Source organism: Dipodomys merriami, unplaced genomic scaffold (assembly GCF_024711535.1).
Source record: "Dipodomys merriami isolate MVZ:Mamm:240054 unplaced genomic scaffold, mDipMer1.0.p SCAF_1088, whole genome shotgun sequence".
Taxonomy (NCBI): domain Eukaryota; kingdom Metazoa; phylum Chordata; class Mammalia; order Rodentia; family Heteromyidae; genus Dipodomys; species Dipodomys merriami.
This window is the reverse complement of record NW_027202369.1, coordinates 126,124-198,212: the sequence shown is the minus strand read 5'-3', so window position 1 is coordinate 198,212 and position 72,089 is coordinate 126,124. Positions and strand designations below refer to the sequence as shown.

General features: G+C 40.5%; 3 pseudogenes; 1 reads left to right on the top strand and 2 right to left on the bottom strand.

Annotated features, from left to right (window-relative positions):
• Positions 1 to 38,526: 38,526 nt before the first annotated feature.
• On the top strand, positions 38,527 to 39,036 carry LOC138815335 (ankyrin repeat domain-containing protein 49 pseudogene; annotated as a pseudogene).
• A 2,108-nt stretch (positions 39,037 to 41,144) lies between these two features.
• Positions 41,145 to 41,244, bottom strand: LOC138815345 (U6 spliceosomal RNA; annotated as a pseudogene).
• A 23,294-nt stretch (positions 41,245 to 64,538) lies between these two features.
• On the bottom strand, positions 64,539 to 64,941 carry LOC138815326 (histone H2A.Z pseudogene; annotated as a pseudogene).
• Positions 64,942 to 72,089: the final 7,148 nt, after the last annotated feature.

The window sequence follows — 72,089 nt, the reverse complement described above, 5'->3', positions numbered from 1 at the left end:
GGCATCACCACTCAGGGTGAGCAAAAATCAGCTTGGCCCTGGTCACTTCCCCCAATTGAACTCTAGAGGATGATGGCAAGGCCCCACACATTCCGCATCTGGCCACCAGGGAGCAGGAGTCTCCCACCATAGGGATTGTACCTGCGAGTTGTATTTATTCTTGCTTCCCTAGAGTCCCATCATGCTTCAAAGCAACCCTGGGCAGAAAAGTCTTCGAGACTCTTACCTACAATTAACCATTGAAAAGCAAGAGCACTGTGGCTCAAGTGGCAGAGCACTAGGCTCGAGCAAGAAAACAGGGATAGAGCCTAAGCTCTCAGTTCACACAAACACACACACACACACACACACACACACACACACACACACACACACACACACACCACATGCATGCGTGACTTCATTACTACCTTGATATCACAAACCTATTGCATCATCACATTGCCATTGTGACATCACAATCACATTGTGACATTTTAATCGGTTATGACCTCTTAGCAACTTTGAAAAAGCATATGGCCTTTGTGACAAAAAATTCAGTTGGTTAGCCATATAATCACTGTGGTCAGTGATTGAGATCAGTTATACCATTGCAATACTACAAACCCTTGGAGGCAGGATCACCAGTGTGACATCATTAACCAGTCCTCCCCTCATAACTTTGACATGATGCCCTTGTGATACATAGGAACATTGTGATCTCATAATCTGTTTTTGACTTCATATTTCAGGAATGACAAGTGATATTAGAAATCTACTCTGATATCATGAACATTATGTCATCACTCTGTCAGATTTCATGAACATTGTGTCACATTGTGACATCACATACCTGTTGGGAGTTCATAACATTTGGGCTAATGTATTACTTTGTAGATCTCACAATCCCATTCTGAATTTATATTCTCATTTGGAGTTATGTACAAGTCATTATGTCGGAAACAAATTTTACAACTTTGGTGGGGGGGAGGGGGAATTGGGGAGGATTGGGTGGGAGGGCAGGGGGAGGATGGAAGGATGGGAAGGGGAAATAAAGGAGGAGGCTATAATGCTTGATAACAAATGTACTCATCATCTTGCCCATGTAATTGTAACCCCTCTGTACAGTATTTTCACAATGAAAAAAGAAAAAATTGAAGTCCAGCCTGCCATTGTGACATCATCAATCCATTGTGACATCATTTACCTATTGTGACCTCATCATCATTATGGCATCACCAACTAATTATAGCATATAAATATTATTATTATGACTTGATATTGTGACATCATATTGCCATTGTGATACCACTGTCCCATTGGGTTTTGCAAACCTATTATGACCTCATAACATTTTACAAAATTCATAGACTTTGACACTATTAAGTTGTGAACTCATATACTTATGATGCATAAAACAAGACAATCCAGGGCTGGGAAGATGGCTCAGTGGTAGAGTGAGTGCCTTGCATGCCTGAGGCCCTGGGTTCGATTCCTCAGCACCACATAAGCAAAAAGAAAAAAGCCGGAAGTGGCGCTGTGGCTCAAGTGGTAGAGCGCTAGCCTTGAGCTGAAGAGCTGAGGAACAGCGCCCATGCCCAGAGTTCAGGCCCCACAACCGGACCCCCCCCAAAAAAAAGACAATCCAATGAGGCATATTGACGATAATTTTATTTACACTAGAAATGGGCCTGTATTTACCTTGTCCTGGGCTGTACACTCAGTGACAAGCCAGGCCCAACCACCAAATCGCAGACCTCCAATGGGCAGCCCTGCACATAGTTAATTAGTGTGCAAACCACCAACCCCCCAAATTATCATCTCCAAAGCTCCAAACTTCAATAGGTAAGGCTTTTTCCTATACTCTTACTCCCTCCTTCTTTATAGACCTTTCCTTCATTTCCCTTTTTCCCTTCCATCACTTCCTTCTTCTCTTTAGGCCTCTCCACTCTCCACAGGCCTACACTTCTCTGGCTTGGTGGCCAATTGACATCCTTCCACTCCTGCTCTCCCTCAAATTCCTCTTCTCCCAGGTCTTTCCCCTCCTGCTGTCTCACCACTTCCTTCCTTCCAGGTCTTCCCTTGATTTCCTCCAATTCCTTTGCTGTGACCAGGCAGCCTATATATAGCGTGAACCCCTCCATCACTCCAATTGATCTCCTGCTTAACACTTTTCAACCATCACTTCACAAACTACACATTCCTCAATCACTTCTTCAAAGCTCATGTGAGGATGACATCCTACTCCCTCCAGCAGCATGCCCTGCCCCCTTTGGTGGCATGACCCATGCACTCCAGTGGGCCAGGACATGGGGCCACATTGATTAGTGGGTCGTGCTGATTATTAGGGCTCTGCTGCTTTATACATCCCCCACTGGTTTTCATGTCCAATCAAATCCTTGATTCCTTCTTACCAAATCCTAAAAATTTCATTCTCTCCACACAATGAACAGGCTTTAAACGTAAATTTAATCAAAAACAAGTAAATCATAGAAACACACTAGTTATTATTAATTAACACTAAGTCTTATCCTTAAGCGATCCTCTGAGTGTCTATGAACAGTCCATCTTGTAGCATTCTCTGTATATTGGTCCAATGCCTATTTCACTTGAAACTGATGGAGCCAATGCTGTTTTCATGCTAATTTAATAGGCAACAGTGAAGTTTGCACCACCCAGTAAGGTCCTTGCCACTAAAGTTCCAATTCAGGACCATGAGGCATTTTTACCCACACCAGCTGTCCAGGGAAGAAAGAGTGGGTGGAGTTTCTTTTTTTTCTTTTTTCAACTCCATTTCTTAGTTTATTTCACTTACTTGAGGTCTAGCTTTTGAATTTATTGCTGAAGTGAGACTTGCTACAGAATAAACTACTCTCTCCAAACAAATTTTCCTTCTAACTGGATTTAATTTCTTTTTTTGGCACTTTATTAAAAATTTATTTTACAATCTAACCATTTAAAACATTTTTATATCAACAAATACAGAATCAGACTATGGAGGCATAATATATACCCAAGAATTGGTACAAATGTGGACTATATAACTGAATAATGGATAGACATCTCTGGCAGAATATAAAGATATATATTTACTAGCATACCGCCATCTGAGTGTCAATCTGTTCTTCTTTTGTCAACCCCTGGAGCTCGATCTCAGGTCCTGAGAACTTCTTGTCAGCTCAATGTGCCCCAAGATGGTATGCTGACACTCATTCATGAATTTGGCCCTGTAGGCTGTGAGTTCAGATGCCAGCACTCCCAATAATGAATCATAGAGAAAGAAGGTGATGGTGACATGTTTTCCTTTTCTGTGAAAATCCTGGATGTCAGGTATGAAGTGGAATACATATGCAGACCTAGATCCTATGTAATCAATGTAATAAATCTTCTATATGCAATAATAGTCAGTAAAATAAACAGTCAATACATGAATAACACAAAAAATAAAATGAATAACTATGCTGAATACAATATGGAGTCAACATATGTATGTAAATATAAATCATATATCTAATATGTACATGAATAGGATGTGTTCTAGTGCTGAGGATCCATATCAGGCCTAAGGAACAGACTTGAATTTCTTGACTTCAAGAAGGCGACCTTCCCCTTCCCACACAGTGTAACAGAGTTACCCAAACCATGAGTTCCAATCCCAGTCCTGGCAGATAAAATGGCATCTCTATACTATTCTTAATTATTGCATTCTGCCTCCATTTAATGAATGTGAATGTTTAAACGCTTCATAAAGTATTGATTAAAATTGATCAGTATCCTATAATATAATTGTGTATAATTTTATCCTAGAATCATTCAAGAACTGCCCATTCAATCATGACATACATCACTGACAGAGGAGGATTGAGGGGCGAGGCAAGTTCTGCACCTAGAGAATGAGCTGGGGGAACTGAGAAGGAAGCTCGCAGAATCATGCCCCCCCCACAGGACCATCTCAAGCCATGCAGCAGCTTCAGGGCCAGGCCTACTGAATGCAGATGGAGTTGAAAAACCTTGAGGAACAAATTCACAACAGGTCCAGGAAAAGCAGAGGATCCATCTCCAGAACGCGGAGCAGCGGGAGCAACTGTAGAGATTGGAGAAGAAAGTTGAGGATTGGTAGGAGATCCCTGAGACCCCAGATGCCCATGTGTGTGTGACCCACAACCGGAAGAACAGCTGGCCCTGCTGTGGGATGCTCTCCTCAGGGTGAGCAGTGAGAAGGAGGAGCTCACCAGCATCCTGGACTCAGAGAAGCAGATGAAGAAACATCTGTGGGAAGAGCTGGACTATTCAGAGGAGAAGATAGAGGAATGGAAACAGGTGGCTTAGAGAGAGAAAGCCAAATGTTGCTGGAGCTGCAGGAGCAGCAGGAGCAGTCTCTGGCCCAGCTGTAGGTGCTCAGAGCCACCTGTGAGCAGCACATTGCCTCCAATGTGTGCCTGATCTCTGAGAAGTAGGCCCTGCAGCAACACCTGCAGAGGCAGACCCAGCTGCTGGAGCAGCTGAAGCAAGTGCAGGGCCCAACCAACTGGGGGGACCAGGCCCCCAAAGTGGCAGGACAACCTCAAGTGCCTGGAAGTGACCAGACCACAGGAGGAGCACATACAGGCCTAGCTTAGTTTGCTGGCTTTCCCTGGAGAAGGGGAAGGTATGAGCCCTGGAGAAGCAAAGGTTGAGGAAGCGACTCTCCCTGATGTGTCCATTGCAGAGGATGGAGACATCCCCCAAACTGAGATGGACATGGCTCTGCAAGCACTCTTGGAGGCTGAGATCCACAGGGGGAAATTCCTACAACAGGAACATCAGGCCTGCTGCAGACACTTGCCCCCCCCAGCACCTCTGTGCCAGAAAGAGCTGGAGCCATAGGTCCCCTGCCCATGAGCTGCCTGCCACCAAAGTGTGTGTGAGGATGGGAAGTGGGACACAAGAAGAAAATCTGCTTCATCCACGACCTGTCTGATGAGGTGGACTTCCAGAGTCCAGCAGATGAGCTCCACCATTGATACAACCAGCTGTCAGCACATATCCGCACCATCCAGGAGTCTCCCCTGGTGTGTAAAGGACAAATGTTCATCCTGGATCAGCTGTGTTGGGAGAAAGCTGAGTTCATGTTCTGGCTGTCCCAAGAGATAATGGAGAAGAGGAGAGAGCTGCAGGAGCTGCTGCCGCTCCTCGCAGGGGGCTCCAGGTGCTGATACAGGGTGAGCCCCCCACTACTGCTGCTGCTTCAGAGGCCTCAGGCTCCTGGGTGGGAACAATGAGGGAGGAGCAGAAAGGTTTGGGAAAATTGCAACTTCAAGATCGTTTGGAAACTGCAAGAAGAGAGGTCAGGGTTCCATATCCCATAGAAGACACCCCCTCAAAGCATGTCCTGCCACAGATGCCCCACATCCAGAGCTGCCCACTGCTGGCATGCAGGGGTCACCATAACTAGGTGGACAGATGGCCTTCTCTAGACCTCCATCTGCCTGGTGAGGGAAGGGTAGAGCAGAGGCTACTGGAAGGAGGCCCAAATTCAAGGGATATCTAATGGCACATTGGTGGCCAGGGAAGAGTCCCATATTATGCTCATCACAAGGAATAAATTGTGATCAAAGGGGGAAAAAAGCCTCCACAAAGATTTGTTCTTCCAGTCATAGGGCTTAAACTCAGAGTCTGGCCACTGTTCCTGAGCTCTTTTTGATCAAGGGTGGTGCTCTAACAGTTGAGCCCCACCTCCCCTTCCAGATTTTTCTGTGTGGAATCAAACCCAGGGATTCAGGCATGCTAGGCGACCACTCTATCACTGAGCTACATTCTCAGCTAGGATAATCCCCTGCCCCAAAACCCATATAGCCATTCTTCAGATAAATATGAAGTAGGGGCTAGGATGAATATGAAGCACAGGTCTGGTTCACATAGAAATACTTCCCTGCCCCCTCTTTGACACCCTTATTTAAAGTTTCTCTTTTACCATTGAGGGATGAGAGAGGGAGAAGGGAGTCCCGAGAGTGGAGTACCAAGAACAATAGCTTCCTGAGCCCCACAGCCTCCCCCACACATGTGATCCTCCAGATTCTGATCTTACCTGACTCATTGTGGAGTCTACATTGTCTCCCCACACCTGCAAGGCTCAGGATGAAATAAATGTCAGCCCTGGCTTCAGCCCACACCCAGGGTGGAAGCTCCTAGTCCCAGACCAACTTCCACTTCTGACTGCCCAGAGTTAGGCTGGACCCATCACTCATCAGGTGATGACCTCACAGATGGATTCCAGGAAGAAGGTCTATTGCAAAGAGCAGAAGCAGCAGGATGAGCAGGGTGGAAGGATGTGGGGTGATTGCTCTGGGATCTTCCTCCTTAGAGGCCTCCTGTCCAGCCAGAGAAATCCTGACCCAAAGCATGGCCAAGGCCACGGTGTGTGACAAGATGGAGGAGCATGGGACTAAAGGAGGTACTGCTTTATCTTGGTGCACTTGAAAATTCAAATTATATTTGGCCCATGCCAATCCCAAAGACAACATGTAATGCCTCTCCTTGTTGTTGTTGGCCAGGGGTGCTGTCCCTGAGCTCTTTTTCAGGGCCACTTCTTGTTTTCTGATGGTTCATTGAGGATAAGAGTCTCATACACTTTCCAGCCCAGGCTGGCTTGGAAGCCAAATCTCAGCTTCCTGAGTATCTAGGATGACAGGTGTGAGCCACAATTGCCCAGCATGTGATGCCTTTTAAAATCATCTTGGTGAGTCTGTAAAAGGATCCCCAAAGGGCCTGGATAGACCATGACCCAATCAAGGAGCTGGGATGAGGGAAGGCTGACGTTCTAGCCATTCTGTGCCCCAAAATTATAGATGTCAGATGGTGTTGGATGCATCGAACTCCTAGGTCAACAGCCACCAGGCTTAGTGGGGAAAAGGTAAAGAATAACCAAAGATTGCAGTGTAGAAATCTCTGATTTTGCATGCTTATGGGTTGTGTGTGTGTGTGTATGTGTGTGTGTTTACCAGGGTTTGAACTCAGAGCCTAGGGGGTAACCTTTAGCTTGTTTTCAAAAGGTTGGTACTCTACCACTTGAACTATAGTAGCTGTGCTTCCCAGCTTTTTGCTGATTTATTGGAGATAAGAGTCTGCCCAGGCTAGCTTTGATCTTGATTGATCCTCTGGTGTCAGCCTTGAGTAGCTAGGATTATAGACATGAGCCACTGGCATCCAGCTGCATGATGTCTTTTCATACTTTCTTTTTTTATTTTTTTATTGTGAAAATACTGTACAGAGGGGTTACAATAACATGGGCAAGATAATGAATATATTTCTTACCAAGCATTGTAGCCTCCTCCTTTGTTTCTCATTCCCATCCCTTCCCATCTTTCCTTGCCCCCCGACCCAATGCTCTGCATCCCCCCAAAGTTGTAAAGTTCGTTTTCGACATAATACTTGTACATCTCATTGTTCCAATGGGTCCATATGTATACCTATTTAATTACACTTTCTTTTTTAACAGCTGCTACTTGCCCTGGCCTAGAACTCTGACCTCTAAATCAGCTCCCAGCATCCCCTGACTATGTGGAGAACATAAAGCTCAAACCTGTCAATGCATATCATTTCTTTGTCCTCAGGGTAGGGAATGACTCCTCTGAAGCCTAGAGTGGTAGAGGTAGGGTTAGGAGGGATAGCTGTAGATGGGTGCTTGACTAGGAGAGAGGTTTTCTGTTTTATCCAAGAAGGAAAGTGTGGCCAGATGCTAATGGGTGATGCTCTCATATTCCCAGTTCCCTTGGGTGGCTGAGATCTGAAGATTGACATTCAGAGGCAGCCCAGCAAGAAATGTCTGTGAAACCCTCCTCTCCCAAGAACCACCCAAAAGCTGGAAGAAAAGCTGTGGCTTAAGTGGTAAAGTGTTATCTTTGAATGAAAAAACTGAGGGACAGAGCCCTGGCCCTGACTTCAAGCCCTACTACCAAGAGACATGCACACACACACACACACACACACACACACACACACACACACACACACACACACACACACACAGAGGAAGGTGATAATGATAAGCTGAGCTAAAACTGGGGGCAGTCCTGAGGCATAATCATAGTAAACTCTCAAGCCATATCAGTTGTTTCTCCCTAAGTCCTTCATGGGATGAGGGGTCTGGGCCATGGCAGTAAGTTCCATGGAACCTGCGCCTCCATCTGTGCACAGGGCCAGAGGACCAAGGGAAGGACACTAGGGATGCTCCTTAGTAGTCGGCCCATGATTGCAGACTTTCATCTGCCCCTGAGCACTGGTGAGGAAAGCAAGGCTCTGAGCCCCGGGACTCCTGGGATATAGCGATTGCTACAAGCAGCAGCCAGCCGACTTTGGATTCCTGAGCCTTCAAGTCTTTCATGAGCCCAAATCAACACCTCCCAAAGTGTGCCTGAGAAATTTGCATTCTTGTGATTCCCTTGTGAGCGGGCGTTAACTGGTCTACCCCTCCTGGCCCAGAACCATGGTCTGAGATGTCGATTTACTACTCAGATCCACACTGCACTCAGGACAGAGGCCATTCTCATGACCCGGCTGATGACCTCCGTGCCACAAGGCTCGATCCTTCTCTGGTACTGTGGCCAGCTCTGTAGGCAAAGGCCTCCAAGGAGGCTGCTCTCAAGACTTGTAGGACACCTAGATATTGGGAGACCCTCAGAAGCCCACTGCAAAGAACTCTGACTAGAGCCCGAGCATGAAGTCAAAGCAGGCCAGGTATTAGTCATGGGGCTTGAACTCTGGGCCTGGGTGGTATCTCTCAGCTCTTTAGCTTACCTCTTCAGCCACACTGCCACTTCCAGTTTTTCTGGTGGTTCCTTGGAAATGAGAGTCTCCCAGATTCTCCTGCCCAGGCTGGCTTTGAATGGCAATCCTCAGATCTCAGCCTCCTGAGGAGCTAGGAAGGCCGGTATGAGCCACCCATGCCTGGCTGATCTGGCCTTTCACCACAGTGGACTAGGAGCTCTTGAAAGCTTTTCTTTATTTTTTCTGTGCCAGTACTGGGGCTTGAACTCAGAGTCAGGCCTGTGGTCACTTAACTATTCCCTCAATATTGGCAAACTGCCACTTGAGCCACAGCTCCATTTCTGGCTTTTGGTAGTTCATCATCAAGAAGAGTCTCACTAACTTTCCTCCCCTGAGCTGGATTTCACCCTTGATCTCTGATCTCAGTCTCCTGAGTAGCTAGGATTTACAGGTGTTGAGCCACTGGTGGCACTGGGCTAGAAGCTTTTCTTAAGCAAGCGATCTTCCCTGAATTTGCCCTGACTCCTCCATGCAAAGGAGGTCTGAGGGTCAGGAGCTGTGAACAATAGGCTCCCCGTTACAGGAAATGGCTGGAGTCCTTGGTGAAAAGACAAGCTAATTTTCCCCTGTGCCCCATTCTGGGACCCCACCCTCTGCCCTACCTGTGACTCAAGTGCAAACCTTGTCCCAGCCTTGAGTGTTATGCCAAACTTGTCTGAAGCCACAGAACCTTCATTCCACCCAAACCACTTGCTCTAAACCATACCTCAGGGCCTTTGCCCATGCTGTACCTTCTGCCTGAGGCTCTCTGTCCTGTTCCACATCTTAAACTACTGTGGAATTTTGGTACTGGTTATATCACCTCCTGGAGCACGTTTTTCCTTCCCTTCTTACTCTTTTTTTTTTTTAATATTGAGTGTCTAGAGATGGAACTTGTGCAGGCTGACTGGAAAATGCTTTATCTCGGTGTGTGTGTGTGTGTTTGTGTGTGTGTGTGTGTGTGTGTGTGTGTGTGTGTGTGTGTGTGTGTGTGTGCATGTGTGCGTGTGCCAGTCATTAGGTTTGAATTCATGGCCTGGATGCTATCCCTGAGGTTTTGTGCTCAAGACTATCACTCCATTACTTGAACCACAGCTCTACTTCTGGCTTTTTGGGTGTTTAATCGGAGAAAAGAATCTCATATAGACTTTCCTGCTTGCAATTAGGATCATCAGATCTCAGCCTTCTGAGTAGCTAAGATTACAGGGGTGAGCCATCAGCACCTGCCCTCTACCTCTTACCCATTACCTCGGCCCTCCTGAGTCCCAGAAGACTATGTCTCACCATGCTCATTTTTTTGCCAGTCTTGGGGCTAGAACTCAAGATCTGGGCATGTATCTGAGCTTCTTTTGCTCAAGGCTAGCAATTTTATCACTTAAGCCACAGTGGCACATTTGGCTTTTCTTTTTCTGTGGTATTGACGAATCGAACCTAGGGCTTTGTGCTTGCTAATTAAGCACTCTACCAGTAAAGCCACATTCACAGCCCAAAGATCACTTCTAACAGAAGCAATAAGGGTGGAATTTATTGGATTACCATTTTTGGCACAGAAATCGCTGGCTATTTCCTATCTTTTCCAGGATTTGGTACCAGTCTGAGACTCAGCAATGAGGAATGATGAATGAGTGATGGCCACCAGGTCCCAGAGGTCTAGGCTCACATCCTACAGAGATATAGAGGATATGGAGCCACAAACTTTGACAATTCCTACAGCCTAGGAACTGTGGTTTCCCTGAAGAAGTACCTGGCTGCTAAGTGTCCTGATGGGACACCTGAGCCAGAACATAATACACCTGTTGTACACACCAGTTGCACACACCAGACCAGGCAAAGCCATCGTGGCTTCAGTTCTTAAATGGCAGGGAAGGATGCTTTGTTCAATCTGCTTGTTCAGACTTAGTATTCTCTGAGGGCTTGTTCCAGCTTGCACAGGTTGGGGGATTGGGCATGGGCAACCTGCTGAATGCCCATCATCAAGCCCTGTCCCAGAGCTCCTTTTGTTCCAAGGTAGTGCTTGGCCACTCAGGGTTTTTTGTGGTTGTTGTTGTTTTGTATTGTTTTCCTGTGATCTCTTAAGAAATACAAGTGTCGTGGACTTTCCTACACAGGCTGAATTCAAATTGGCGTCTCAGCCTCCTGAGGAGCTAGGATTAGAGGCAGGAGCCACTGATAACCTGACTTTCTTTTCTTCTTTTTGTTCTTTTTTTCTTGACAATCTGAATCTTCACAATGTCATTCCGATGGTTTACATCGAAGTAAACTTCCCAGGCTTGGAATTCGAATGCTAGAACTGCCACCCACAAATGGAGGGAGATCCCGACAAACTCATTCCTATTCATGTGAATGCTAATGGAATGTTATAAAAGTAATAATTAAATTTGCAATTAATTCATGATTCTATTTTAGAATGCCACACAAAAATTATTGAATTTATATTTTCCATTCTAGTATCATATCTAGTATGATTACGGATATTGATTGTTTTTTATTAATGCTTTTATAAGTATTTAATGATGATACTTCATTAAATGGAAGCATAACTTAATAACCAATAATTGGTAATAATATATATGATATAATAATATCCTCATATTCCCTCTGTCTGCATATATATGTGTGTATATACACACACACACACACACACACACACACACACACACACACACACACACACACACATATATATGGCACTACTGTGGCTTGATCACAGGTCCTCAGAACTTCCTGGTAGCTCAGTTTGCCGGAAGCTGATGTGCTAAGACTCTGAACCTATTTATGGATTGGGCATTGTAGGCCGTGAGTTGAAATCCCAGCATGGCCAAAAATTTATTCGTGGAGTAAGAAGCCAGTTTTGACAGCTTTATTTCCCTTCTCTGTGAAAGTCCTGGGTCTCAGTATATGTGATATAATGTAATAAAATAAATGTTATATGTGTAATAATACTAAATAACTAAGGGTAATAAATGTCATATGGAGTAAACCCATGTATGTAAATACATCTCATATATGAGTATTATTTTTTCCAGTGCTGGGGCTTCAATTCAGGCCCTGAGAAATTGTCTGAATTTCTTGTCTTCAAGGACGGTGACCTTCCCCTTCACCCATAGTGCCACAGAGTTACCCAGACTCTGAGTTCAAATCCCTGACCTGCCAGAAAATGGTGAAAATTCCAAGCCAGATCATTATTATTATTATTTTGTTTTGTGCTATGCACCATGCTTGAACTCAGGTCTTGGAGTCTCTTTCAGCCGAACCTGGGATCCTAGGACCTGAGAACAAATCTCGGGGCTGGCAAAAAAAATAGAAAAGAGAAGGATAAAACTAAGAAGTTCAAGCAGGTGGTTTTACTTTACTTTTTTTTCCTTTGTATTGTGACCATACTGGGTCTAAATGACAATGCCCAGAAAGTGTACATGACCTTACATTGCTGATGTTTGGTGGGCTATTAGGGAAGCCAAGCCAAAACCCGCAACTTAGGCCTGGAGGTCGAATCTCACGACTGCCACAAATGAATGGTGGGAGATTCTAAGAAATGCTTTCCAATATACATCTGTACAAATGGAATGTTGTAAAAGTAACAATTAAATTAGTAGTTAGTGTAGGATTATATTATAAAATTATACACAACAATTATACTACACTGACAAATTCTCAATTAATACTTCATTATGTATTCAATCATGATAAAAAAGGAAAGAATAATTTAATTGCCAATAATTGGTAGTAGTATCGTGTATGCAATTTCGTAATATACAGACATCTCTCGTTATATTCATCTACATCTCTCTCGGTCTCTATCTATCTATCTATCTATCTATCTATCTATCTATCTATCTATCTATCTATCTATCTATCTATCTATCTATCTATCTACCTACCTACCTACCTACCAATCTACACATTTATCTGTTTATACACTTGTCACTACTGGGGCTCAGTGGTAGAGTGCTTGCCTAGTACATACAAAGTCCTGGGTTCAATTCTTCACTACCATGTGCATAGAAAAATCCAGAAGTCCTGCTGTCACTCAAGAAGCCGATCACTAGCTTTGAGCATAAAAGCTTAGGGACTGTGTCTACACCCTTACTCAAGTCCCAGGACTGGCACCAAAAACAGAAAAGATAGAATGTTCTGACTGCAACAATATAATGATAGCACTGCAAATACGTCATCACAGATCAAGCTGGGAGTCTAGTGCTGATAGCTGCCATCTAACATGACTTAGCCAGAGGTAAACCGCTGCAACCCAATTCCACGCAACCAGATGCTGCTGGCTCACTCACCCATGTCATCCAAGATACTCTGGGGCTGAGATCTGGCACTGGTGGGTTTAAAACCCAGCCCTGGCAGAAAGTGTGAAACTCTGAGCTGTGGCTCAAAGTGGTAGAGTTCTAGCCTTGAGCAAATGATCATAGGACAGTACCCCCAATCTTTCACTGCAATCCCCGTGGCTGACTCCCCCCCTAAAAAAATCTCACCCCTCTAAAATCTAAATTTGGACTGTTTGTGATGTGTTTCTGAAAGAATGGTGATGCTGATGAAAGCACCCTACTTCTAATGACAGTGTGTGAGATACAGCCATGTGCAGAGTACTTCATGAGTTGTTGTGTGCTGATTATTTAACGCGTTGCATTTTTTCATCTGGTTCTTGTAAGAGCTCCACAAGTAAGATGGTTGTGCAGATGAGAAACTTGTGGCTCAGATATGTCCCCATGTCAGGACCAAAATTTTGTATGTACTGAAATCCAGTGAGTTGTCTCCTGCAGATAATTGTTTTGTTTTATGTTTCTCGGTCATAAACCTTGAACTCAGGGCCTAGCCACTGACATTTACCCGTTGGGATCATGGATATCACCCTCCCACATGGATCCAAGGACCCCCTTGAAACACAGTTTTATTGTCTAGGCATGAAGTAGCTGAGGTCTCTCAACGTGCCTACTCAGAAAGCTGAGATCTGACAATCTGGGTTCAAAACTATCTCAGACCCAAAAGGTCCTGTGAGACTTTTATCTCCTATTCACCACGTAGAAATTTGAAGTGGAAGATTGGCATTGCTGACTCGCGCCTGACATCCTAGGTACTCAGGAGGCTGAGAGCTGAGGATCACGGTCCAAAGCCAGCCTTGGCAGGAAATTCCTTGAGACACTTCTCTCCAGTGACCCACCAAAAACCTCAAGGGGTGCTGTAGCTCAAGTGGTAGAGCAATTGGCCTTAGCTGAAGGGCTCAAGGACAGCACCCAGGCTTAGACTTCAATTCCTCCAACTAACAAGAACAGAAAGAAAGAACCATTAATTGGAGTGCTGGGAATGTGTCTTAAGAGCAGAGTACTTTACATGTCTGAATCCCTGGGTTTGATTACTTAGTATCACATCACTAGAAAAAAACCTGAAGAGGCTGTGTGGCTAAAGTGGTAGAGTGCTATCCTTGTATAGGAGAAACTCAGGTACAGTGCTCAGGTCCTGAGTTCAAGCTCCAGGACAAGTTTATGAACACACATACATGTGTGTGCACATGTGCGTGCATGCATACACTGACACAGACACAGACACAGACACACAGACACACAGACACACACACAAACACACACACACACACACACACACACACACACACACACACACACACACACACACACACACACACACACACACAGATACCAGAAGTGAAACTGTGACATCAAATGGTAAAGCCCTGAGCTTCTGCTCTGAGTTCATGGTCAGCACCCAAGTCCTGTGTTCAACTCTGAAACCTAGACACCCAGGGCTCAACTTGGATTGGTCAAATGTTTCAAAACCTGATGAGCTTCACCAGCCCTAGATGACAGGAAGCCTTGTGATATTATCCATGTGCTTAGATTTAGCAAGCTTCCAGAAACCTAGGGAGGCGCCATTGCCAATAATGAATCATTTTATTAGGTTCAGCTCCCTAGTTTTCTGCCAGAAGGACCCTTGAATTAATTGTAGCAGGTTATTTCAACACTGGAACATAGTCTAACAAAGAAAGGATAAGTGCAGGGAACTTGGTCGGCCACAGGAGGTGGCACAAATGAAGGCTTCCTGTCAAAACAGAGCACTGGGGAGAGAGATAGCTTGAGGTACAAAGAGACCTTTTTCTCCTGGCCTTCAGAGCTCACCCACACTTCTCCTCACTAATTGGCCTAGAATGAGTTTTTTGTTACACAGCTGTACAGGAGTGAGGCCTTTTGTCTGCCTGTTCCAACAATGAGGCAGACTTCCTCCAGCAGTCCCGGGTGCGGAGAAAACCTCAGGCTACAATGGGAACAGTGAGGGGAGCCCCGGAACATGCACTATCTTGAAGCACTGTCTGTGCTATGAAATCATTCTATTCAAAGCAAATTTCCTAGCTGGATGCCTTTCATCATATGGACTCTGGACATACACCCATAGAAATACATGCATACATACATGGGGAGACATGTTGTTACTGGCTTTGGGGGGGCAGGTCCAGGGGTTGCATAATGAGCCTAAGCACTGTCCGTGAGTTCTGTTGCTGAAGGGTAGCGGTCTGCCCTTGAGCCATAGCCCCATTCATGGTGATTTTTTATTCCTGTGATCCCTCAGAAATAAGAGTGCTGTGGACATTCCTCTCCTGGCTGAATTCAAACTGCCATTCTCTACTTCTTAGCCTCCTGAAGAGCTAGGATTTCAGGCAGGATCCACTGACACCTGGGCTTTTTTCTTCTCATTCTTTTCTTTCATCGTGACAATATGTCATTCTAATGGTTTGTATTTCGAAGTAAACTACCCGGAACTGGAGTTCAAATACCAGGACTGCCACCTACAAATTGTGGGAGATCTTGAGAAAATCATTCCTATCCATGGGAATGCTTAATGGAATGTTATAAAAGTAACAATTAAATTTGCAGTTATTTCATGATTCTCTTATAGAATGCCACACAAAAATATTGAATAATGTCTTCCATTCTAGCACCATGGTATGATTCTCCCAATTAAGAAATACTCACTACTTTTACATTAATGCTTTAATAAGTATTCAACCATGATAATTCATTAAATGGGGCATTATTTAATAACCAATAATTCATAATATATATAAATTAATATCCTCACATTGTCTCATATATATAGCAAACTACACATCCATCCATCTATCTATTGATAAATCGATCTATTTATCCGCCATTACAATTGCTTGATCACAGGTCCTCAGAACTGGCTGACAGTTCAGTTTGCCAAAGGCTTTTGTTCTACACCTGATCCATTCATGAATTGGGTATTGTGGGCTGTGAGTTCAAATCCCAGCATGCCCCAAATTTTATTTCTAGAGTCAGAAACCAATTTTGACCCATTTTTTCTTCTCTGTGAAAGTCGGTATCTCATTATGATGTATAATCCATATGCAAATAAATCCATGTGATAAGATGTAATAAATGAAATAAATGTTATATATTTATTAATACTAAATAAAATAAATAAAAAATAAATAAGGGTAATAAATGTCATATGGAGTAAACCCATGTGTGTAAACAGATCTAATGTATGAATATTATTTTTTCCAGTGCTGGGGTTTGAATTCAGGTCCTGGAAACTGGTCTGAAATTCTTGTCTTCAAAGATGGTGAGCTTTCCCTCCCCCACAGTGCCACAGAGTTACCCAGTCCCTGAGTTCAAATCCCAGGCCTGCCAGAAAAATGATGCAAATTCCAATCCAGGGTCTTAATTTATTTTTACTAGGAACATGCACTGTCTTGAAAGCACTCTCTATGCTATGGCATCATCCTATTCAAAGCAAATTTCTTGGCTGGGTGCCTTTCTTCATACCGACCTGAATGTTCAATGATAGAAATATATGCATACAAACACAAATGGAGTTAATGGCTCTTTTTTTTTTTGGTGCAGGTCCTGAGGCTTCAACTATGAGCTTAGACATTGTCCCTGAGCTCCTTTTACACAAGGAAGCAATTTATTGTACCTTGATTTATGATACATCCATAAATGGAGGCTTAATTTAATAGCTAATAATTATTACTAATATATTACATGTAATTTAATTATATAAAGACATCTCACATTCTATAAGTATATTTATATATTTAAATATACATATACATCTCTCTCTATATATATATATGTATATATATGTATATATATACATAGATACATATATATATATATATGTATTTGCAGCAATTTATATATCTATTTACATATTGGCCACTACTGGGGCTAGAACTCAGGTCCTGAGAACTTCCTGGCAGTGAATGTGTTTGAGGCTGCTGTGCTTACATTGACTCCTTGATTAATTGGGCATTCCAGGCCCTGAGTTCAAATCCCAGCCGTGCTGAAGGCAATAGGTGGAGTATGAAGCCAATGTTGACCTGTTTTCCTTTCTGTGGAAATATTATGTCCTAGGTAAAATATGTAATATCTATGCAAATACATATATATGATATATACTATACATGTATATAAATATTATTTTTGCCAGTTCTGGGGATGGAATTCACAACCTGGGAAATGCTCCTGATTTTTTTTCTTCCAGGAGGTTAGCTTCCACTTCATCCAGAGCACAATAGAGTTACCCAGTTCCTGAGTTCAAATCCCAGGTATGGCAGATAAAATGGTGCAAATTCCTAGACAGGAACTTAACTTTTGTGAGGGGAAGGCATGGGACTTAACACAGGTCGTCACAACTCTGCCTCAGCCTTGATTACCCTAGGCTGGGGTGCAGCTTTTATACCCACAGATGATTCAGGGATCCTAGGACCCGAGTTCAACTCCCAGCTCTGGCAAAAAAACAAACAAACAAACAAAAAAACCAAGATGGGGAGGAAAAACCAGGAAGTTTTACACAACAGTTTTACCTTTGTTTCCTTTGCACTGTAACCATCCTGAGTCTCAATGACTCGGCTTGAAAATTGTACATGACCTTGCATGGCTGAAGGCTGGTGGGCTGTCAGTGAAGCCTGAGCTCAACCCAGACACCTAGGCCCTGAGTTGATCCTAGGACTGCCACCTAAATACGGCTGAAGATTCTAGAGAAATTGTTCCTCTCTATAGGAACAATAATAGAATGTGTGGCATGTACTAATTAAATTATTATTTAGCTGGTCATTCTAGTATAAGCTTGCGTGCAATAAATATAGGTCATTGATTAATTTAATTTGTACTTTATTAAGTCTCCTTCTGTGATTAATTAATAAAGACATAATTTTAGACCAAATAAATGGTAGTAATATAATATATAAAAATAAGGTATGTACATCACTCTTTATATAGTGTTATACACTAGAATCTACATAAATGTCTATCTGTATTTCTCTATAAATTTATTTATAGATGCATATAAATATGTAAATACACACATACACTGTAAGCTACACATCTAACTGTTTACACATTGACCACTCCTAGGGCTTGACCTCAGGTCCTCAAATTTGCTCAACAACTTCACTTGTCTTCTAACATTGATCCATTCATGAAGTGAGCCTTCTAGGCCCAGAGTTCCAATCACAGAACTATCAAAAACTTAATTCTGGTGGAAAAAGCCCATTGTCCCACTTATTTTTCTTATCAGAGAAAGTCCTGGGTCTCAGGAATAATGTATAATACATAGGCATACCTATGTAATAGGATGTAAAAAATATTTTACATGTAATCATACTCTCTAAAATACATAAGAAAGAAATAAAACACAAAATGAATAATTACACTAACTGCAAAATATGCAGTAAACATGTGTATGTAAATATAAATAATGTATTTAAAATGTGTACAAATATTATTTTTTTTCAAGTTCTGGGCCTTGAATTCAGCCCCTGGGAACAGGCCTGAATTTCTTGTCTTCTAGCATCATGAGCATTCCCTTCCCCAACAGTGCTGCAGATTTACCCAGCCCTGAGTTCAAACCCCAGGCCCCTCAGAAAAAATGATGTGAATTCCAAGCCAAGGCGCCTCATAATTTTTAAGTATTTTTAATGTATGTACATATGTATGCATGTATACATACATGCATATATGTATGTGTGTATATATGTATATATTTTTATTTTGTCAAGCACAGGGCTTGAACTTAAGGTGTGGCAATTCTCCCTCAGCTTTTATCACTCTAGGCTCGGTTGAAGCCATTGGAACCGTAGCCAAATCTGGGTTTCTGGGCGTCAAATGCTGACAGGAAAAAATAAATAAATAAAACGACACAGCAAAAACCCCAGCAACTTGAAGATGGCTGCAAGTTTTACATTTGTTTTCTTTTCAAGGTGACCATACTGGGTCTGAATAACATGGCTGAAAAGTGTTTGTAATTTGGCATTGCTGAAGGCTGGAGGGCAACCAGGGAAGCCATAGGCCAACACAGCAACATAAGCCCTGTGTTTGAAGCTCAGTCCTGACCCCTACCAATGGAGGGAAATCCTAAGAGTCTCGTTCCTATTCATAAGAATACCGATGGAAGGTTATGGATATCAAGGTTGAATTGGTTGTTCCTGAATGACACTACTATAAAATTAAACAGAGTGATTTTAGGAGGCCGTTGGATTTTAATGAATAGTTTTTGACACATTAAAAGAATACTATTAATTACATGGTCACAATAGTTTCAGGAGTGTAGTTGATTTAATTAATATTTTATTAAAGATGAAAACAATACTATTAATTACATGGAGGCATAATAAATACCCAACAATTGGTAGGAATGTACTTTATATAAATGAAGAATGTATAGAAATCTCTGGCACTCTTTAAAGATCTATATTTTTTGTGTACTACCATCTGCATTTCAATCTGTTCTTGTTTTGTCAACCCCTGGGGCTCAATCTCAGGTGCTGGGATCTGTTTGTCAGCTCCATATGCCCCAGGCTCGCGTTCTGACACTGACCCATTCATGATTTGGGCCTTGTAGGCTGTGAGTTCATATGCTAGCACTCACAAAAATTGAATCATGGAGTAAGAAGCCGATGGTGACACATGCTTTCTTTCTCTGAGAATGTCCTGGGTGTCAGGTGTGAAGTTTCATACATAGGCAAATCTATATGCTATGTAATAAATGTAATAAATATTCTATTTGTAATAATGGTCAATAAAATAAATGGTTAATAAATGAATGAAACAAAAAATAAAATGAATAACTATTCTAAGCGCAATATGGGGTCAACATACAGGACTCGATCTCAGGGTCTGGCAACTGCCTGGCAGCTGAATTGGCTAGAGGCTGCTGTGCTGGCAGTCACCCATTCAAGAATTGAGCGTTCTTGGCCCTGAGTTTAGATCCCAGAACTGCCAAAAATGTAATTGTGGAGTGAGAAGCCGAGTGTGACACATGTTTTCTTTTCTTTGAAAATAATCGGTGATAGGTAGGATGTATAATTCGTATGTGAATCTATATGGTATGTAATAGGATGTCATAAAGGTAATAAATGTCATATGTGGAATAATTGTCACAAAAATTAATGATAAACAGATTGAATTAGGTAATCATTCTAGGATAAAATTAGATGCAATAATTATAGGATGAGGATTAAGTTTAATATTTTACTAAGCAATAACAGAATAAAAATTGCATGGAGACATAATAAAATACCTAATAATTGGTAGTAACACATGATGTATATATAATTTAATTATATACAAACATCTGTCTCATTCTATAAAATATGTAATAATATGTATGTATGTATATATATGATAAACAACAACAGGATATTGAGTAATTATTCATTAATGCTTTATTAATTGTTCAACTGGGACACATCATTAAATGGAGACATAATTGAATACCTAATAATTGCTTGTAATATCATCTATAATTTGATAATATACAGACATCTCTCTTTTGGTGTATATAATATTTATATACAGACATCTCTATTTATTTATACCTCATTCACTCCTGGTGCTCAGTGGTTGAGTGCTCGCCTAGTAAGCACGAAGCCCTGGGTTGAATTACTCCGTGCCACATAAACATAAAATCCAGAAGGTCTGCTAGCTTTCAATCAATTGAGTGCTAGCCTGGAGCACAAACGCTTAGGGACAGTGTCTAAGCCCTTACTCAAGCCCCAGGACTGCTGCCAAAAAAGATAGAATGTTTTAACTGCAATGATCGAAGGACAGGACTTCAAATACCTCATAACAGAGCAAATTAGGAGTCTAGTGCTAACAGCTGCCACCTAACCTGACTTAACCAGATGTAAACTGCAACAACCCGGCTGCACGGAACCAGATGCTGCTGGCTTACCCCCCATCAACCTAGCTGCTGGGGCTTTAAAACCAAGTCCTGGCAGGAAGTCTGTGATACTCTTCGAAATATGGCTCCAAGTGGTAGAACTCTAGCCTTGAGCAAATGTTAATAGAACAGTATCCCCATGCTTTCAGTTCAAGCGCCATGGGTAAGCCCCCCAAATAAAAACACCCCACTAAACCATAGATGTGAATTTGTGTGGTTTGTGAAATGTTCCTCAAAGAATGGTAATACTGATGAAGGCAATCTAATTATAATGACAGCATGTGGAATAGAGCTATGTGCTGAGTCCTTCATAGGGTGCTCTCTGCTGAGTCTTGCACAAGGAGCTATATGCTGAGTCTTTCACAGGATGCTGTGTGCTGAGTCATGCGAAGAGTGCGATGTGCTGTGTCCTTCTCACAATGTATTCTTTCATTGGGTCCTTGTAAGAGCTACACACTGAGATGATTATACAGACAAGAACTTTGAGGCTCAGATATGTCTCCATGGCAGGGACAAAATTATGTATTTCTGAAGACCAATGAGTTGTCTCCTGCAGACAATTGTTTTGTTCTGCTTTGTGTCAGTCAGGGCCTAGTCACTCACTCTTACTTCTTGGGCACATGGATAGCATTCCACCACGTGGAGCCACGGACCCACTTGCAGAAGAGTGCCATGACCTAGGGGTCTATAGCTGACATCTGTCATCCTGCCTTCTCAGGAAGCTGAGATCTGAGGACCTAGGTTTCAAACTATCCCAAACACAAAAGCTCCCATTAAACTATTATCTCCAATTGACCACTAGGAAACCTGAAGTGGAACCTTGGTATTTTTGGCTCATGTCTGTCATCCTAGGTACTCAGGAGGATGAGATCTGAGGAGCATGGTTCAAAGCTAGCCTGAGTAGGAAAGCCTTGAGACACTTAACTCCAATCGATCACCAGAAAACTTAAAGTGGCTCTGAGGCTCAAGTGTTAGAGCACCAGACTTGAGCTGAAGAGCTCAGGGAAAACACCAAGGCCCAGATTTCAACTCCTACAACCAACAACAACAACAAAAAGACAGATACAAATTAACAAACCTGAAGTAGAGGGCTGGGAATGTGCCTTATGGATAGAGCGCTTTGCATATATGAAACCCCAGGATTGATTTCTCAGGACCACCTCGCTAGAAAATAGCCTGAAGTGGCTCTGTGGGTCAAGTTGGAGAGGGCTATACTTGTACAAGAAAAACTAGGTAAAATTCTGAGTTCAATCTCCTGGACTGGTGTATGCACTCACACGCAGGGACACACACACACACAGACACACACACAGGGACACACACAGGGACACACACACACACACACACACACACACACACACACACACACACACACACACACACACACACACACACACACCAGAAGTGAAGCTGTGACACAGAATGGTAAAGCACTGGGCTTCTGCACTGAGCACATTTAAGCCCCCAGGCCCTGTGTTCAACCCCAAAACCTAGCCACCTAGGGCCCAACTAGGAGAGGTCAAAGGTTTCAAACCCTGATGAGCTTCACCAGCCCTAGATGACAGGAAGCTTTGTGATATCAGACATGTGCTTGGATTTCCCAAGCTTCCGTAAACCTAGGAGAGGCATCACAGGCCCATCATCACCAGCAATGAAACATTTCATTAGGTTCAATGCCCTAGTTTTCTGCCAGAAGGACGCCTGAATTATATTGAATACTGTATCTGAACACCGGAATATAGTCGCACAAAAACAGGATAAGTGCAGGGAACTTGGCCTGCCAAGGGAGGTAGCACAAATGATGGCATCCTCTCAAAACAGAGAACTGGGGAGAGAGATAGCTTGGAGTACAAAGAGACCTTTTTCTCCTGGCCTTCAGAGCCCACACACACTCTTCCTCAGTAATTGGCCCGGATGGAGTTGTTTGCTACAGAGCTGTACAGGAGTGAGGCCTTTTTTGCCTGTTCAGACAATGGGTGAGACTTCTTCCTGCAGCACGGGGTGGGGAGAAACCCTCAGGCTACACTGGGAACAGTGAGGGGAGCCCCTGAACATGCACTGTTTTGAAAGCACTCTCTATGCTATGAAATCATTGTATTAAAAAAATTTCCTAGTTTGGTGCAATTCATCATAACTACTCTGGACCTTCACCTAAAGGAAAACATCCATACATAAACAAAGATATGGAGGTACAGGTCCTTTTAGTGGGGCAGGTCCTGGGGTTGGATTATGAGCCTAGGTATTGTCCCAGAGCTGCTTTTGCTCAACGGTATTGCATTAAACTTCAGTCACAGCCCCAGATCTGGGCTTTTCTGCGATCTTTTAGAAATAACAGTGTCATGGACTTTCCAATGCTGGCTGGATTAAAACTAAGGTTCTCTACATCTCAGCCTCCTCAGGAGCTGGGATTACAGTCAGCAGGCACTGGCACCTCCCTTTCTTTCCTTCTTCATTTTTCACTCTGGACAATCTGACTTCTTAACTGGTTCACTCCAATGCTTTGAATTTATAAGTTAACTACCCAATGTTCTTTATAGCTGCTTTCTCTGAGAACGATTTTCTCTCCTCATCTTCTCCACTGGTAACAGGTTTGCAGCAAAAAGTGAGAAATGAGTGTCCCAGGATTTGGGAGCAAATGTCCACAGGACATGCCTGTACTGTCACTTAACATTGAGCTGCAGTGAATTTACTGTCTCAGGATGAGTGAATCGAAAGCTGGAGCAATCCTCATACAGTCTGCATAGCTACTTTTGCCTACAAAATGACCTAATAATTATGAGTGTTTTGTGTACAACCTTAAGTTCTAGAACTCACTAGAAGCATCTTCCTGTTTCTGTATTTCTCTAGTACCTCTCAAGATTTAGACCAAATGTTTGTGTGGAGTGATTCCTAGGCGAATGCCTGAGGAAAGCCTCTTGAATCCTCGTCAGGTGGTTGCTGCCCAAAGCCAGCCTGAACAGGAAGTCTGTGAGCCTCTTTTCGCCAATAAACCACCAGAATACCAATAGTGGAGCAGTGGCCCAGATGGTAGAACTCCAGCTTTGAGAGAGAAAGCCGAGCAGGAAATACATGCCAAGCGGGAAAGCCTGGGAGTCACTTATGTCCAATTATCCACCAGATTGCTGGAAGTGGAGCTATGGCAGTGGTAGAGCCTCAGCCTTGAGTAAAACAACAAAGGAAGACAAAGGGCCCAGAGTTTAGGCTCTGGGATGACCACAAAAAAAGTTCAAAGAGAGAAGGCCAAGTGTTGCATCAGTGCCTTACCTACAATCACAAATCAGGCAGGTGAAGAGGAGATCAAGATTCGTAGTTATAACAGGTATTCAGAAAAATTAACTTGGGGACTTAAAATGGAATTATACTTATGTGAAAACTACCATTAAAAAAAAGATGAGGGGGCTGGGAATATGGATTAGTGAGAGAGTGTTTGCCTAGCATGCAAGAAGCCCTAGGTTTGATTCCTCAGTAGTATGCTATGCTATGTCTCAAGTGTTAGAGTGCTAGAAACAGTACCCAGGCCTTGAGTTCAACCAAAGAACTGGCAAAGAGATAGGTAGGTAGGCAGGTAGGTAGGTAGGTAGGTAGGTAGGTAGGTAGATAGATAGATAGATAGATAGATAGATAGATAGATAGATAGATAGATAGATAGATAGATAGATAGATAGATAGATAGATAGATAGATAGATAGATAGATAGATAGATAGATAGATAGATAGATAGATAGATAGATAGATAGACAGATAGACAGACAGACAGACAGACAGACAGACAGACAGACAGACAGACAGACAGACAGACAGACAGACAGACAGATAGATAGACAGATAGATAGATAGATAGATAGATAGATAGATAGATAGATAGATAGATAGATAGATAGATAGATAGATAGATAGGCAGACAGATACAGAGATGATAGATGAAACTGGTCTTGGATGTCAGGAGGGAACAAGGGAACAATTAGCAGTCATCAGGCCTTCTGCAGTGTGCCAGGATACGAGCATTGCCTTCACAAAAACACAGAGCACTAAGACTGTCTATGTCCCACTTCTCAGGCAGCTGAGGGCCCCAGAGCCAAGAGGGCAGAGCCATGTTCTAACTAAGGTGCTTGGAGGCAGAAGAGAAACAGCCCTGCCTCTCATTGGACCGGGGATTGGCATTAATGATGTGCAGAATGAAGGGAGGAGAATGGACTCACCGAGGTAGAAGAAAGGCCTTCAAATCTGACAGATGGAGAGTGAGTGAAAAACCCACTCCTTAAGACCAGAGATCAGGGTTTTCAACTCTGTTCCTCCCCCACACATACACACACTAAACTGGCTCTCTATTGGTAACCTAAAGATAGCTTGAGGCTCCCTTCACCTGAGGTAGGAAGGTTAATTTGTCATTATTTGAAGAGGCTGAGAAAAGCCTGACCCTGGTGTAACTCTAACAAATGTTTCAAGTTTCAATTTTCCCCTCTCCTCAGCCCCCCCTCCCCCACCATTGCTGGCTGTGCCTGGAATTAATGAAGTGGTTTTGCAGTTTATTTCCCTGATGAGTGTGTACATTCTGCCTCCTAATCCTGCAGGTCTGGGTCTCTTCAAATAGCCTGGTTTTTACAATTGTTTTCTGTCCTTTAAATACAGTACTAACAGGGCTAGGGCTTGGATCCTTAGAACTGCGTTTGAACCCAGGATGGGTCAATATTGTTCCTTTCCTGCTTCTATAGCTCAAGAACTCTAAGAATATTTAGAGTGCAAGTAACTTCTCATCACCAAGGAAAGCCCAGGAATATCTTGAACATCTAACCTTTCAGAAGTGGAAGTCAGAGTGTCAGAATTTCCTACTCCAGATGGCTTCACGCTGTAATCCTGAGACCGCAGACTCCTAAGCTAGGTTGATGGGTGTGAGCTACTGGTGCTCTGCTAGGTTCAGAACTGTAATGACACTGTCAATACTAGTCAACTACTTATCACAAAGGGCTTGGGGAGCATATTAACCCTTTCAACATTGGACCTTTCAGAACCTTGTTGCACACAAGGTTTAAATGCTAGAGTCTGAGAGGCTGGGCATATAGATCTGCTAAACTTGAACCTTGAGCTCTGACCACAATTCTGGTGTACATCAGCATTCATTTTCCAGAGAATATTCTCATAATTAGCAAATAGGAAAATTATTTTGATTAACCCTCAATTTTTTCCAGGTGTATGTCTCAAACTGAAGCCTGGCACTGTCCCTGAGCCCTTCAGCTCAAGGCAAATAGTACTACTTGAGCCACAGTGCCACGTGGGGTCTTTTGGTGGTTCATTGGAGAAAAGAGTCTAACAGGCTTTCCTTGATAAGCCTGTCTTTGAACTGTGGTCTTCAGCTCTCACTCTCCTGAGAAGCTAGGTTTCAAGGTGTGAGCCATCACCATCTAGCCTATTGTTTTTGAAAGAAAGTCCTGGGGCTTGATCTTAGGGCCTGGGTACTGTCTCTGAGCTTCTTTTTCTCAAGACTAGAGCTCTACCACTCGAGCCACTCCACAGCTTCTGGGTTTTTCTGAGTTTTTGGCACTGAGGATTCAAACCATGGCATTCATGCATGCTGAGAGAGCTCCTTACCACTAAGTCACATTTCTAGCCCCACACTTACAATTTTATCCCTCAACTTGCCTAACCTCAAGAAAAGGCCTCTGATTAAAAATCATCTAAAGAAATCCCCATAGGAAGGTGTCCAAAGATAAAGAAGAAAAAGCTCATCTGTGGGAGAAACTCTAAACATGTGAAGACTGTGATATGTATATCACAGTATCATGTTTCAACAGTTAATTAAGTATTAATGAAAATGAGACAATGTCCTAAATTATTGTGAATAATTTTATAATAGATGTAAAACATGCACTAAATATTATGTGTATAATAATACTAAATATAATAAATGAATCAAATAAAAAAGAAAATACAAAATCAATAATAAAAACAATATGTAATAAACATACATATGTAAGTATATATAATCTATTACACATGTATAGAATTGTTTTTTCCATTGTAGGGGCTTCATTTGGGCCCTGGGAACACTAGCCTGAATTTCTTTTCCTCAAGGAGAGTGAGCTTCGACTTCACCCATGGTGCAAATGAGTTACTTGGACGATGAAATCAAATCACCGCAATGGCAGAAATACTAGCCCCATATCCAAGAGAGTGCCTTAATTTTTTTTAATGAATGCAGTTATGTTCATTCAGTTCCATACAGAACATTAAGAAAAGGCAGTGTAGAATTTTGTACAGCTATACAGACTTCCTTCCCTTACCTCAAAGTTCTTCTCTGAGCACTACATTGTTTCTTTTTGTGCGTTTTTAATTGTAAAAATGTTGTTCAGAGGGATCACAGTTAGATGAGCAAGGTAATGAGTACATTTCCTATTGAGTATTGTTGCCTCCTCCTTTGTTTTCCCACTATCATCCCTTCACTCCCATCTCCACAACTACTCCCCCTGCCAAACTCAGTGACTTTTTTTTTTTATTTTGGGCTTGGCACGGGGTTTGAACTCAAGTAGTGGCAACTCTGCACCTTCCCTCACATGGCTACAAATATACCAAGACCCTTCCCAAGCTAGTGAAGAAAACTGGCAGAAATTCCAAACCAGAGAGTTTTATTTCTTTTTAAATTAGTTAAATAATTAGTTAATTTTTTATTTATTCTTTATTTTTCCAACCACGGGGCTTGAATTCAGGTCGTGGCAAATCTGATTCAGCTTCCATCACCCTAGGCTGGGTGCAGCCTCAGGACACATAGCCGATCCTGCAATCCTAGGCCCTGAGGGCTTGCAGGAAGAAAAAAAAAGTAGGATACCACAAAAAGTGGCGAGCTTCAGAGGGCTGGGGGTTTTACGTTTTTTTCTTTGCACCGTGGGTCTGAATGACAAGGCGCAAAATGGACATGACTTGCCATTGCTGAAGGTTGGTGGGCTATCAGGGAACCATTAGCCAACCTGTCAACATAAGCCCGGGTTTCAAATCCCGGTCCTGACACCTACCATTGGCAGCAGATCACTCATCCCTATGCATATGAATACCAATTGAAAGAGCAGTTTGTGCATTGATCTAGTCTGAAATTGGATGCAATAAATCTAGGGTGCTGATTGATTATAATGAATAGTATATGCATGAAAAGAATAATATTCCTTCAATGGCGGTATAATAAATGCCTAAGAGTTGATAGGAATGTAGTAGGTGTCATTCAATTATAGATAGATGGCTCTAGCACTCTTTACCAATATATATTTATTTGTATACCACCATCTGCCTATCCATGTATCACTATTTTGGCCAAACCTGGGACTGGATCTCAGCACCTGGGAACCTCCTGACAGCTTCATTGGCTAGAGGCTGCTGTGCTCAGACTTATCCATGCATGAATTGTTCCTGCTAGGCCCTGAGTTCAGATCCCAGCACTGCCAAAAATTTAATCTTGGTGTAAGAAACCAAGTGTGACACATGTATTCCTTTTCTGGGAAATTCCTGGGTGTCAGGCATGATGGAGAGAGAACATATCTACAAATCTGGATGCTGTGTGATATGATGTAAACAATGTAATAAATGGTAGACGTGTCAACAGAGTCAATAAAGTAAATGGTAAATAAATGAATAAAACAAGAAATAAAATGAATAACCTCACCAAACACGATATGGACTGAATATCTGTATGGAAGTATAAATCCTATCTTTAAAATATATATAAGGAGTATGTTTCCAGGACTGAGGCTTGAATTCAGACCTAGGGAACAGGCCTGAGTTTCTTGTCTTCAAGCATGGTCAGAGTCCCCTTCCCCACAATGCTGCATAATTACTCAGACTTTGAGTTCAAATCCCAGGTCTGGCAGAAAAAAATCGCATGAATGGCAAACTAGGGAGCTAAATATTTTTTTTAATTGCGGGCTATTGGGGAAGCCATAGCCCTACATGGCAACAGAGGCCTAGATTTCGAATCTCAGACATTCCACTTCTAGAAGGAGAGAGATCCAAAGAGACTAGTTCCCATCCATAGGAATAATGATGGAATGTTAATGTCAGAGTTCAATGAGTTACTCATGAATGATACTTTTATAAAATTAGGCATCATGATTTCAGTAGGCTGATTGGTTTTATTTAATATCTTATGAGACATTAAAAGAATACTATATCTTACAGGGACACAATAATTTCAGGACACTGATTTAATTAAAGATTTATTAAGGATGAAAATGATAACATTAATGACATGGAGGCATAATAAATACCCCAGAATTTGTAGGAATATAGTCTATAAAACTAAATAATGGATAGACATCTCTGGCACTCTATAAATATATATACATATATTAGCGTGCTACCATCTGCGTTTCAATCTCTTCTTGTTTTGTCAACCCTTGGGGCTCTATCTCAGGTCCTGAGAACTGCCCCAGGATGGCATGCTGATACTCACCCATTCATGAATTTGTCTCTGCAGGCCATGAGTTCAGATGCCAGCACTCCCAAACAATGAATCATGGAGTAAGAAGCTGACACATTTTTTTCCTTTTCTGTGAAAGTCCTGGGTGTCAGGTATAAAATGGAACACACATGCAGACCTATATCTTATGTAATCAATGTTCTATGTGCCATAAAATAAACGGTCAATACATGGATAAAACAAAAATAAAATGAATAACTTCACTGAATGTGATATGGAGTCAACCTATGGATGTAAATATAAATCATATATTTAAAATGTACATGAATAGGATGTTTTCTAGTGCTGAGGATCGATATCAAGCCTAAAGAAAAGACTTGAATTTCTTGATTTCAAGGGGGTGAGCTTCCCACACAATGCAACAGAGTTACCCAGATCATGAGATCTAATCCCAGTCCTGGCAGAAAAAAAATGGCATCTCTATACTATGTGACGCCAATTTTAGGTATTTCATTATGCCTCCATTTAATGAATGTGATTATTTAAATGCTTCAAAAAGTATTGAATAAAATCATTGTGTCCTATAATAAAATTGTGTATAATTTTATCCTAGAATCATTCAAGAACTTCCACTTCAATCACGACATACATCACATTCCATTGGTATTCATATGGATAAGATTTCATATGGATAGGAAGGAGTTTCTTAGGATCTCCTGCCATTTGGAGGTGGCAGGCCAAGAATTCGAACTGCAGGCTACAGCTCCCACCACTTCAACCTGAGGATAGAGAACTCACGGGTCTGTGCCAGAATATCAGCAAGATCAATGATTAGGCAGGCACCAGTGGTTCTCAGCAGTCTTCCATGATACTTCCAAGGCTGTGAAAGAGGATCATGATCAAAGACACTCTAGGCATGAAAGTATTAAGACCCCTGTCCAACTTCAGTGCCAACAAAGTCAGAAGTAGAGCAGTGTGGCTCCAGTGGTAGAGGGCTAGCCTTAAGCTAGCCAGATCCTGAGTTTAAGGTCCGGGACTGACAACAAACAGAAATACACAACAATCTGTGCAGCCATCTGGCTAAAGCAGGTCACCCTCTTGTCCCCAACTGAATTGGACAGAATTACCTGGGAAAGCGGCTGGGGGAGCTGCTGTCATTTGCCTGCACCCATGCTGCCTGCATCACAGTATTCTGGCCACACCTCCATTCTTTCTGGTTCTTTCTGACCAATGGGATACAAGAATGTTGGACACACCCACATTCTATGCTGCCTGGTAGCACCGGGATTTGCTCTGTTGGTTTACACCACTACCAGCAGTTGAGGAAGTTAGAGGTGGATGAGTGGTGAGCAAGAGTCTGAGGAGACTTTGCAGTAGAATAGGGGAATTGATGTCCTAGTCAGTGAGGGGGAGAACAGAGGATTTCCCAGAGCTTGGGAACATGGCCAGCCCATCTTTCCCATCCCAGTGCTCAGATGACTGAAACAGCATGACTCCTTGAGAGAGCTGCAGGCAAGAATCTACTGCCAGAAAACCATCAGAAGAATCCTCCCAAAAGACCTGCGACATTTAAGAAAACAAAGAACATGAAAAAGGGAGGGATCTCTAAGACAAACACCACTGGGGAGCGTGATTCAACGGAGGGTCTGGCCAAATGTGATGCTGACCACGGGCCTCCCCTGCCTTTGGACACAGTCATAGCCACCAGGGTACAGAGTGTCAAGGGTCCCCATACCACCAAGGATCTGCAGAGGTGCTAGTGACACGTGGTACCCACCCCGGACTACAGTAAAAAACAATCCAGATGCTCTGTGCCAAGATCCAACCACTGAAGCAGGAAAAGACAGACTTGCAGGATCCATTGGAGAAAGACAGGGAGAAGATAGCCCAGGTGCATGAAGCACCAAAAACAGAGCTAGAGATCCACAAGCCACCCATACAGTGGTCGGCTTTGGCAGAAAGTGACATACAGTCTGCACCAGCCTTCGTGCGACAGGAGGCCAATGACAGAGAAATGGAGCATGAACCTCTCAGCAGCTGCCTACAGGCCACAGGCACGTGTCAGAGCTGGAGATGGTGGCTTCTGCGGTCACTGCTGCGCAGAAAGAGACTGAAATGTTCTGTGAACAGCTGTATGATGTTACCCTTCAGCTCAAAGAAAAGACCAGAAGTTTCGAGGACCTGGAGGAAGTGAACACAGACTTGCAGGAGAAGCTGGAAGCGCTCTGGACAAAGAGGAGCAACATGAAGAAGAGAATCTGTAAGTTCTAATAAGTGCTGGTGGGGCGTGAGGTACTGAAGAGACGACTGGACAACCTGTTTTGTCAGGTGACCACAGCGAATCTGGAAAGAGACACCTACACAGAGGATTTGAGCATTGAGTGTGGAAGGATGAGTCCCGGTGGCTGACTGAGCAGGTGAACCAACGAACAGAGGAGAAGGAATGAGGGGCAAGGCAGGTTCTGGACCTAGAGAATGAGCTAGAGGAACTGAGAAGGAAGGTTGCAGAGCCACGGTCCCCCGTGGGACCATCACAGACGGAGCTGCAGAAGCAGACCCAGTCCTACCAGACACAAATGGAGTTGAAAAACCTGGAGGAACAACTTCACATCCAGATCCAGGAAAACCAGAAGCTCCATTTCCAGAATGCGGAGCAGCAGGAGCAATTGCCGAGACTGGAGGAGAAGGCCAAGCATTGGCAGGAGATGACCAAGACCCAGCATCCTGGTCTCAAAGCAGCAGGTGAAGAGACATCTGTGGGAACAGCTGGACTGCTCAGAGGAGAAGATAAAGGAATGGAAAGAGGTAGCTGAGAGAGAGAGAGAGAGCTAAGTGTCTTGGGAGCCGCTGGAGCAGCAGAAGCAGTCCCTGGCCCAGCTGCAGGAGCTCAGAGCCACCTGTGAGCAGCACATAGTCTCCAATAAGTGGCTGAGCTCTGAGAAGGAGGCCCTGCAGCAGCACCTGCAGAGGCAGACCCAGCTTCTGGAGCAACTGAAGCAAGTGCAGGGCCCGACCAACTGGGGGGACCAGGTGGTGCCTCAAAGTGGCAGGAAGCAAAACAATCCCTGGCACCTGGTGTTTTTCAAGTAAGCCAGTTCCTTGTACATGCCTTCAAGCAACCACAGAGGTCAAGATGACTTTTTGAGCTTTAATGTCAGCTCCCAAATATGTGGTACTCCAGACATAACAGAGTTAACTTGCAAATGAGTATGGATGTGCATTTGGGTGATGGAAATATTCTACTTACACATGTGTAAATTAGATTTTTGGGGGTAGATTGTAGTTCTTGAATAAGAGTCTGGGTGATGTCCCTGAGCATTTTCTCTCAAGGCTACCACTCTACTACTTTGAGTCACAGTTCCAATTCTGATTTCCTGTTGGTTGTTTGGAGATAAAAAGCTCATTGGCTTTCTTGTCCAAGATGGCTTCAACCCATGGTCATCAGATCTAAGCCTACCAAGTAACCAGGATTATAGGCATAAGCTGTTGATGTTTTTTAATAATTTAGTAAATTTTACAGTTACAGAAGTTATAAATTATCATTATAACCTGTGTAATATATGTGTGTATGTATATATCAATGCATACACATAGAAATATTTTAACATATTTTTGAATCTACAGTAGATATATGAAAAATGATTCTTCATTGTAAAATAAAATGGAAATCAAAGTTATTAAGGAACAAAACAAAGGAATTGTCACATGTTTCTTTTTGAATGTAATATGAATTGAGATAATCAGTTTGGGAAAACCATCTTTACTTTAAAAATATAGATGATGGCTATTAATTCCAATCCATCTATTTGCCCATATTGTGCATCCTCACATATGAGTTTCAAAATTAAACCACACTTTTTGCTTTTGTATTTAACTCACCTGTAATAATTTAGGATAGATGAAGTAATCCAATAAAGATTAAAATAATAGTAAGTGAGGCTATGAGTTAGAGCTGAAAATGATTTTAAATATGATAATAGCTAATTAAATTGCATTTTTCTTACTTTTACTCTATTGTCATATCCCTCCTTCTCACATTAAGAAAGTACATAGAAGGTTCTCAATAACTTATATGTAGAATCATGAAAAAATATATTGAAAGAATGAGGGCACGGTGTGAGTTTAGCTTATTGAGACCTGTAGCGGGTAATGTGTTTTTGAGGACTTGAAAAATGTTGTGATGGAGATGAAGGAAGGCATGTGCTTATTCTGAAAAATTGACCAGAAGATTGCTCCCAGAAAGATAGTCATGAATTCTTCCAAAAGGTTACAGTAAAATCACTTTCACAACCATGTTCACTGCAGCATTATTCACCCTAGCCAAGTTATGAAAACAGTCCAGATGCCCATTGGAGAAGGGATGGTTGGAGAAAGTGTGGCATATATACACAATTGGATTGCCCTCATCCCTTATGAAGATCGTTACATTATTTGCAAAGAAATGGATAGATCTAATAATATGTTAAGTAAAGGAAGTCAGAGCAAGACACACAAAGGACCCATGGTCTGTTGCATATTTGGAAGTTAGAACTTTATACAAGTTTACACAACAGTATTAACCAAAACATGATATTTGCAGAGGAGTATTTAAAGGTGTAATTTCTTATAAAATTGAACTTTTAATCCAACAAAATGAACAACAAGAAACTATCACTTGGAATATGTGAGGGGAAGTCAAAGGGAAGGAATAAAGAGAGTTATGGAGGAAGAGAGTGAAGGCATAATGTACAATGCAGACAGTAGGAAACTAGAAAAAATTAAAGTGGGATGAGGTTTGGAAGGGTCTGGGAAAGTTAAGTAAAGATCCACTGTACTTATAAACTAATCTGTTGAATGGAAATTCCTTTGTGCAACTATTTAAGTTAATAAAAATATAATTAAAAACAAAAGAGACATCTGATCTTAAACTGCATTCTCTCAAACCATGAGTCAATATAACAGTTTCCTTCTCAGAAACTTTCTTTGCAGGTCTTCTCCTTATAATGATAGGAAACTGACCAACACAATATCAATACACCAAACTGCACATCATAATGGTACAAAATATAAAAATCACAATAATGTTAGAATTCATCACATGATAAAATAACAGGTAGAATGTATCAAATGCTGATTGATTGTTTTTCCAAGTACTTTACCTATGGTATCTAATTTAATCCTCACAATAATCCCATAAAGTGGAACTACTTCCATTTTTAATTATCAGATGATATTGAAGTTTTCAGAGTTGGAATTACTAGTACAACATTGCACACATGGTAAGTGTTAGCCTGATGCCCATCTCCCACTATATCAAATTACCTCATTCTCTTTTATGACTAAAACACCAGCACTTACTCTACTAATTCTAGGAAAATTTCCCAGAATTATTGTGTACACTCTAATAATATCTCGCTTTATCTTTGTTAGAAAATAGATAACTGTAACATGAAAATTCCAAGTTCATAATCAATTTATACCTCCCTGGTGAAAGGAACTGCTAAATTATAACATTCTTGATTTCTAGCTCAAAATAGTAGAAACCATATTCTATCCCATGGCTCAACATGTACTGCCTGGGAACCCTATCTCTGTTTAACACAGTCTTACTGAAAAAATGACCTGCCCAATTCCTGATGGAAACAGATTGAAGGTCTTATGGACAAGTGATTTCCACATTGTAGCTCACCTACGTTGTTTACCATTAAAAGTATTTTGATTGCTTTTTATACCAACATTTTGAGAGAAATGTACTACTTTAAAATGCTATTAAAGCAAGACTGATAAAAATCATCTTTGACCCCAGATAAATATTTTACCTTTCATATACCCAAAAATGCAATCTGATCTATCATTGTTAGGAACAAGAGGTTAAAAATCACAGACACCAAGACCTAATCATAAATTAAAGAATCTCCAACTTGTGAATATAAATAGTTTAAAAAGACATAAATACTACTGCGTTTAAAAAAATTCTTATGATACTGAAGTTTCAATTATAAACTATTAACACTTGAAAATAAGTCATTTTTTGGTATTAGGACACAAAACACAAGATTAATCCTAATCTTATTAAAAGACTTTTATTTATACTAAAAATCCAATCTTATAACTACGAAGATTCTAAAAACAACTGAAGTACAGAGACACAAAGGAAAAATTTAACTGCATCATCTACATTCAAAGGACTGTGTTAATACAAAATAGTTATGTAAATAATTAGCTTACCCAATTCACTTACATTCTTTTATTCTATTTCATTTAGTTTCATAAAAACTGGCTTTTCATAAAATGATGTTTAAAAGCCTATATGTCCACTTACGTTTTCATATCTTAACAATATTTATTTCAGAAATGTCTTTAGCTCTATAGTTAATGAAGTGAAATAATAATAAACTATCCAAAGTCTTTTCAGAAATTGCAAGACTCATTCTGGGATGTTATTTATATTGGAAAAGATATTCGAAAAGCCTTATTTGTTAAAGTTGCCACAGTTACTCCCACAAAAGAGCCATTAGTGAAGATTCTTTTGCATGTACAAAACAAATTCAAATACATCCACAATCTGGAGATGACACATGTTTTTTTGTTTGTTTGTTTTTGAAAGGAATATCTAATAAGCATATCCACAATACTGATTTTCAGTCAATATGATGGGATATTCAAATGTAATAAATATGGAGTTATCTCTTAGTGAGAATAGATATGATCTTACAAAGAAAGATTTTTTTTCAACAGAAATCTGGAAAGAGTTTATCCACCTTATGTTTCACAGGAATAACCAAAGAGTAATACCTGTATGTTTGTTGTTCAAACTCACTCCAATTTTATATCTTAAAAGTATAACCAATTTAAGAGGTCAAATACATATTTTGTACTGACAGTCATCTTACAGCAATAACTTACTACCTAATTATGTCTTTATCTTCTTACCTAACATATAATAAGAGCTGAAAGCAGTCTCTTTCATCTAACTTAATGCTGTAAATGCTTTGGTTATGAAGATGTTATTTGGCAAATAAAATGTACAAAAGGATGGTTCCACTGAAATGACATGACAGAACATTGATAAATAAAAATCATTGCAACACAGTTAACTCTGAAAACTCACCCTGTCCACATTGGTAAGCAACATTGCAACAGCACATGCAAACCTATACACATACACACATGTGCACACATATACACACATGTACATGCATGCTAAATTCAGGGTTTATTATACAAAAAAGTTCAAATAAAATATTAGTGATTAGTACAAATGATAATTTGCCTTATTACAGAATGATATACAATCCAGTCACCACAGGTGTTACATTTTACCTGCCTCTCCACATGTGACCACTTAATTTATTTTAATTAATTAATTAATTTGTTTGTTTGGTAGTAATAATAGGGCTTGACCTCAGGGCCTGGCTCTGTCTCAGAATTTAGTTTTTCTTTAGTTTTCTCAAGGCTAGCATTTTACTGCTTGTACCACAGCTCCATTTCTAGCTTTGGCTGGTTACTTTCAAAACAGAATCTAATGGAATTTTTTTTACTTGGTCTGGTTTCAAATCACAATCCTCAGATTTCATCTTTCTAATAAGCTAGGGTTAATAATATGAGCCACCAATGTGGCCTCTACTTTTGCCTCTATATTTATCTAATGCACATACTTACATAGTAATTTTAAACTGAGTATAGAACCAAGATGTACAGTGATGATATTGTCCTATCAGAAATTCAAGTTAGTAATTTAAATTTCTTCTTGAGTCCATACAAAAATGACATGATATAGTATAAGAGAACTCACGATTGAACATATGAGCTTTAAGAGATTTCTAATAGATCCATTATTTATTGTCACCCAACATTACAAATAATGTATAATGCAGTAGTAAAATAGAAGTCCTTTGCATGACTACTTAAATTCCTTGTTTTTTTAAAGACACTTTGTTTTCATCTAAAAAAGCAGACCTGTCTATCGTCTTCAAGTGATTTTGATGACTGAAGGTGCTTAATGAGAAGTCAATATGTATTAGTAGTGCTTTGCTATCAATTAAATCTTACTTTTTCTTCTTGGAGAATATAATGATCAAAGCAATAGTTGAGAATCAGCAAGCAATAGTTCAGAATCATGCTTCCAGTGCAAGGGGATCACCAGTAAGTAATCCTTGACACCATTTTCCACAAAGCTTTGTCAGAGATATAAGCGGCCTGCCTTCTCTAGCTGCTTTCCTTGCTCGGACCTATTCTTTCATTGTACAGGAAAAGTGTGATTCAATTGATTTCACTCAGATCTGTTATTAGAATTATCAAGGATTTAGATTCTTGTCTGTAATTTGGTCAAAGCTATGTCTCTTTATGTAGGCTACTAAAAATGTATTTACTAATTTCAAGTAAATACATAAATTCTATTTCCATCTTTTTTAAAAAATAAAATTCTGTTTGCTCTATAAATTGATCAGAGGCATGGATTTTGTGGCTAGCTAGAGCATTGCACATCTCTCTGTCTCTCATTTCACCTCTCATGGTTCTCATAGATAATATGACTGCTCCACAATTATCCTAATTTATTTTGCTTTTATATTTTTGGTTGAATCATTTCACTTTCTGCTCTGCCATTTCCCAAATTATTTATATAGAAAGCATTATTTCTTTTTTCTTTTTTTTTGTCAGTCGTGGGGCCTGAACTATGGGCCTGGGCACTGTCCCTCAGCTCTTCAGCTGAAGGCTAGCACTCTACCACTTAAGTGTCAGCCGCACTTCTGTATTTTTATGCTTATGTGGGCTGAGGAATCGAACCCAGGGCCTTATACGTGCAAGGCAAGCACTCTACCACTGAGCCACCTTCTGTTTTCTCATTCCTAGAAAAAGCTGCACAAGAAGACAACACTGATTCTCATTTTCAGTCTGTACATTTGCATATGGAGGAACGTCTTTCCTCTGTTCTCCATCAATTCCCTACTTTCCAGTTAGAATGATTTAGAATAATAAAAATGAAAAAAGATTAAATAAATAATGAAAAAAAACATGCAGAAAATTCACTGTGTTTTTCTCACCAGTTCAACCAATGTAAACTATTGGGGAAATACATAGACACCTTATTCCCACTGGCACTGAAAGTCTCTAGTTAAGCAATTCTGATGAAGATGAGGAACAAAATGAAAAAGTGATGAATGGTATCAATTGCAAGAAAAAAAATGGAGTCGGATCCAAGCAAATTTCTTCTTTGGGCTGCTGAAAATAATCGGCTTAGTAGAGTGTGGAGACTACTTTCCATAAAGGCCACTCATGTGAATACTAGAGATGACGATGAATATACCCCTCTTCATCTAGAAGCCTACAGTGGACAGTTAGATATTGTTCGTGAGTTGTTGCCTCAAGCAGCAGATATTCATGCAATAAATGTGAATGGTTGGAAACCCCTGCACAGTGCTTATTCTTGGAATAATACCAGAGTGGCTTCTTTCTTACTTCATCATTATGCAGATAGCAATGCCCAAACTAAAGGCCTCTTAACTCCCTTGCGTTGTGCTGCTGGGTATAGAGATAGCGAAGGTACGCTGGACCTCCTTCTGTTCAACCGTTATATCAAACCAGGACTGAAGAACAAGTTTGAAGAAACTGCCTTTGATATTACCAAAAGGATAAGTATGTATCACTACCTCTTTGAAGTTGTGGAAGGCTGTCGAAAGAAATTGTTCTCTTAAGTCATAATGGTTCAGTTAAGTATCTTTTTTTTTCCTTTTTTTTCTTTTTTTTTTTTTTTTTGGTTGAGTTTTTTTTTTTTTATTGTGAAAATACCATACAGAGGAGTTACAATTACATAGGTAAGGGAATGAGTACATTTCTTGTCAAACATGTTGCCTCCTCCTTTATTTCCCCTTCCCATCCCTTCCCATCTCCTCCCCTCTCTACCCCTCCCCCCACCAAAGTTGTAAAGTTCGTTTTTCGACATGTCTTGTACATCTCATTGTTGCAATGGGTCAATCTGTGTCCCTATTTAAACAATTTGTTTTTCCCCTTCCCTTTCACAAATCATACCAACATCAAATACAATGAAAGCAGGGATTATACCATGGGAGAGGGACATAAAAAGCAACAAAGAAATCATCTTATAAATATGTTAGAAACAATCGCAAGAAAGAAGAAAAACATTTGAATCCTTATCTTAGGGTTCATTTCGCCAAACATCAACTTATCTGATCATTTTGACTTGTCTCAGACATGTACTAGTTATTGCAAATAAGGGAAACCATGGGACCAATGTTTTTTTGGGCCTGGCTTACTTCACTTAATATTTTTTTTCCAAGTCTTTCCATTTCCTAACAAATGGGACAATGTCATTCTTTCTCATGGAAGTATAGAATTCCATTCCATAGAATTCTATTTTCTCAATCCATTCATCTACTGATGGGCATCAAACAAGACCATACTAAAGCTACCAGAACAAATATGTTTATTGCAGCATTATTTAGCATAGCTATTAGTTAAGTTCCTTAAACTTCAAAATGCCAATCCATTCTTTGTGTCCATACAAAATACTTTCACAACCCAAATAACAGCAATATCTTACTGTAAAAATTCTGTGGAATTTTTCCAAATGAATTGCCTGACTTTGATGTAAAAATGTATTTTAGTTGTTTGTATACATCTATAATTATTTCTGCAGATTTTGTGATTTTTTAATCAGAAATAATTTGAACTCATCTGTTGAAAGGAGTAGTACAGAAACTAAAGATATTTGTTTATTGTCTGAAAAAATATTTTTTAAAATATTCTATATTCTGTGTTTGAATAATATCCATAATCTATTTCACTCTCTCCTGGATATACTTTGAATTGAACATTGTTTTATAATATATAAATATATATATATATATATATCCATTAATAAATAGTCCTTTCAAATTACATTCCATATAGAAAATTTAAGATTCCTTTTTTTCTAGGTCCTTATGAAAGACCCCAGACTCCTAGGAGACTTTCGTCAACGGGAGGGCGCCCCAGAAACTCAGACTCCAGGCTGGGAGATGCAATAAGCAAGAGGAATTTATTTGACGTTTGCGCAAACGGACTCTCTGCCCCGGTCAGTCAGAGAGCCCCGAGCAGCGGTTACAAGCCTTTTTAAAGGCAAAAATCACAAGATTAACGCATAACACAAAGCATCCCATGATTGGTCCATTTAAAGATCATCATATATGCCAACAATCACTTTGCCACGCGGGAAATTTTGTAACACTCTTTGTAAAACAATTGGCTCATGGTTGGTTTAATGGAGGGTTTACATGGTTACAGGCCTATGATTGGTTGACATTTGGCCCAGTTTATGGTCTGGCCAGGTGGTCGTTGTCAAGATCCGTCCCAGGGATTGCTGAACTAAACTGGAACTGAAAAACATGTACTATCTATAACCGCTGTCCTTGTTCTGGGGTGGGCTGATATCCGGACATCTGGGCCGGCCAATATCCCGGAGTCACTGCCCAGTTTTATCTGCCAGGGAAGGGGGTCTGAATACAAGCATATTTACAGAAGCAAAATCAGCAGTTAGCAAGTTAGTAATGGCAATTTTAAAGTGATGTTTTTAATTTTTAACCCTTCACTTATACTAGTATATTTCTTAAGGATAAAATGACCATGTTAACTAATTTCAAAAGTTTTGTAAAGGTTATTGTATATAAAGGCCTTTCTAAGGTGAATGTTTAATCCACTGATATCAAACTCACATTTAATTCTAACACTTGCATGTATTGTCACACGTGTAATTTTGTAATCAACTTTTTAATAACTGTTTTTCATTTCTTGCATCTGAAGAATGAAAACTATGGAATACTTCACAAATTTTCATATTATCCTTGTGCAAGCACCATGTTAATCTCTGTATTGTTGTAATTTGGGTATATGGGCTGCTGAATCATGTAGTATCTTCTAAATTTAAGTAGTTAATGATGCAATCTTTTTACAGGCTTATATCCTTGGGTGCCTTTTTGTAACAAGGAAGCCTTATTGTCCCTAACAATAATATTGATCTTATTTCCCTAAAATAATATGTATAGTGAAAAAAATTTATATTGTTCGGTCGATTGCTCACATTTGTATTTTTTGTGAATGACAATTTTAATTCTTTTTCATTTTAGATTTGATCATACTTTGAAGCACTTATAGCTAGATCCTAAGGTAATGGCTTTTTCCAGTACTTATTTATGCAACTGAGTTAGCTTTGTGGAGCTAATAGATTCAAAGTAAGCCTTGCTTAAGAGCTACTTCTAAACTTCTGCAGCTGACATTTTCCCAAATGAGGTCTTACCGGCACAAATGTCTACCTGACCCTTTATCCTTCTTCCATGTAGGAACAGACCAACAGAATATCCTATCTTTACAGCATAGTTTGTCTTACTGGAACCAAACTAATCTTAGTTACAAGTGATCATAGAGAGATGAACAGTTAAGACAGAACTGTTCGGACTAGAAGGAATTTTATCAAAATTTAATTGTTTATTATACTTAACATTCCAAAAGTAGCAAAAGCCAAGAAGCTGAAAAAATTGTTCATATGCATGATTACCTAATGTCTGGCCTGTCTACCTTCCAACCAGGCAGAAACTTACACTACTGACTTTCTATCACCAAATATTTTCATAGTTGCAGGAGAAGTCCATATGTTTCCCCACTTTATTAGGCCTTACATTGGTAATGTTTTAATCACAGTGTTTCCTCTTGCCTCCAGGCTGTAAATCTACAAATGGTAAACTTTAGGTCTATCTCTACCAAACACTGAGGTAGAGATAATGCAATAATACTTTAAGAGTTGTCTTTGATACCCTAACTGCAACAGAACAATGCAAAACATGTGCCCTTTTGTATTATATATAGTTATATAACTTATATTTATATGTGGCGATTTTATATTTCACACAGTGAAACTTATTAGAATTAGTTGATAATATGACAAATACATTGATACTTATATATTCCAATAAATAGAATTGGAATATAAATAATTAGGTTTATAATACATACTAGAATATAAAAAGTATCAATGTAATGTCTTCAGTATAATCTTGTGTTACCTTTTAAGTGTTCTTGTTCTTCTGAATTCACATGGTAAAAAAAAATGTTTTCCTCTAATTTATATGGGATTTTTCTCTGTTGCTCTGTTTGGTTTTAAACTCACGTGTTCCAAACTGTTTTTCTCCACATTTCTGAAGCATTCCTATTGGTTATACCCAAATTTTGTTGATATGATGTCTAAAAGATATTATTCTTTTGCAAGACACATGGGTCTTTGGATCCCAGGTCCCAGTTACCCACATCATCAGATAACAGGGTCAAGACTTCTTACCTAGACCCATGCAACATTCCAACAGAAAGTAATTGAAGAGCCATGCCAATTTCTCATTTCCTATAATATTTCAGGCCCCAATTCCTTGAGAAGCAGGAATTAGCAGTAAACAATAGTGAAATGCAAGGCAACATAAAATGAAGGATGAGATCACAAAATCTGAGAGAAAGAACTGTAATTCCAACTTTCAATTTACAGATGACCAGCCCATATCTGTGAACAAGATCACAAAGTGTCAAAAGATTATTGTTAATATCCCTCCCCTAGTGATTAATGAAAGATTCCAGTCCAGCATAAGTAGGATAGAAAAATAGCTCCTGGAAAGATACAATTGGTCTACCAAAGCCAGGAAAACTTGACTTAGAGGTCAAATGTACTTCAGAAAATATCATTAATTGAGAAGATCCTTAGTGCTTCAAAACAATGGTATGTCAGTAGAACTTGGTTCTGTGGTATAAAAATGTTGTCATTCTCATAACATTTAATCTCCTGCAAGTGTATTCTTTTCAAATAATCTTTGAAAAATCACATTCACAAGCCAGGCGCTAGTGGCTGATGCATGTAATCCTAGATACTCAGGAGGCTGAAATCTAGGATCAAGGTTCAAAACCAGCCCAGGCAAGAAAGTCTGTGAGACTCTTATCTCGAATATCGGAAGTGGTGTGTGGCTCAAGCGGTAGAGTGCTCGCCATGAGCTGAAGAGCACAGGGACAGTGCCCAAGCCCAGAGTTCAAGCCCCATGACCTACCAAAAAAAATCATATTCGCGAAAATACCATTTGACAAATAGATGATACTTAGTCACAATAGAGTTACAGTAAAGTTGATTTATTTACACTGCACTAATGCCAATCAGGTACAACCATTTATTAAAGTGTAGAAATAGTACCACCTACCATTTGTGTTGTTCATTTGGTGCTTTCCAAAATTTGTTAAATATATCATCCTCTCATATTTCAAACCCAAATGTAAACTAATAAAGTTAATTTCATCACTTAACAAGGTACATTTTAAGAAGTCACAAATAGTTACGTTATATGTTGTGTGACAAACATAAAATCTGACTTCTATTTCTATCATATTCTTCGATAATACTAAATTTTTTTTTTGGGTCCGGTCATGGGGCCTGAACTCTGGGCCTGGGCGCTGTCCCTCAGCTCTTCAGCTCAAGGCTAGCGCTCTACCACTTGAGCCACAGCGCCACTTCCGGCTTTTTTCTTTTTGCTTATGTGGTGCTGAGGAATCGAACCCAGGGCCCCAGGCATGCAAGGCAAGCGCTCTACCACTGAGCCACCTTTCCAGCCCGATAATACTAAATTTTAATTTTCTTTTTTCCAAAACTTATAGGTGGTAGAAAATATTATCCCATGTAAAATAAAATAATCACACACAATTTTACAAAACCATTTATAAAAATGGTACTTAGGAATACAGTCTAAATCATTTTAAACTTTCTTGTTAACTAAAGATTAATTTTCCAAATAGATGAGAATAAAATCATATCTATGTGGTTCACATCTCCAGTCTTGCAAATTATTACAGATGAATGAATTATGGAAATATAAGCTGACATCAGTTCAAGTATATGCAGGATTGAAACTCCATGGAATGTATATAAACTTTTCAAAGAACTAATGGACAGTTTAACAGAAAGACTATCAGGAAGTTGAAACCAGAGAGGAATAATAGTAAAGACATTGAATGAAAAATGGACAAGGGGCAAGAACAGCTAGAATACTCAATGTTCACATGTGATAAAGGAAGTGGTAAGTTTGAAATAAATCTTGGAGAAGGGGTTGGCTGAGGATGATAGAATGAATGAATCAAATCCAGGACAATCTAATCCATTGGACAATCAGATGGACATATTTAATTGTAACACACTTGCACAACCTTTGGAAATTCAGTGAAAACACACACAGAAATTACAACCAAACAGCAATCTCTAGAGAGTATGAATATGATCTCTCAAAATTTTAAGCAGTTAATGAAGGGCAGTCTTGGGAAAAGCAAACAAAACTATTCAAAGAGGGCAATTTGGGGTAGAGGAGAAATTTGAACAGATTTAAATAGCTTGTCTAAGGTTATAAATCACCTATATTTGCTGCAAATATTATCTTTGTTCTGTGAGTTCTCTGTCTGAACTGGATACTCCAGTCCTGAGCCACACTTGATAGCTTGTGAAGACAGAATGGAAGAAACAAGATCAAGAACCCATTACTCCATTGGAGAGAAAACAATCCTCTATATTTTCATATCTCACTTCACTACTCTTTCTTCATACTTTTAAGTCAATTGATTTTGAGTTATATATTTCCATCTTTGTTCTGGAAAAGTAATTGATGAAAGTAATTCACTAAACATTATTTGTCATTTTTTTATTGTGCTGTTTACTTGTTCAAGGGAGTACAGTAAACTTCACCTCTGCATTTGGTTGCAAAGGTGAAAACCCAACATTGATGTTAATCAGGACAAGCTCTAATGTAAAACTTTGTCTCCAAAAAACCCAGTCCAAGAAACTGTGATCACAAATATTTTGATATCCTTTTTTTCTTTTTTCTTTTACCTTGGAAGTCTTGTGTCTAAAGTGCCCACAGAAATAAGTACTCCACTAATTTTTGATTCAATCACTTCTAACCCCAAAGATATATTTTGCGAACAAGATGATTAGAGGAAACTGAAGAATACTCCACTTTTATCTTCTCTCTTAAGACTCTCCTTAGATTCCATATCAGGAACAGTGAAGTTATTCTTTGCAAAATTATTTCAATAGATTATTATTTTCTCTTCGTCTTGCATTTGCTCAACAAGATGTATGGAGGAGAATAGAGTTAAATTACCCATACCTTGGAAGAAAGTGTCCGTTACAAAAGGACAATGATTCCATGTCCTACTTCTATGTCCTCCTTTTAGCTCTTGTCTGATTTCCAATTAATCACAGCTCCTTGCCTTCAAGTCTAGTGAAGCTGAAGGACTATAAGGCCTCCCCCACTGCTACATCTTCATGGTTTCTCCATTAAAATTCTTTTAAGTTGCCTCATTTTGATGTGGAATTTATTTTCATGTCTTCATTCAATCTATTCTGCATTATAGTGAGCCAAATAGGCTCTGTAAATTCACTTTAGGTAGCAAAAATATTAAGACAATCTATATCAAAAAGTTTTGGCCTCCCTCCACTGCTTTAGACAATTTGCTTAGCTAGGGTTTCTAAGAACACTGTTTTCTTCTCTTTCTTTTTTTTTTGTGGGGGGGGAGGTATGGTCGTGGGGCCAGAAGTCTGGGCCTGGGTGCTGTCCCTCAGCTCTTCAGCTCAAGGTTAGCGCTCTACCAATTGAGCCACAGCGTCACTTCCGGCTTTTTTCTTTTTGCCTATGTGGTGCTGAGGAATCAAACCCAGGGCCTCATGCAAGGCAAGTGCTCTACCATTGAGCCACCTTCTCAGCCCAGAACACTGTTTTTTCACCTTTTCAATTTGTTCTATTCTTTTCTGAACCCAAAACTGTTTGGCTTATGTAATAAGAGAAGTCTTCACTATCTCATGTTAACAAGGATATTATTTTTTTGTGAGCCACTTAGAAATGTGAAATAACTGGTTTGAAGTATCCAATCAGATTTTTTTCTGTGTTTCAGTGCTTCAAGTGAAAAAACATTGTGGAAAGTATTACAAACAGAAGAGTGTATACCCAATACCTTCTTTCATTGTGGAGGGCACTCTCGCCCTAAATATTTTGACCCAAATTATCTTTTTCAGAGAATTACTGTTTCGTAATTAAAGGTTAATTCACAAATTTTTATGTATTTTTAAAAAGAAATTTGAATTAAATTGCACTATAACCTTTTTTCAAACCATGAAAGTATATTTCCTGGGTAAGGACAATTCTCAAGGAAACCTAGAGGACTTACAGCAAGGTTTCTGAGTTTTGTTTGTTTAGTGTGAAAATGAACGATATTCACTCACATTGCTCCCTCTCCACAAAGTCTCCATGGATTTCTTTTCATGAAAGCCTAATTTCCCAGGTAATTTTAAATTTTCTTAAAATTTAATTTTAAATTTTCTTTAAAAGTTTCAACAATTAAAATTCACCTGTCATAATTTTAAAACTCTTTTGAAATTCCTTTATCAGAACTGGTATTTCACCAACCCTAATTCCCCCTTTACCATCAAAAACAGTTAACATGTTTTCACGATTTAGTGTCCATGTAACTATTAATCTCCAATGTCTTTGTTATGCGTATATGACCATATAAGATGATGCTGAACAAAATGAACTCCAAGATATGGAATCAGAGATTTTTATTTGCAGTTGTTTTTTTTAATATATTATGTGATTTCTAGTTTCTTTAGATTTTTCCCCTATGGTTTATCCCTTGCTGTATTTGATTTTGGTACCCTGTGTATTGTGTATACATTTATCTAAATTAAGGACCGGAAGAGCAACATCATAATGGTGACACAAATGACAAAGGGCAAACCAATGCAATAGCAATACTCCCAAGACAATATGTTGGAAATATACACTACAACTTGTGAGAGGTACTGAAGAGAAGGAAAACTGTCAGAAAAATGAAGGAAGGGGTAAGCTTGAAAAGTTATGTATTCACTACCTTACAATTACTGTAACCGCACTGTACATCACTTTGACAATAAAATTAAAAAATAAGCTGCATAATATAAAATTTTACTGTACTGGTCTAGTTATATTATTATCTATATAGTAAAATTTTAAAAATCAATACTATTTGGCATCTAATTTGATTTAATTACCCCTTCTTTATCAGAAGGTCATCAAGTTGAATGTTATCCAACTAGACAATATTTTCACAATATACTTGCGTATTTTGAAAACAAATAAATTTAGCACTTTCACACACATAAAACAAAAAACAGTTTAATTCTATGGAAACCCATAACTTTTAAAGTTAAATAAGTTGTTAGGACAGAATATATGTGTTCTTCAAAATTCTTGTGACTAATAACTACTCCTTTTCAAATTCTGAACATTCCATACCTGAGAGATTCAAAACAGTACTTGTTTTCATGTTATGTAATTCTTCAATAGATGCAGTTTCCAATAGGGTGTTACAGATTTAGAAGTCAACAGGAAAATAGCCACATTCTGGTAGATGATAAAACTATGAAGCATCTGTAATAATACTTCAAGAGTAAGCAATCCCAAGCTTTAGGCCATAAAGTAATCCTAGCCCAACAGTTTCCAACCTGTAAGGTGCACCTTAAAATTCCCTTAATTCACTTCATGAATAGCTTATTTCTACTGTGAAAAAGTACTACACCTCTGGTATTGTGATTCCCTCCTTGTTCTGCAAAGAACACCACAATAAACTTGCTTGCATCAGTTTTCCCCCAGTGGTATTCTTGAGATCAGAACACTTGCAAATATTATTTATATTTATACTTTTTAACTTTCATTGATATTCAGGATACTAAGATCAGAAGATTATGGTTCAAAGCCCATCCAGGCTGGAAGGTTCCTTAGAATCTTGTCTCCAATAAACTTCTCAGAAAAAGCCAGACACTAGTGGCACTGAGGTTGAAGTGTTAGGGCAGATGCCCTGAGCTCAGAGACAGTGTCCAGGCCCAGAGTTCCAGCCCTAGGACAAACCAATAAAACAAAAATAAAAATGAACCCAAACCTAGCATTTTTCTCATTGTATACAGAGGAACATAACTAAGGAAATTGCTTCCTGTGTTACATATAGATAGAAAAAAAGATGTCACACAATTATTCTCTTCATACCATGCTATACCAAACCCTCAAAAATGCTCTTTTTCTAAATTTATAAATTAATGTCATACATTTGTTGGCAACTCTGTCTAGATTATTCACATTATCATTTTATACATGAACTGTTGGGATTATCTATTAACTAAGTTCTAATTGTAACTCTCTTGAAAGAATAATCTAGGCAAATTGAATGCCAGAATCATTTGTGAATTGGTCAATTAAAACCTCTACTTAAAAATAATTTTGTAGCAGGGCGCTGGTGGCTCACGCCTGTAATCCTAGCTACTCAGGAGGCTGAGATTTGAGGATCCCGGTTCAAAGCCAGCCCGGGCAGGAGAGACCTTGAGACACTTATCTCCAATAAACCACCAGAAAACCGGAAGTGGCGCTGTAGCTCAAGTGGTAGAGCGCTCGCCTGGAGCTGAAGAGATGAGGGACAGTGCCCAGGACCAGAGTTCAAGCCCCACGACCGAAAAAAAAAAAAAGAATTTTGTAGTATCCTATAGAATATGGAATTACAAACAAAACCAAACCATTTATTTTGAATCTAAATTCTAATTTAGCAAGGTCCACAAAGTCCTATATTAGACAAACTTTGCTATTTCTCCAGGCTTAACTTTTGTAAACCTTCATCATTTCTTTGGCATCCAACAGAATGACGCTTTTTCAAATTTTGGATGGCAATCATGAGCTCTTTTGCATGTAGTAATGTTCTGTAATGAAGAGAACAATTAAAACACAACCGAGGATTATATATATGAGTTGCATTTCAATAGGAAATTTGGCTTCTCAAAACATAATGACAAAATTAGCCCAAACTTCCAACTTTGTATTCCTTTCTTGTAATTTGGTTTGTTTTATTGAGACAAAATTATACTACCTGGTCCAGGGAAGGTATCGCTATGTAATTCTACTCTCTAATCTCCTGTCTTAGTATGAGTTCTAGAATTCCAAGCTTGTATCACATTACTCTGCCATAGTTTGTTGGTTTATTTAATCTAGAAACACACTAGCAATTCTGAACTTCTCCGACGATCTTATCCATTGACTACTCAGACTGTTTATGTACTATTTTCAAAGATGTTCTAACATATGACACAGGATATGAACATTTTCAGATGCACTTGCAGGGGTCTCTGAATCATTCCTCCATCATCTGATCCCATTAATAATGATTACTTGACTTTCTTACTATCTCTGGTCCCTACCTATGTAATAGTCTCACACTTTTTTGAAGAAAGTTCACTTGAGGACTTTTTAATATTAAAATTTATTTCTTGATTCTAGTCTTACTCAGGACATATTTTCTATTGTTTTCTAACTTTTATACATTTTCTGAGAGTTGTTTCATTTGTGTACTTGTGTGTGCACATGTAAGTGCCTCTGTGTGTATGTGTATGTTTGTATGTATGTATGCAAACACGTCAATTCTTATTCAACAATCTTGCTCATAACTGGTATTCCATCATGTGAACCATTCTTCCAATGCAGGTTTTCCTGGTTAATTATAGATAGTGTCTCAAAAACTCTTCTGCCCAGGCTGGATACAAACTGAACTTCCCAGACTTCTTTACATCCTTAGGTTTTATTTTTCCAGGAGTATCAACTTTTAAACTACATACATTTTTGTGAGTATGAAGTCTAATCTGTAGCCCAGAATTTTAACTCAAGAATTCATATAAAGATAGATGAACATACACATTACATGTGCTGAGTGTACACTGTTAGAAATATGATCTTAAGCTGGTTGGTGGTGAGATCTGAGGATTGAGGTTCAAAGCCAGACAGGTAGGAAAGTCCTGGAGACTCTTTTCTCCAATTAACTACAAGAAAACTGGAAGTAGCACTGTGGCTCAAGTGGTAGAGCACTAGCCTGGAGCTGAATAGCAGAGGGACAGCGCCCAGGGTTCAAGTGCCACGACCAACAACAAATATATATATATATATATATATATATATATATATATATGAAAAGGAAATAAAAAGAAATATGATCTTTGCCACCAGGATCATTGCTAGTATAATACCTTTTCTCTCAAGATGGACTTTTTTCCATTTAAGTCCATTCTCTTATATGTGCCTGGCATGGAACCAGAATCATTCTTCTATTCTACTTTTTACAAATTTGCATGGTTAGCAAGTGTGATTTAGCAAAGGAGTGGCCTCATACTTCATGATCCACTTAGAAGAAATGCTTTCACTATATCACTTCTATAAATCTACATACTGTACTTTATTGTTTCAATGTTGTCTTATTTGTAGAGTCTTCTATATTGTATTGAACACTTAAACACAGAACTTCTCCTTCTCCTATTATTGTTATTGTTTCTCTTACTGTTAACTCTTATACAATTGGAAAATAATGCACAGCACATACACTCACAAAAAAAAAGATCTGAGAACCCTCTTCACATTTAAAATTCACCTTAATTTACAGAGCACTTATGAAGTTTGAACTCAATGTACTCATGGATAATTTATAAGCAATTTAAATTTCATATTTTTTCTTTACTAAGTTGTCTCTGAAACACTGCTACATGATGTCCAAAGGTATCCTTGTTCTATTTCAGTGAAGCCAGCAAACATTCATTATACCTCAAGCAGCACCATAGATGTTACTGGAAGTAATGATTACTGGATGTGGAGACTGATCCCAGGAGACTAATTGCACCTAGAGGTATGACAAAGTTCAAGTTAACTTGTGCTTTCCCTTTTACTGTACAAGAAAAGGATCCATGGCTTGAAGGAAACTCTGTCCCTGACTTTTAGAGTGTGTTTTTAATTCATATAAAACTTGTCTGTAAAGTTCTGATTGAGAGTATTACAAAAGGAAATAATGTGTCATTTGAGGGCCAGCATAAAACAAAAGGAAATAGCGTTGTTTTAAAAGTGCTCTACTGCAAAGAAACAAAGACATGGAAATTTTAAAGTGCTTTAAGGATGGATATTTCACTTCTGAGATGATTCTCTTGTTGCAGGATTCAGTTATCCATTCCTTTAATCTGGTCCTGAGTTCTCTATAGCAGTAAGTATTCCAAAAAAAGCAGGATCCAGTGAGTATAATCAACAAAAGCAGGCTCTTCTCAGACCAGTACTCCTTTAAGAAGGGTCCCAAAGAAATACCTGGGGTTTTTTTGTTTGCTTGTTTGTTCAGTTTGTGCTGGTTCTGGGGTTTGATTCCAGAGGCTGGACTATGTCCCTGAATAGATGTCTTCCTGCCCACGTGCCCCCAAAGTTAGTACTCTTCTGCTTCAGCCAAAACCCCACTTCTGGCCTTTTTGGTGGTTAATTAGGCATAAGGGGTTGACAGACTCTCCTATATGGGTTTGTTTGAACTGTGATAATGAGAAAGCCAAGTGATGGACTGGGTAGGTGGCTCAGTAGTAGAGTGCTTGCCATGCATGCATGAGGCCCTGGGTTCGATTCCGCAGCACCACATAAGCAGAAAAAGCTGGAAGTGGTGCTGTTGTTCAAGTGGTAGGGCACAAGCCTTGAGCTGAAGACCTTAAGGACAGTGCCCAGGCCCAGTGTTCAGGCACCATGACTGGCAAAAAAAGGTAAGTGACATCAACTGTACCAAGACGTCTGTTTTGAACCAAGAAATACAAGATGAAGTTTAATATAAAACTAATATTTGACAATTTTTAAAAGAAAAGAATATGTCCAGCCAAGAAGCCATAACTTAAACAACTCAGCAAAATCATTTTGCCATTATTTTTTCTGCTTTGGAAGATTACTGTTGACCTTGTCCTTCCTTTGGGGGAAACTTAAAGTCATATTTGCACTTTTTTGTTGGTAGTGGGGCTTGAACTCTGATCCTGGGCACTGTAGCTCAGCTCTTCAGCTCAAGTTGAGTCGTCTACCACTATAGCTACAGTACCACTTCTAGGATTCTGCTGGTTAATTGAATATAAGAGTCTCATGGACTTTCCTGAGCAGGCTGGCTTTGAACAGCAATCCTGTGGTCTCAACCTCCTGAGTAGCTATGATTACAGGCATGAGCCACCAGCAGCCAGCTCCTATTTCCATTTTGTGCACTTAATGAGACTATGTATACAAAAAATGGAAATTTGAATCAAATGATGACATTGTAGCTGTTCAGAAAAATTGAGGTAGCAATAAGTCCTCCTAATCCATTTTGTTACATTAATGACTAATAAGCTATGGGACCCCTACATTAGCATCCTCTGCCATCTGTGTAGGTATATTTAGTATCAGGAAAGACTGAGAATTTTAGAAAGCAAAAGAGATCAAGTACGAAAGAACAGGATAGGAGGAGATACATTTATCTCACAGAGATTAAGAACTTGCCTAAGAGATTTAGAATGCTAAAGCCGATGAGGAATAAGCCTAGTTGATAACTAGTTCCTCAATAACCAAAAATGGTTCCCTAGAGTGGTTTCTGGTACGTTAGTTACTATCATTTGTTCCTTCCATCTGGAATTATTCCTTTTCTTGTCCCAACTGATAATTTGCCTCTGCCTTTTTGGTGCCATGACTGATCAAATAGATTTCAAAATCTCAGCCTACCCTTCTCATTGTGATTAGCAGTGACCACTCAAAAGCCTGGAATCTTTGAATTTCCAGAATTAATCTTCACCTGACATCTAAGCATATTCCTGGCATTAATTGCTGTGACCTAATGACCAAACTTTTTTTTTACACAGTATTCTAATATAGGTAAAGTACATGAATTAGGGAGTATTGTCAGGTATTAGTATGGAAGGAGCAATTACATATTCCAAGTATGGATTATTTATTTTGCGTTTACTAACAATGTTTTTTTGTTTTTTTGGGTTTCTTTGTTTTGGTTTTTTTTGCCAGTCTTAAAGTCCTGGGGCTTAAACTCAGGGCTAGGGAATTTTTCCTGAGCTTTTTTTTTTTTTTTCTCTCATGGCTAGCACTCTACCACTTGAGGCACAACGCCACTTCCAGTGTTTCTTTTTCTGTTTATGTGGTACTGAGGAATTGAACCCAGGTTTTCATGCATGGTAGACAATCCCTGTACCATGAAGCCACATTCCCAGAGCTCTAAATGACTTTCGTAAGACAGCATTCCAGTTTCATTCCATAACTATGTATCATAATTTTGGCCAGTTGCTAGAAAAGAACATAGAAAACAATACTAAGTCCAATAAGGCTGAATGGACAATGAATAACTGTCATGGTCTAGGCAGAGCACAGAGGGGTTTACCTCATGGGGCTGTTTCAACAGGCTGAGCAAGACATTTCCGAACCCACAGCACACCTCAAGAATGAGAGGGCCACCTTGGGTTCCAACCACATGGGGACACCGGGTCACCTCTTCCAGCAGCCATTCAACGAGTTCCTGAGAGAGAGAGAGACAGAGAGAGAGAGACAGAGAGACAGAGAGACAGAGAGAGAGAGAGAGAGAGGGAGAGAGAGAGAGAGAGAGAGAGAGAGAGAGAGAGAGAGAGAGAGAGAGAGAGTCAAAATTACAATTAAGCAGGGTGCCGGTGGCTCAGGATTATAATCCTAACTAAACAAGAGGCAGAGATATGATGAATATGGTTCATAGCCAGCACCGGCAGGAACGTCCATGAGACACTTATCTCCAAAGAACCACAAGAAAACTGGAAGTGGCACTGTGGCTTAAGTGGTAGAGCACTAGTCTTGAGCTGAGGAGCTCCAGGACAGCATCCAGGCCCAGAGTTCAGGCCCCATGACTGACAAGAAGTGGACTTCCCACCACAAGAAGTGGACTGAATACCACACATTCTCCTAGGGACCATGGCAGAGAAGTCAGGCTGAGCTTCCTCTCAACTGGAGGTCATGAGTTGGTCATCTGGCTTCTCCGTGCCTCACTTTCCCCAGCTACAAAACTGAACACATTGAAGGATCCCCTTCCTTGTGGGAATAGGGTAAGGAAGAAAGAGAACCATGTTTGTTTCATAATCCCATACATGTCACACGACTAATAACAGGCCCCATCTGAGCCCTTTCCAGGTTATCTTCTTGACATATGCTCACAGAATTGCCAAGAACCTTATCTGACAGCCACTCCCTCTGTGCCTGGACCTGCTTTATAGATCCCCCTGTATTGATCCCTTGTTTCCTCACAACTCTCCTGGGAGAAGACTGTGGTACAATGGTGGAGGCCCACCCAGATTTCTACAGCTGCTGTAGACTAAGAGTTTGGGGCAATCATCTAAACCGATGACTGAGCATGGTGCTATATGTCTACCATCCAAACTGGTGGCTCATGCTTGTCACAGATATGAGGGCCATGATCCAGCCCAGCCTGAGCACGTATTGAGTCTCTATCTTGGAAATGCCCAAGACAGAAGGGCTTGGTCTGCATGGTAGAAGACCTGACTGGCAAGCTGAAGGCCTTGAATTTAAACTCTAATACACCAAAAAGAACCAGAGTCCTGGTGCCAGAGGCTCATGCGTATAATCCTAGCTACTCAGGAGGCTGAGATCTGAAGATCACAGCACAAGATTTAAAATAGGTTTGGACTCACCCATCAGACGTCATGATGAGAAAACCTGGAGTCAGGCCTATGCTGGTGCACTCCATACTAGAAGGGCTCACATCCTTACTAAGTGCTGTCAATGCTCTCTGGCCCCCTGGGAAGCCAACCCCTGCGTGTCCCACTCCGAGATCCTCCCAAGCTCCCACTACCACCAATCAGGCCCAAAGGAGTAGACAGCTCCAGGGCACACATGTCCCTTGATCTTGTAATTTAACAGTGCTGAGTCCCCTTCAAGTGCCTCACACATCCAGGCCCCCAGACCTCAGCCACAAAACCCATGCATCCCCCAAATATAGCAGGCAGAAGTTACCAAATGACCCAACCTCCTTATTACAACCCACTTCTACACAGACACACAGAGACACACACACACACACACACACACATGCAAACACACACACACACACACACACACACACACACACACACACACACACACACACACACACACACACACACACACACCACAAATCCAGACCAGTGACAGAACACTAGTCCATGCAGCACCTGCAATTTTCTAAATGATCACTCACCTGAGCAGAGTCAGGCTGTACAAGGAGGAAGATGATATCTCTCTCTCTCCTCTCTCTCCCTCCCCCCCCCTCTCTCTCTCTCTCTCTCTCTCTCTCATGAACACACACAGACACACAGACACACACACAGATTCAAAGCGGTGCCTCTCCAGAGTTTGTTGGTCTGCTGAGAGACACTGGTGCCTGCCTAATCATTGGTCTTGCTGATGTTCTGGCACAGACCTGTGAGTTCCCTATCCTCAGGTTGAAGTGGTGGGAGCTGGAGCCCACAGTTGGAATCCTGGTCCTGCCACCTCCAAATGGCAGGAGAACCTAAGAAACTCATTCTTATCCATATAATTATCAATAGAATGTGATCAATGTCAAGATTGAATAAGTAGTTCTTGAATGATTCTAGGATCAAATTGTACACAATTATATCCTAGGACACTCATCAATTTTAGTTAATGCATCATTAAGCATTTAAACAATCACATTCATTAAATGGAGGCAGAATAAAATAACTAAGTATTGGACATCACATAGCATAAAATGCAATTTTTTCTGCCAGGATTGGGATTTGAACTCATTGTCTGGGTAACTGTTGCACTGTGTGGGAAGGGGAAGCTCACCTCCTTGAAGTAAAGAAATTCAAGTCTCTTCCTTAGGCCTGAATTGGATCCCCAGCACTAAAAAAATCCTATTCATGTACATTTTAAGTATACAATTTATATTCATATGCATATGTTCACTCTATATTACACTCAGTATAGTTATTCTTTTTTTTTTCTTGTGTTGACCATTTATTTTATTGACTATTTTGACACAGAAAACATTGATTACATAGGATATAGGTCTGCATATGTATTCCACTTCATAGCTGACACCCAGGACTTTCACAGAAAAGGAAAACCTGTCAAAATCAGCTTTTTATTCCATGATTCATTGTTTGGGAGTGCTGGCATCTGTACCTGGGGCCTATTTTGACAGGTGGATCTATGGTTGCTCTGATAGCCTGCCAGGCTTCAGCAATGGCAGGTCAGGTCCACTTTGCAGGTGTCATTCAGAACCAGGATAGTCACCCTGCAAAGAAAAAAATTATAAACCCCTCAGCCCTCTGCAATTCACTATTTTTTGTGATGTCCCAGTTTTTTTTTTCTTCCTGCAAGCCCTCTTGGCCTGGGATCCCAGATTGGCTATGGGTCCAGAGGCTGCAGCCCAGCCAAGGGATATCAAAGCTTAGGCAGTGTTGCCATGATCTGAGTTCAAGCCCCGTGTTGGCAAAAAAGAAGAAGAAATAAATAAATTAATTAATTAACTAAATAAAAAAAAAATAAGCCTCCCGGGTTTGGAATTTCTGCCAGTTATATTTCCTAACCTGGGATTTGAACTCAGGGTCTTGGTAAAACCATACCAATGTGAGGGAAGGTGCAGAGTTGCCAGTAGTTGAATTCAAACCCCATTCCAAGCCAAAGCAAAAATTAAGTCACTGATCTTGGCAGGGGAAGTTAGTTGTGGAGATGGGAGGGAAGAGATAGTAGGGGGGAAACAAAGGAGGAGGCAACAATGCTTAATAGGAAATGTACTCATTATCTTGCTCATGTAACTGTAACCCCCTGTACATCATTTTTGCAATAAACATAATACAAAAATAAACAATGCCGTGCTCAGAGAAGCACTTTGGGGGTAAGGGAAAGATGTCTGAATAGTTGTACAAAATTCTACACTGCTTTTTGTAAAAATGTTCAGTATGGAAATGAATAAAGCTAACTGCTTTCATTTAAAAAAATGTCACTGTCTTGGAAATGTGGCCAGTATTTCTGCCATTCTGGGATCTGATCTCACATTCCAGTTAACTCTTTTGCACCATGGGTAAAGGCAAAGTTCACTATCCTTGAGGAAAAGATATTCAGGCTAGAGTTCTCAGGGCCTGCAGTAAGGCCCTGCAATGAAAAATTATTTATATACATGTGTAATATATGATACATACTTACATATGTATGTTTATTACATTTTATGATTATTGTCATTGATTTTTATTTTATTTTTATTTAATTCATTTAGACATTGTTTAATGTATTTAATATTATTAAACACATAATATTTATTACATTTTGAACATCTATTATAAAATTATACACAAAATTTAGGACATTGAATCATTTTTCATTAATAATTTATTAAGTGTGGAAACATGATACGTAATTATGCTGATTTTTTCCATCATGGGGCTTGAACTCAGGGCCTGCGCACTGTCCCTCAGCTCTGCAGCTCAAGGTCAGTGCTCTACCCCTTGGGCCCAATGCCACTTCCGACCTTTTCTGCTTATGTGGTGCTCGGGAATTGAACGCAGGGCCTCATGCATGCAAGGCAAGGACTCTACCACTGATCCACCTTCCCAGACCACATGATTCATAATTAAACGGAGGCATTTGTTACAGTCATCACGTGTTTAGATTCTATCCCAAGTATCAGCTTTGCCTTATTCATCTTTGGACAACTTCCTATAGGGATTTATTTAGATGTTTTATACTCAGAGGCCTTTTCTTGAAGATAGGCAAGTTGAGGGATAAAATACTAAGCGTGAAGCTGGGAATGTGGCTTAGAGGTACAGAGCTTGCTCAGCATGCATGAATGCAGGGTTTGAATCCTCAGTGCCACATACACCGAAAAAGCCAGAAGCTGTGGAATGGCTCAGGTGGTAGAGTGCTGGCCTTGAGAAAAAGAAGCTCCAAAACAGTACCCAGGCCCTACATTCAAGCCCCAGAACTGGCAAAAACAATAAGCCAGTTGCTGTGGCTCACATAGAGAACCCTAGCTTCTCAGGAGGCTGAGATCTCAAGACCACAGTTCAAAGACAGCCTAGGCAAGGAAAGCCTGTTATAATCTTATCTCCAATGAACCACCAAAAGACCCCACATAGCGCTGTGGCTCAAGTGGTAGAGTGTTCACCTTGAGCTGAAGGGTTTAGGGATAGTGCCCAGGCTTGAGTTCAAGATACACAACGGGAAAAAAGTGGGATTAATCAAAGTACTTTTCCTATTTGTTAATTATGAGAACATTTTCTGGAAAATGAACACTGGTGTACACCAGAATTAAAGTCAGAGCTCAATGTTCAAGTATAGAAGATCCATAAGCCCAGCCTGACTCTAGCATTATAACCTTGTGTGCTACAGGGTTCTGAAAGGTCCAATGTTGAAAGGCTTAATATGCTCCCCAATCCATTTGTGATGAGCAGTTGACTTGTATTTTCAATGTCATTACAGTTCTGAACCTAGCAGAGCACCAGAAAGCTCATAATCGTCATCCTACATTAGGAGGCTGAGGTCTGAGGATCACAGGGTGAAGCCAGCCAGGGCAGGAAAGTCTATGATGCTCCACTTCACCACGGACAAAGCAGAAAGGGACTCGTGGTAGAGCGCTAGCCTTGACTCAAAGGAGCCCAGGAACAGAGCCTAGATCCCAATTCAAGCCCAAAGACCTGCAAAACATTTAAAGCAAAGGACAGAAAAAGAAGGAAAAAAGGCAGTAACTCCCTTTGGGTTTGATCAATCTATTTCTATCTTGGAAGCTCCTGAAGATCTAGCAGGACAAGCAGTAAAGAAGGACATGGACTAGGAGAGGAGGCTGAGTTCAAGATTCAAGTGTAGCAGATCCATCTGCCTAGCCACTCATGTAAAGATTATAATCATCCTGTGTCCTCCAGTGGGCTTCTGAAAGGTCACATGTTCAAGAACTTCCTGGGTTTCGCTTGGTGTTGAGAAGTTACTTGCACTCTAAATGTTCTTACAGTTCTCAAGCTATAGAAGCAGGAAAGAAACATCATTGACCCACCCTGGGTATAAAGTTCTCAGGATCCAAGACCTAGCCCTGTTAGCAGGAAGAATTCCAATGTAACTCTGTATTTGAAGGACAGAAAACAGTTTCAAAAAACCAGGCTAGATGCAGAGACCTAGGCCTGCAGGATTAGGAGGCAGAATGTAAACACTCAACAAGGAAGTGAGCTACAAAACCACTTCATTCATTCCAGGCACAGCCAGCATTGGGGAGAAAACCTGAAACATTTGTTAGAGTTACACCATGGTCAGGCTTTTCTCAGCCTCTTCAAACAATGACTAATTATCCTTCCTCCCTCAGGTGAAGGGAGCCTCAGGCTATCTTTAGATTACCAATAGAGAGCCAGTTCAGTGGAGGAGAGGGGAGGAACAGAGTAGAAAACCCTGCTCTTTGGTCTTAGGGAGTAGGTTCTTTACTCTCCATCTGTCAGATGTGAAGGCCCTTCTACCTCTGCCAGTCCATTCTACTTCCTTCATTCTCCACATCATTAATGTAAATCCCCAGTCCAAAGAGAGGCAGAGACCTTTCTCTTCTGCCTCCAAGTGCTTAGTTAGAACCTGACTCTGCCCTCTTGCCTCTGGGGCCCTCCACTGCCTGAGAAGTGGGAGAGAGACAGTTTTCCTGCCCTGTGGTGATGTGAAGGCAATGCTGGTGTCCTGGCACACTGCAAAAGGCCTCCTGATTGGGAAGTGTTCCCTTCTTTCCTACTTATATCTAAGACCAGATTCATCTCTCTCTCTCTCTCTCTCTCTCTCTCTCTCTCTCTCTCTCTCTCTCTCTCTCTCTCTCTCTCTCTCTCTCTCTCTCTCTCTCTCTCTCTCTCTCTCTCTCTCTCTCTCTCTCTCTCTCTTCTGTCTCTGTCTCTCCCTACCTACCTACCTACCTTTCTGGTATCTCTTTGCCTTGGGCTGAACACAAGGCCTGAGCACTGTCTTTAGCAATCTGCTACTTGAGTCACAGCACCAAATCTGGCTTTTGCTGTGTAAGTTCTACTGAAGAATCAAACCCAGGGCTTCTTGCATGCTAGGCAAACACTCTCTCACTAATCCATATTCCCAGCACCCTCATCTTTTCTTTAATGGTTGTTTTTACATAAGTAGGCTCCCATTTTTCATCCCTAACTTTATTTTTCTGAATACCTGTTAAAATTATGAACCCTGACTTCTCTTCCCCTGGCTGATTTGTGACTGTTCCTACATTGGCCTCGTAATGAAATATAAATAAAGGCTGATGAGAGCTTAAGTGTGCATCATGTAAGGATGCAGGAGTGGAACCCTGGAAAAGAAAAGCGATGGGCCTGAAATGAAGAGAATGATGCAGTAGTGCAATGAGCATATCTGAAAAATAAATCAGTAAGTAAAAGAAGCATTGCATATGGTCTGTTCGCACTCAGTTAGGTAATACACACATAAGACGGTAAGGCACTGATACATAACTTGGCCTTTTCTTTTTGAATTTTTGTTGTGGTCATCCCAGAGCTTAAACTCTGGGCCCTATGCCTTCCTTTGTTGTTTTACTCAAGGCTGAGGCTTTACCACTGCCACAGCTCCACTTCCAGTCTTCTGGTGGATAATTGGACATAAGCGCCTCCCAGGCTTTCCTACTTGGTCAGGCATGTATCTCCTGCTCAGCTTTCTCTCAAAGATAGAGCTCTACCCTCTGGGTCACTGCTCCTCTTCTGGTTTTCCGGTGGTTTATTGGAGATAAGAAGCTCACAGACTTTCCTGCTCATGCTGGATTTGAACGGCGATTTCCTGAGGAGGATTTAAGAGGGTTTCCTTAGGGATTCACTGAGGCACTGCTTCACACAAACTTTTAGTCTAAATCTCGAGAGATACTAGAGAAAAACAGAAACAGGAAGATGCTTCTCATGTGTTCTAAATACTTAATGTTGTAGACACAAAACAGTCATACTTATTAGGTCATTATGTAGACAAAAGGAGCAATGCAGACAGTATGAGGATCGCTGCAGCTTTCAGTCCTCTCGTCCTGAGACAGTAAATTCACTGCAGCTCAACACTAAGTGACAGAACTGGCATGTCCTATAGACATTTACTTCCAAATCCTAGGACACTTATTTCTCACTTTTGTCTTTAAACCTGTGACCAGAGGGGAAGATGAGGAGAGAAAATCATTCTCAGAGAAAGCAGCTGTAAAGAACATTGGGTAGTTTACTTATAACTTAAAACCATTGGAATAACCCTGTTAAGAAGTCAGTTGTCCAGAGTGAAAAATGAAGAAGAAAGGCAGGTGCCAGTGGCTGCTAACTGTATTCCCAGCTCCTTAGGAGTCTAAGTTGTACAGAATCTTAGTTTGAATCCAGCCAGTGTAGGAAAGTTCATGATACTGTTTTATCTATGAGATTAGAGAAAAACCCAGAACTGGGGCTCTGACTCAATTTTAGTGGGCTACATCTGAGCAAAAGGAGCTCAGAGACAATGGCTTGGGTTAACGTCCAACCCCAGGACCTGCCCCCACCCCCCAAAAAAAGACCGTGTAGGTCCATGTCTTTGTGTATGGATGGATGTATTCACATAGGTTAATCTCTAGAGTAGCTATGATGAATGGCAATGAACTAGGAAATTTGTTTTCAATACAATGATTTCATAGTACAGAGAGGGCTTTCAAGACATTGCATGTTCTGGGGCTCCCCTCACTGTGCCCAGTGTAGCCTGAGGTTTTCTCTGCATCCCAGGCATTTTGGAAGAAGTCTCTCTCATTGTCTGGACAGGCAGACTAAAGGCCTCACTCCTGTACAGCTGTGTAACAAGCAACCCCATCTGGGTCAATTAGTGAGGATGAATTTGGGCAGGTTCTTAAGGTCAGTAGAAAAAGGCCTCTTTGTACCCCAAGATATCTCTTTCCCCAGTGCTCTATTTGACAGCAAAACTTCATTTGTGCCACCTCCCTTGGCAGGCCAAGTTCCCTGCACTTATCATGCCTTTGTGAAACTATATTCCGGTGTTCAGATAGAGTGCTAATATAATTCAGGAGTCCTTGTGGCAGACAACTAGGGCACTGAACCTAATGAAATGTTTCATTGCTGGCGATGATGGGCCTATGATGCCTCTCCTAGGTTTCTGGAAGCTTGGGAAATCCAAGCACATGTCTGATATCACAAGGCTTCCTGTCTAGGCCTGGTGAAGCTCATCAGGGTTTGAATGATTTGACCTCTCCTAGTTGGACCCTGGGTGGGTAGGTTTTGGGGTTGAACACAGGGCCTGGGGGCTGAACATGAGCTCAGTGCAGAAGCCCAGTGCTCTACTATTTGATGTCATAGCTTCACTTCTGGTCTCTGTGTGTGTGTGTGTGTGTGTGTGTGTGTGTGTGTGTGTGTGTGTGTGTGTGTGTCTGTGTGTGTCTGTGTGTGTCTGTGTGTGTGTGTGTGTGTGTGTGTGAGTGTGTGTGTGTGTGTATGCATACACTAGTCTTGGAGATTGAACTCAGGACCTGAGCAGTGTACTAATTTCTCTTGTACAAGGATCTCTCTCACCCACTTGAGCCACAAAGCCACTTCAGGCTTTTTTCTATTGATGTGGCACTAAGAAATCAAGCCCAGGTCTTCATACATTCAAAGCACTCTACCCCTCGGGCACATTCCCAGCCCTCTACTTCAGGTTTGTTAGTTTGTTTCTGTCTTTTTCTTGTTGTTGTTGTTGTCTGCTGTAGCAGTTAAATTCTGGACCTTGGTGCTGTCCCTGAGCTCTTCAGCTCTAGTCTTGTGCTCTACAACTTTAGCCACAGCACCACTTCTGGTTCTTGGTGGTTCATTGGAGTTAAGTGTCTCAAGGACTTTCCTGCCCAGACTTGCTTTGAACCATGATCCTCAGATCTCATCCTCCTGAGTAGCTAGGATGACAGGCATGAGACACAAGCACCAAGCTTCCACTTCACGTTTCTTAGTGGACAATTGCAGATAATAGTCTCATGGGACCTCTTGTGTCTGGGATATTTTGGAACCCAGATCCTCAGGTCTCAGCTTCCTGAAAAGGCAGCATGACAGACCTCAGCTATAGACCCCTAGACTGTGGCACTCTGCTGGATGGGGATCCTTGTCTCCACGTGGTGGAGGGCTATCCATAAACCCGGAGGTAAGTGTCAGTGCCTAGGCCCCGATTTCAAGGTTCATAACTGAGAAAAAAACAGAACAAAATTTTCTGCATGAGAGAACTCACTAGTCTTCAGTAATACACATTTTTGTCCCTGCCATGGGGACACATATGAGCCTCAATATTCTTTTTTATTAAATCAAACTTCTTTTCTTTATTGTGAAAATACCATACAGAGGCGTTACATTTACATCGGCAAAGTATTGAGTACATTTCTTGTCAATCATTGTTGCCTCCTCCTTTGTTTCCTCTTCCCATCCTTTCTCCTTCCTCCCCCCCACCAAAGTTGTAAAGTTCGTTTTTAGACATAATGAATTGTACATCTCATTGTGGCAATGGGTCCACCTGTATCCTTATTTAAAAGATTTGCTTTATCCCTTCCCTTCCACAAATTATACCAACATCAAAAACAGTGAAAACAGGGGTTATACTGTGGAGGAGAAAACTACAAAGCAACAAATAAATCATCTTATAAATATGTTAGAAACAATTCCATTAAAAAAAAACATGTGAATCCTTATGTTGGGGTTCATTTTACCTAACACCAACGTATCTGACATTTTCTGCTTGTCTCAGGCATATACTAGTTATTGCAAATAAGGGAAACCATGGGACCTATGTTTCTCTGGGCTTGTCTTACTTCACTTAATATAATTTTTTCGAAATCTTTCCATATCCTAACAAATGGGCAATGTCATAGAATTCCATTTTATATATATATATATATATATATATATATATATATATATATATATATATATATATATATCACATTTTTCACATTTTTCACATTTTTCACATTTTTTTGGGATATGACCTTTATTGAGCTTATCCACTGCAGTGGAAATAATGTCTGTTCAAAACCAAATGTTGTTACTATAACTTCTGCATCACAATTAAAATCCAAACAGTTTTTTAAAAAGTTAATCAAAACCCACTACTTCAGAGTCAATAGCTTCTTTGAAGCCACAGTAACACTTAAATATGGTTAAGACTCGAATGCAGAAATTTGGTTGGTTGGAAAGATAATTAAACTTTCAACCTGCTCAAATAGAATTACAAAGAGGCAGAATTGTGTTTTTTCACAGAGATACAGTCCACTGGATTCACCAACACTGGACAGCTGTTAAGAGTATTTAGAGTCCTGAGATAACAAGGAAACCAGGCATCCTTTAGAGAGTCTTCTGTTGTCCTTTCTTCCCAATAAGAGACTTGTGGATGTGGGGGATGACACCACTACCAGCAATGGTAGCCTTGATGAGAGAGTCCAATTCTTCATCTCCACGAATAACAAGTTGCAAGTGACAAGAGGTAATAAGCTTTACCTTTAAATCTTTTGATGCATTTCCTACCAACTCAAGTTCCTCCGCAGTGAGGTACTCCAGGATGGCTGTGCTGTACATAGCGACGGTCGCTCCCACACTTACGTGGCTGGTTGTCCTAGAATTCAGATGTCGATGAATTCGGCCAACTGGGAACTGCAAGCCGGCTCTCTGCGAGCAGAAAACCACCTTTGTCTTGGTCTTTCTGGAGTCCTTCCCAGCCTTACCACCAGCCATCTCGAATTCTGCTGAAGCTCACGCAAGCAAGGCAGCGAAAAGGGTATTCGGAGGCATGGCGAGGCCTCGGACACCTACTCCGTCGTCGCACAGTGATTCAAACTCATTTTTCACATTTTTTGTCTGCAAAATCATCTCAGTTTTGGAGTTCTTACATAGACCAGTGCTGTGAAGGACACAGCACATGACACTCTTTGCATGACTCAGCACACAGCACCAAATGCAGGACTCAGCGCACTGCACCCTGTAAAGGACTCAGCACATAGCACCTTGTGCAAGACTCAGAACAGAACACCCTGTGAAGGGCTCAGCACATAGCTCTATTCCACAAATTGTTGATAGAATTAGGATGGTTTCATCAGTATCACCATTCACAAACCACACAAGATCACATCTAATGGTTTAGAAGGGTGTTTTTTTGAGGGGTGTTACCCATGGGGCTTGAACTCAAAGCATGTGCATACTGTTCTAATAACATTTGCTCAAGGCTAGAGCTCTACCACTAGGAGCCACATATCGAAGAGTCTCACAGACTTCCTACCAAGGCTGGGTTTTAAAGCCACCAAACAGCTAGGAAGATGGGGTTAAGCCAGCCAGCAGGGTCTGGTTCCGTGCAGCTGGGTTGCAGTGCTTTACATCTGGCTAAGTCAGGTTAGGTGGCAGCTGTCAGCACCAGACTCCTAGTTTGCTCTGTGATGATGTACTTGAAATCCTGTCCTTATTGCAGTTAGAACATTCTACCTTGTTTTTGGCAGCAGTCCTGGGCCTTGAGTAAGGAGTTAGAAATGTCCCTAAGCGTTGGTGCTCCAGGCTAGCACTCGATTGAAAAACAGCAGAACTTCTCGATTTTCTGTTTATGTGGCACTGAGGAATCCAACCCAATGCTTTGTGCTAACTAGGCAAGCACTCAACCACCGAGCCCCAGGAATAAACGAAGTATAAATAGATAGAGCTTCCTTATACAAATATTATATACCAAAAATGAGAGATGTCTGTATATTATTGAATTATAGATAATATTACTACCAATTATTAGGTATTCAATAATGTCTCCATTTAATGACGTGTCCCAGCTGAACAATTAATAAAGCATTAATTAATAATTACTCAATATCCTGTTATTTTTTTCATATATGTACATACATACGTATAATTATATATTTTATAGAATGAGACAAATTAAATTATGCATCGTGCGTTACTACCAGTTATTAGGTATTTAATTATGTCTCCATGTAATTTTTATTCTGTTAATGCTCAATAAAATATTAATCAACTTAATCCAAGTCCTATAATTATTGCGTCTAATTTTATCCCAGAATGATTCACAACTAATGCAATCTGTTTTTCATTTATTGTGTTGACAATTATTTCACCTATGACATTTATTACCTTCATGACATCCTATTACATAGCATATAGATTTTCACACAATTTATACATTCTACCTGTCACCAAGAACTTTCAAAAAAAGGAAAATGTGTCACGCTCGGCTTCTCACTCCAAGATTACATTTTTGGCAGTGCTGGGATCTAAACTCAGGGCCTAGAAGGCTCAGTTCATGAATGGGTAACAGCCAGCACAGCAGCCGCTAGCCAGTGCAGCTGCCAGGCAGTTTTGAGGCCCTGAGATCGAGCCCTGTATGTTGACTTCATATTGCGCTTAGTGTAGTTATTCATTTAATTTTTTGGTTTATACATTTATTTACCATTTATTTTATTGACTGTTATTATACATACAATATTTACTTCATTTATTACATAGGATATAGATTTTCCTATTTATGAAACTTCAGACCTGACACACATGCCTTTCATAGAAAATGAAAGCATGTGACACCATGGGCTCCTTACTCCACGATTCAATTTTTGTGAGTTCTGGCATTTGAACTCACAACCTACAAGGCCTAATTCATGAATGGGTGAGTGTCAACACGCCAGCCTCAGGCATGTAGAGCTGACAAGCAGTTCCTAGCACCTGAGATTGAGCCCTAGGGGTTGACAAAATTAGAACAGATTGACATGCAGATGGTAGTACACAAATAAATATAGATCTTTAAAGAGTGCCAGAGATGTCTATATATTCTTCATTTATATAAATTATACTCCTAGCAATTCTTGGGTATTTATTATGCCTCCATGTAATTAATATTATTGTTTTCATCCTTAATGAAATATTGATTAAATCAACCACAGTTCTGCCTGAAACGATTGCGACCTTGTAATTAATAGTATTCTTTTAATGTGTCAAAAAAATTCATTAAAATCCATCGGCCTCCTAAATTCACTCTGTTTAATTTTTTTTTGGGGGGGGGTTCGGTCATGGGGCCTGAACTCTAGGCCTGAGCACTGTTCCTCAGCTCTTTAGCTCAAGGCTAGCACTCTACCACTTGAGCCACAGTGCCACTTCCGGCTTTTCTCTTTTTGCTTATGTGGTGCTGAGGAATCGAACCCAGGGCCTCATGCATGCAAGGCAAGCACTCTACCATGTAGCCCCCTTCCCAGCCCTACTCTGTTTAATTTTATAGTAGTATCATTCAGGAACAACTAATTCAACCTTGACATTCATAACCTTCCATGGGTATTCCTATGAATAGGAACCAGACTCTTAGGATCTCCTTCCTTTGGTAGAGGTCAGGGCCTATGTGGCTGTGTTGACCTATGGCTTCCGTGGTAGCCTGCCAGCCTTCAGCAACGCCAGGTTACAATCATTTTTCAGCCATGTCATTCAGACCCAGTATGATCACCTTGCAAAGAAAACAAATGTAAAACAGACAGCCATCTGCAAGTTGCCCGATTTGGTTTTGTTTTATTTTGTTTTTGTAAAAATAACATACAGGGGGTTACAATTCCATGGGCAAGATAACGAGTATATTTCTTATCAAGCATTGTTGCCTCCTTCTTTGTTTCCCTTCCCATACCCTCCCTGCCCAATCCTCCCCCCCACCAAAGTTGTAAAGTTCGTTTTTCAACATAATGACTTGTACATCTCATTGTTGCAATGGGTCCACCTGTTTCCCAATTTAAACGATTTTTTCCCTTCCCCTCCACAAATTATACCACCATCAAATACAGTGAAAGCACGGTTTATTCCGTGGTGGAGGGACATACAAAGCAACATAGAAAGCATCTTATAAATATGTTAGAAACAATTGAATGAAATAAAAATTATTTGAATACTTATCTTGGGGTTCATTTCCCTAACATCAACTTATCTGACCTTTTCTGCTTGACTCAGACATATACTAGTTATTGCAAATAAGGAAACCTTATCTGTGTCATTTTATTTATTTTTATTCCTGTCAGTCTTTGGGGCCCAGGAATCCAGATTCGGCTGTGGGTCCAGTGGCTTCAACCCAGCCTGGAGTGATTGAAGCTGAGGCAGAGTTGCCATGATCTGAGTTCAAGCCCTGTGCTTCATGAAATAAAAATACATATATACATACATACATATATTAAAAATATTTTAAAAAATATGAGGCTGCCTGGCTTGGAATTCACACCATTTTTCCTGCCGGGTCTGAGGTTTGAACTCAGAGTCTGGGTAAACCTGCAGCATTGTGGGGGAAGGGAAAGCGCACTGTGCTGGAAGACAAGAAAGTCAGGCCTGTTCCCAGGGTCTGAATTCAAATCCTAGCACTTGAAAAAAATAATATTCGTATACATTTTAAATACATGATTTATATTTACATACACAGGTTTACTGCATATTTCACTTCATGTAGTTACTGATTTTATTTCGTTTTACTTATTTGTTATGTATTTTAGTGAGTATGATTACACTTATAATAATATTTTTTACATTCTATTACATAGGACATAGATTTGCCTATGTATTATCTAGCATTCCTGAGACCCAGGACTTTCACTGATAAGGAAAACAAGTGGGACAATTAGTTTCTTCCACCAGGATTAAGTTTTTGGCAGTTCTGTGATTTGAACTTTGGGCCTACAAGACCCACTTCATGAACGGGTCAATGTTAAAACACCAGTCTGATGTAAGAGAAGTTGTCGGGCAAATTTGAGGACTTGAGGTCAAGCCCTAGGAGTGACCAATATATAAACAGATACATTTGTAGATTGCAGTGTGTGTGTGTGTATTTACATATTCATATGTATCTCTAAATAAATGTATAACGAGAGAGACAGATAGACATTTATGTAGATTCTAGTGCATAACTACATATATAGTGATATCTATATCTTATTTTTATATATTCTCTGACTACCAATTATTTGGTCTAAAATTATGCCTCCATTAATTAATCATGTTAGAAGACTTAATAAAGTATTAATTCAATTAATCAATGACCTATGTTTATTGTGTACAATATTATACTAGATTGACTAGCTAATTAGTAATTCTATTCGTAAATGCCAAACATTCTAATATTTTCCTATAGATAGGAATGAATTTCCTAGGATCTTCAATCATGTGTCGGTGGCAGTCCCAGGATGGAACTCATGGCCTAGATGTCTGGGTTGGGCTCAGGTTTCACTGACAGCCCCCAACCTTCAGGCAAGCAAAGTCATGTACAATTTTCAAGCTGAGTCATTGAGACACAGGATGGTCACAGTGCAAAGGAAACAAAGGTAAAATGCTTGTGTAAAACTTCCTGGTTTTTTCCTCCTCCATTTTTGTTGGTTTGATGATTTTTTGACAGTGGTGGAAGTTGAACTCGGGTTCTAGGATCCCTAGATCATCTGTTGGTCTAAATTCTGTACCCCAGCCTAGATTAATTATGGTTTAAGATACAATAAAGTGATTCTTTCAGCAAAAGGAGCTTAGGGACAATGTCTAGGCTCACAGTAGAAGCTTCAGGACCTGCCACAAAGAAAAACAGCCATTAAGTCCATGTGTCTGTGTATATGCACGTATTTCTATCAGTGAACATCCAGAGTCGCTATGAAGAAAGAACCCAGGTAGGAAATTTGCTTTGAATAGAATGATTTCATAGCACAGAGAGTGCTTTCAAGCATGTTCCGGGGCTCCCTTCATTCTTTCCAATGTAGCCTGAGGCTTTCTGAGCACCCCAGGCTGCTGGAGGAAGTCTGCCTCATTGTTGGAACAGGCAGAAAAAGAAGTCTCACTCCTGTACCGCTGTGTAACAAACAATGCATGGGCGCAATTAGTGAAGATGAGTGTGGGCAGACTCTGAAGGCCAGGAGAAAAAGGACTCTGAACCCCAAGCTCTCTCTCTCCCAGTGCTCTGTTTTGACAGGAAGCCTTCATTTGTGCCATCTCCCGTTGCAGGCCAAGTTCCCTGCACTCATCCTGTCTTCGTTAGGCTATGTTCAAGTGTTGAAACAAACTGCTACAATTAATTCAAGGGTACTTCTGGCAGACAACTAGGGAGTTGAACCTAATGAAATGATTCCTAATTGACAAAGGTGCCTCCCTAGTTTCTGGGAGCTTGTTAAATCTAAGCACTTGTGCAAAATCACAATGCTTCCTGTCATCTAAGGCTAGTGAAGCTCATCAGGTATTGAAACCTTTGCCCTCTCTGCGTTGGGCCCTGAGTGGGTAGATTTCAGGTTGAACACAGGGCCAGGGTCCTGACCATGAGCTCAGAGGAGAAGCTCTTTGTTTTACCATTTGGTGTCACAGTTTCATTTCTGATATCTTTGTATGTGTGTGTGTGTGTGTGTGTGTGTGTGTGTGTGTGTGTGTGTGTGTGTGTGTGTGTGTGTGTGTAAGTATGTGTGTGCTTGTGCATACACCAGTCCTGGAGCTTGAACTCAGGACCTGAGCAATGTACCAGAGTTTCTCCTGTACAAGGACAGCACACAACCACTTGAGCCACAGAGTAACTTCATGCTTTTTTCTAAGGATGTGGTACTGAGGATTTAAGCACAGGGTTTCATACATGCAAAGCACTCTACCCTTAAGACACATTCCCAGCACTCCACTTCAGGTTTCTTTCTTTTGATGTAAGTTGGAGGAGTTGAAGTCTGGGCCTGGGTGCTGTCTCTGAGCTCTTCAGCTCAAGTCTAGCTCTCTACCACTTGAGCTACAGCACCTCTTCAGGTTTTCTGGTGTTTCATTGGAGATAACCATCTGAAGAAATCTCGTGCCCAGGCTGGTTTTGTACTGTGATCCTCAATTCTCAGGCTCTGAGTAGCTAGGATGAGAACTGTGAGTGCTCAGCTTCCACTTTAAGTTTCTAAGTGGTGAATAGGACATAATAGACTCATGGGACCTTTTTATACTGGGATAGTTTGGAACCCATATCCTCAGCTTCCTGAGCAGGCAGGATGATAGACCTCTGCTAAAACCACCTAAGCTGTGACATTTTGCTGCAAGGGGGACTTTGGCTCCACGTGGTAGAGTGCTAGCCATGAGCCCAAGAGGAAAGTCAGTGCCTAGGCTCTGGATTAAAGGTTCATGTTGGAGAAAACTAAACCAAAACAATTGTCAGCAGGAGACAAGTCACTAGTGTTCAGTACATACATAAATTTCGCCCTTCCTTGGGGACATATCTGAGCCTCAACTTTCTCATCTGCACAATCATCTACTTGTGGAGCGCTGACAAAGACTAGATGAAAGAATACACCCCGTGAAGGACTCAGCTCATAGCATCCTGTGAAGGACTGGGCACACAGCACCCTATGAAGGACCCAGAACCCTGTGAAGGACTCAGCACCCAGAACCCCAGGAAGGACTCATCCCACAAGCTGTATCCCACAAGCTGTCATTAGAATTAGGGTGCTTTCATCAGTATCACCATTCTTTCAGAAAAATGTCACAAACCATAAAAGTTTACATCTAACAGTTTTGAGGGATGGTTGATGGGGAGGAGAGTCATCAGCCTTGGGGACTGCACTCATAGGTTGGGGGTAATGTCCTAAGACCTTTGCCTCAAGGCTAGAGCTCTACCACTTTGAGCCATAGCTCAAAGTCTCGCAGACTTCCTGCCAGGCCTGAGTATTCAAACCACCAGTATCAGATCTCATCCTTGAGCAGCTAGCGGTGAGACAGCAGCATCTATTCTATGGAGTTGGTTTGCAGTGGTTGATCTCTGGTTAGAGATCTCAGGTTAGATGGCAACCATCAACTTCAGATTACCGGTTTGCTCTGTCATGAGGTATTTGAAGTCCTGGGATTCTATAGTTGCAGTCATAACTTTCTAACTTTTATTGGTATTTGAGTGACCACTTCCGGCTT